Source organism: Saccostrea echinata, unplaced genomic scaffold, assembly GCF_033153115.1.
Source record: "Saccostrea echinata isolate AGI-Se365-2 ecotype Australia unplaced genomic scaffold, CSIRO_AGI_Sech_v1 ptg000019l, whole genome shotgun sequence".
NCBI lineage: Eukaryota > Metazoa > Mollusca > Bivalvia > Ostreida > Ostreidae > Saccostrea > Saccostrea echinata.
Window position 1 is genome coordinate 1417011 of NW_026889768.1, and position 72089 is coordinate 1489099.

At 33.5% G+C, this 72089-nt stretch overlaps 1 protein-coding gene across 1 annotated transcript; it reads left to right on the top strand.

Moving 5' to 3' along the window:
- Positions 1-6603: 6603 nt before the first annotated feature.
- LOC133189726 (uncharacterized) lies at positions 6604-41502 on the top strand. The gene is made up of 6 exons (XM_061325128.1): positions 6604-7234; positions 13936-14090; positions 33951-34075; positions 35599-35745; positions 38724-38785; positions 40817-41502. The coding sequence occupies exons 1-6, from the start codon at positions 6609-6611 to the stop codon at positions 41478-41480; spliced, it is 1779 nt and encodes a 592-aa protein (XP_061181112.1). The 5' UTR covers positions 6604-6608; the 3' UTR covers positions 41481-41502.
- The last annotated feature ends 30587 nt before the right edge of the window (positions 41503-72089 follow it).

A 72089-nucleotide genomic window follows, 5' to 3' on the forward strand; every position in this document is an offset into this window, starting at 1 on the left:
GTCAAAGGTCAAGGTCAAGTGGATTGTAATGCTGGTATTTTTCATATTGTCTTATGATAAACAGTGCACATTCTAAATAGCAAAGACAGTAAAACTTACCTCTCAAATGTCAAAAATATTCTGTATAATTATCGGCAATATGAACTCTTTCGAAAAGTAGGTTAAAGGTCAAGATCAAAGGTCATGAGGTCGGTAACCATGGTTATTTACAAAAGCCATAGTGCTAAGCAATATATGTGCAAAATATCAAATCCATACCTCTTACAGTTCTCGAGATATAAGATGTGACAGACGGACAGAGAGACAGACAAGTGTCGCTCTGCTCTGCAGGGGACACAAAAATAGGTTTGGTAATAAAGGGGCATAATTGGCACACATGGGAATTCCGACAGATTGTTGGAAGACTTGATCCCCAAAACTACATAGATATTGTCAATTAGAAAGTGAAGCATCCTTTAAATATCAACTTCAGAATACTTGTGTGTACAATCAGAATGTTTTTTTAACAAAATAATTTTGCAAATGACCATTGACAACTTTGAGGTAAGTAAATTTACTTAAGTTCCATTTTTATTGAAAAAGCAGCTGTCTATGATGTCAAAAAGCCTGAACTTCAATATATCGTGGGGAATGGTTGTATAAAGTGTTGATGATATTGATTTTGGTAAAATTTTGTGATTTCAAATTTTCTTAAAGTTTCTTGTAGGTTTTAAGTATCCACATCTGATTTACATCACTTCTTGAATAACTTGTTGAAAAGTACTCCTGACGTTTCTCCAGCATCACTATTTCAGTGGAGGGTAAAGAAAGAGGCTTGGTAGAATATTTACTGGAACCCGCTATTTATCTTTTTAAGGATTATACCAGCCTGTTTTAGGACCCTCTACACAACAGTTCAAAATGTTCTTTGGACATTATATTGTAAAGGTGTAAATATTGAGTACTATTATGCTTCCTGTCAGTTTGTCTCTATATAATCAATACCCAACTATTTTGGCAAAGTGTTCTAAGGATTTATATAGCGTAGGCATACTATGCCGAAATAGTGCACGACTTCTTTTTCTGAAGAAAACCCGACAGCGCCCACGCCGGGGATGGAACTCACGACCCCGAGATTATCAGTCTTCCGGCTCGTGCACCATGTGTCAAACCCTGACAACTACCTAGGCATAGTACATGCAAAGCACGACACTATTATAAAATTATACAATTATGGACTCTTTTCGTTGGTGAAAATGGTTTGTTATTCACCAGAAAAAAATATCAATATTGGGCGAAGCAAAGCCGAAAGGTCCATAATTGTTTTATTATATAGTCAGTATTTGAATTGATAAAATATTGAAGGCTGCATGACGATACCATTTTCATTAAACGAACTTCCGTCGTAGAAAAATGAAAAATATGTCCAGATTACAATTTATAACTTCTTCGTTTTCCTTTCGCTGTGTGTAAAACATTGACATGTTTGGAAAATAATCCTGCGATAGTATAGTGATATGGAATGGGTACCTTGGAAATAGCAAATTCATGGTTTAATTCCCGAGGAAGGAAATAGTTATCTACCTCGGGGAACCATAAATTTGCTATTTCCCGAGTACCCATTCCATAACTGTTTTATTATACTGAAACAATCTATGGAAATTTGTTTAACTTGATACCCAGACATTTTTAAACAATATAGAGGCATTCAAATAAACACAAATGCACGTTACTAAAATTTTGTTAGATATTTAATGCATCAATACCAAGAAAATTAATGATATGTATAAAAAATCAAATAAGTTTATAGCTATTTTATAGAATTCTCGTGCTCGTCGTCAAAGTTAGACCTTGGTGTGCCATACAGAACATTGTTTGCTGTGTTTAGAATATTGCTGGGAAAAGACGTATTTGGTGTTCTGCTTCTCTCAGCGCTCACTGAACTGTCGTCATTGCTATCATTGTCATTATTTGTTGTCCCCCGCTTTCACTGAAAGTGGGGGATTTTAATTTGGGTCTGTCTGTCCGTCCGTCCGTCTAGCTGTATTTCTGTCTGTCTGTAACGCTTTCGTTTCCGCGCGATATCTCAAGAACCCTTTGAGCCTCCGCAATGAAATTTTGCACAGCAACTCCCTATTGCCTAAAGAAGAACCCTATTAATTTTGAGGTCAAAAGGTCAAAGGTCAAGGTAACAAATTCATAAATTCTGTCTGTTTTAACACTTTCGTCTCCACGCGATATCTGGAGAATCCTTTGAGCTTTTGCAATGAAATTTTACATAGCAACTCCCTGTCGCCTAAGGAAGACCTCTAGTGATTTTGAGGTCAAAAGGTCAGAGTTCAAGGTCGTAAATTTATACATTCCGTCTGTGTGTAACACTTTCTTTTCCGGGCGATATCCCAAGAAGCTTTTGAGCTTTTGCAATGAAATTTTATTTCATAACTCTCTAGGGCCTCTCTCATCCCTCTCAAAGTGTCCCGCCCCGTTTTTTAATTATTATTTACATGTATTAAAAGTCGCATGGTACTATTCTTAGCACAGGGGCATGCGGAGAGTTATTACGTATAATACAGGTTGACGGCGGACATTATATTCTTATTACATCTATTAGAACTGTTTAGTAAAGGCTAAATTAGACACCATGTATTGATTAAAATTTTGACAATATCGAACCTGAATATAAACATTATATGTGACCTACTGTTTGCATTTAATCTGGTATACAATCAAGTGCCTCGGTGGTCTAGGGGTATGATGCTGGCTTAGCAAGCGAGAGACCCGGGTTAACTAAATGATAGTATTCAACATGTGAAATGAAAAAGTTATGACTTCCGGTGTGTACAAACTCATAAAATCATTATTACAGGGTGATTAATACTCTACATAAAAAGTATCTTCTATACACATTTTAAAGAATAAGCAATCAAATCTTTATATCCATATTGGCATTTTTTATTTGCTTCAATATTCATGTATACATTTAATAATTCTACGAATCCGGGGGGGGGGGGGTGTACCCCCCCCCCCCCCGAACTGCGCATGCTCTTCTTTTTTCCCTAAGCGGGGGACACAAATTCTCTGAATTAGCTTGTTGGACTATGAAACGCTCCAATGAGTTCAGCCTTCCTTTTTTTCGATCTGGTTTTAGACTTTGGCATTTTTAATCCTTTAGGTCTAATGAATATCACAAATCACGGTGAAAATCTTGGTCTATACATCCATATAACAAAGAAATAGAACACACTGAATACTGGAACATAGAAAAACAACTCATAAGCCTTGGGACCGAAAATAACACGTCCGTACGCCTCGACAGTCATATACCTTCATATGCGATGATTTAGCCACCTTCGTAGTACAATATTCACCTCGCCCTTCTGGCACGTTGAATATTGTACTTCTCAGGTGTCTAAATCATCGTATTGACCTAAAAAACCAGCATTAGTTGTATATTATTATATAGTCTATAAATAGTCCCTATATAATCTTTACAAACGCAAACAGAGGATATTCAATATTTTGTAGCTGAATGTGGGAATTTATGTCTCGTACCAGTGGGACAAGATTTTTTTTTATTATCAAAATTATCAAAAAATCCCGTCTTACGAATGAAATAAATCTCACATTCAACTACAAAACTTTTAATTTTCTGTTTATTACATTTACTTTGATTTCTCCTATGCCTCTTCTTTTTGTATCACAGTAACATTGGGCTGTGACGTCATAGTTGAGCGGTTGAGACGCCATAGCTAAGCAATTGCAAGATTGAAAAACTTTGTATACATGGACATACTTGGAGAAACTTCAAGTTGGCACTTTTACTCTCTGTCTGGATGGTTCATTTATTCTCTCTATTTTATAACAGGCCAGGGAGTATTTTTATAACATTCTTCTTGAAGGGAAAGAAAATCAAGAGTTTTATCGCACTTCTGATATTCTCTCACATGGTCGTTATACATTGAATACCTTATGGAAATTGTCTGCTGCAGTGAAAGTTGGAGGATCCAACTAGTTCAGATGAGATTCTTTTTCCCCATTAAATATGACTCTGAGTTATGAAACATATGAATGAAAAAGATCACAGAATACATTCTTTTCTTTCTGAATTGGTTTCAATCCAGTGACTTTGCAAGGTTGCAGCCAATTATTCGATGTATGGAAAACACAATAATGTACGTAAAGTTGGAAAAATTCAATGTTTTCTCTGTGTATAAAACAAAGGTATTATGGAAATATCGTCAAAATCTAACCCGAGTTATATGCACTTAACAGCAGATAAGCATTTTCTACTTATTTAGTAAAACATTGTGGAAAGTAATTATTTTTTATTACACATCATGTTTCTCAAATCATTTAATCATTTTGTTTCACATAAAAAATCGCGTTTATATAGCGTGTATATCTTTAAGAGAATAATCACTTCATAGGATTTTGTATTTTGAAGGAATTTTCTTCTTTTTTTTATTGCAAAAGTAATTTCCTAATATTGTCAATACAAAAGACTTGGAAAAATACAGCATTTCTTTGTCAGTATTGGAATCAATTTACTTTACCGCGCTTGCACGGGTTTTCCTCTAGTTCAATCCCGATGTAAAGGAATCCTAAGCTCGTATGGTACTCTAGTTCATTATTTAAGTTATTTTAAATTTTTTAAATTTTTTTTAAAATGTTGCCTTCCTTTGCCCCAGGCATTAAACAGAAAAGGCAATGTAAAATGTCTTCCTATAGCATAGATTTAAGGGTTTTGAATTGAAACCAGGATAATATTGACATGATGTACATGTATGTTGTGCGTCATCCAACTTATCATGAGGGAAACAAAAAGGAGGGATTATCCAGGATTTCTCTTTTTTTTTTTTTTTTCAAAAATGAGGTTTGGGCATACATTAATGGAAATAAGTCAGTCAAATATTTTCTACAATCTAGGAAATAGATTGACGTGAACGTGGATTACCGGTAGATAGTAGATAGAAATAGATAAACGTGGAAGTGTCCTGCATTCTTACATCTAAGTATTCCACAAATAAATTACTGTTCATGCAATACATGTCTATGGTGACAATAAATCTGGGAAGGGGTGCGGGGGGCGGGGGGGTAAGTAATGATACAGTACACATTTCTAATTATTACAAGTTCTGTGCCATATTTAGCTTGATACGATTGAAATATTCTATTTCTTCAGAAGTTTTGCTTTTTTGTGCTAAATAAATTCATTAAAATAATCTTGCTTTAAATCTCAAAATAATTATAGTTTTTATCTGTATTAGTGGGTTCTTGTGAACTTAAATCTCGACATTATCTGATATTTAGAATACTTTCAGTAGAATAAAAGTAGGGCGCATTCACTTGAGGTTCATTGTATATGGTATAATTGTGCTAAAAGTATGTGTACGTGGAAACGCGGAGAGTCAATTTTGCCTCAGTGCAATCATCAGTGTATGCATTTTAGTTTAGATATGAATACTTTCAATGCTAATTAATATTTAACAAAATCCGTAAGGGTTGTGTTTTAACGTTTTCGTCTTTTTTATTAGTTCATATTTAGCAGTTTTCTTTTCTGATGCATCCACCTTCTTTTACAAGATACATGTATTAAAATAAAATAGTTACCCCTCGTTAATTAGAACCTTTACTGTTCAAGGCACGGACCTTTATGCGGTGTGGTGTAAATACTAATTGGGTGGGATTCTTACTAGATAAAACATTTCTGTAAGATGCAAGCCTAGCCCAATAATGCCCAAAAGTGTCTTGTCTAAGAAAATGTAGATTGTACTTCTACAATATTTATAAACTTGAGTACATCAATATAGACAATTCGAAGAAATTAAATTTTCTTAAAAGTATTTTTAAATTGCTTTTGGTAAACAATGCAAAAACTGTATCGTTTTGGTGGGTGTTTTTACGGAATTGTAAATCCGCGACAATGTTTCTTTTACAACGACACGGTAACTTTGAACTCTCCTATTGCGGTGGTTTTCATTCATGAAGAAAAAATCATTTATATTTCTAGTACCCCTAATGAAACTCAAAATGCCAGAAAAAAATGTTTGACATCTGCTGAATGCAATGTTTCCGACCGAGAAACTCATTAGAACTGAATGTTTATCACGATTTTTGTGTCCGCCGATTAAATTACTGAACAATGTTCTACCGAACGAAATGAACGCGTGCGATTGACTGGCATGATCCTTTGACCAATCAGAGCACGAGTTTGCGTACACTTTTCTGCCTTTCACTGGAAATAATCATAATTACCTATAAGTATCACCGCAGTTCTTTTGTTGTCTTTTCAAAACATTCCCAGGTATATCAGTAGGCAGTCGAACCAAATCGTTGATGTAGGTAGCAAAGATTTTTTTGAAAAATTGACAGAAAATCAGGACCCAGTGAACAACTTGTTGCCTAATTTATCATAGAAATTGTATACCGGTAGATACGTAAGCGTGTAGTTCAAGTTGTGAGTAGTTCCTCCACAGAACCTGTGATGAGACTATTGGTGTGATAACATATATTTACACTTCTTTCAGTGAAGTGCAAACGGTGCAAATAGATAATTTCTAACCGCGCGGTATTATTTAGCGCGAAAGAAGGGTAGAAACTGAGAACAGATAAATCGGCGTGATAAAAGGATGGCAAATACTGTGAATTTTAACAGATACAGTGACCAACAAGGGGACATATATGACGCACAGAGCGAATCCTGCCACACATCGGAGTCGCAGTTTCCGATCCTATCCACCCTGAAGCCTTACTATTGCCAGGATTATCTTCCCCAGGACACCGTCCAGGAATCAACATCACCTATCACTCAGTATGGACAGCATCCTTTGGACAATCAAAGCCGGGATAAAAATTTTGATGAACCCGATTCTATAAATCCCGTATCTACGGGCTATACTCCTCCTCGGGAGGGGCCTGGGGCCAGTTATGCCTGCCTGCAGCCAGTGGTATCTCAGACTCGCATGAGCGACACTCCGTATTCGCTTCCGTACAGTCAAAACGACAGTTATGGCTACGAAGTGGACCCCATGCATTATTACAGCAACCCCATGTATACTCAGCCCTCCCAACACCAACCCACATCCTCCCCACTCCATATGCCTCCTTCCAACTCGGAGGCAGTCGTGGCTCCCATGCAATCTACCGCATCCATCCCTTCGAATTCTTTTAATCCATGCATCTATTTATGTAACAGAGAGTTGTGGATCAAATTCCATCAGCATACAACCGAAATGATCATCACCAAACAAGGAAGGTATGACGGTTTTGTAAAAAAAAAAAAAATAATAGATTATTGCACTCGCACTATTTTGTCTCCATCTGCATGTTCACGTTACTCTCCTATAATAAAAGCAAATAAATTGATAAATGAATCAAATGATAAAATAATAAAAGATAATGAATAAATAAACACAATAAAAAATAAATGAAGGAATAAATTCATTTATAATTTAATTTATTGATGAATTAATCAATGGTTATATATGTTTAGAGCAAATTTTATTTTTGCCTTTTTTTTTGGGGGGGGGTGTTGATATTGTTTCCTTTTTGCTATTTTTCGAGATGATACGCAATGGTGAGAGGGTATCTTGTTTATATTTTAGCAGGTCTGGTCACAATCTCTTGAATTCAGCTATTTAACATAAATTAGAGATAAACTTGCCAAACTTTTCTTTTTCAAAATGGATTCTTTTTTGACTATAATATAAGTGTTTTTTTTTTAAATTAAAAACAAAACAAAACGAAAAATTTTTCAGATAACAAGAAATGAACTTTTGATTATTAATCATGACCAATATTTAAAGAATTGGACTCTTATCCCCTTTTTAATGAAAATTTTAACAATGAATTCCCACAGTCAAGTAAGCTCAAAAGATTCCAGTGGTTAGCTGTGATGCTTTAGTTCAGCTGACTACCTAGTTAATATAATTGGGATATTAATGATGAATATATACATATCGTCTTTGGAGAAAAATGGTGAATTAACTAAAATTTTCAGCAGATATGCATTTTTTTCATGAAGAAACTATATAAAGAACATGAATCAAATTGACTTCTAAAATAGGAATTTCTAAGAACTAAATCTTACCAAATAGCAGGTTTTAGATGCATGTATTTTGAGCACTTTTGCAAAATTAAATTTTACAAAAAATTCATGATCGAGATGTTTTTTAGAATACCGACACAACATCTATTTTCTATTGAAGAAAAAAAAACCACACAAACACCTTAAAACTTAGGACCTTAACTTGTGATTGCGCACACTAATATTCATAATTTTTGGAGAGCTGGGTGGATAAATTATTAAAGTCAGAAAGTGATGGGGGAAATGAAAGCAAGATAGTATTCCATATATAAAAGATAGTATTCCATATACAAAAGATAGTATTCCATATTCTAGTATGTAGATCATATAAAACCTTGTCTGATAAAAATCGTGAATATTCAGCTTATTTACGTTGAATGAATGAATTAATTGAAAGGCGCGAATGATAATCTTCTTAAAAGAAAGGTGTTACATTGCATTATTGATTGGAAACAATTATATATATATGTGAAGAGAGGAACTAGTAGTTAGTTATAAAAACTTGTTTCCAATCCTTTTGATTTACTCAATAAAATATGTTCAAAACAAAAGTATAGGTGCGTCGGGATGCGTATATCGGTTTGTATACATGTAAGAGGAGCGGCCAATCTCGTACAAGCTAGCGTTTTTTGAAAAGTATCTAATAATTTATGACGATATATTAAAATTTTGATCTTTTGTTTACATCTAAATTTATCATTCGAATTTCTTTCTTTCTTTTTTTTTTAATTTGAAAATGTTCTTCAAATTGATATAAATACATGTGTTTGAGAAATAATATTGTTTTAGTTTCTTGTACATCTTCATTATTATTATTTCTATTATTGTGATTCCGAATTCTGTTGTACTATTCTCGTATATATATATATATATATATATATATATATATATATATATATATATATATATATATATATATATATATATATATATAACTTTCATACCGCTAACAATTTTAAAGAAATTGGATATCTCCCTAGGAAACTTTGAAAAAATGAACAAAAAATCTAAAAGCGATACAGGAGAAAAGAAAGGAGATAAATGCAGAAAAAACTCGTATCTTATAATCTATAAAAACAACACAACAACGCTGTTACTGAATAGATCAAACATTTTGGAATCTTTTGTAAACAAATCTATAGTAGCTAAATGTCATATAAACATTATGCCTAATGTTTTCACACAGATCAAGAAATAAATAGTTCCAAATAATTACGTTTTCTTACCTGGACTAAAGCATACATTGCTGCATACATTGCTGTTCAAACTTGATAACTTCGATTCCATTTCTCTATTAACTGTTGATGATCATATCATGTTAATATCATTCTAGCGAAAGCGTCATAATATGCTACACATTCTAGCCCGACTGAGATTTTTCTTGGATAGAGAATCTTTAGAAAATTTATATTTTTCATTTGTTAGACCAATTATTGAATATGCAGACATTGTAAAAATATAACAAACGGTCTATCTGATAAATTCGGGGGGAAAATTATAGAGACAGCTCGCGAAGTCATAGGTGCGACAATTGTTTTGATATTGATTGTTTGAGTTGGATACTTTGCACAAAAGAAGAAGAAACACACACACACACACTATTATCAAATTCCAAACTATGGTGTACAGAAGTACTGCAGATTACACAAACAACTAAAAACTTTGCTGAAGCACACTATATGATTCGGGATTTTTTCCTTTAATACCAATATTTTTAAACATGTAGTATCACTGTTATCAACATTCAAAAGATTTGAAACTTATCAGACTCCTTTTTTGGAATAATTGTACAATGGCTGTATTATTCTATTTGAAAGTTATGAACGTATATCCCCTGACATCCTCCCTAGAATGTTTATATCTGTATTTGCATTATTTTATAACTCATCGAATATTTGTTGATTTATTATTTCTAATTTAATTTGGAATATCTTATTTCCGAATCCTGTTTACATTATTCATTGCGTATATAAATGAAATAAAGTTAAAACTACATTTAAAACTGTAATATATATATATATATATATATATATATATATATATATATATATATATATATATATATATATATATATATATATATATATATATATATATATATATATATATATATAATATGGCTACCGATTAAACAAAAAATAATTACACATAAAAACTTTAAGATGTGCTAATGAATATAAGATTTTCTTTTAGTTAAAATTGAGTATATTGATTTTTTTTTTTTTTTTAAATTCAAAAATATATCTGTAGTGATTGCATCGTAACATTTCAGTCTTAAGTGTGTGTCAAAGTATCGCCCAATGATGCATATACAAATATATGTGATAGGAATCCCTTCAATGAAATGGTTGTCTAACAGTGTGTTCATCTCTTAAGTGGATGTGTCTTTTTTCACACTGTGAGACAGACGTTTTGTATAGACAAGAGAAATTTAAAATTCTCAGAAATTCGCCAGATCAATTACACATACCACTGTTTAAAACTTTTATGTCTAACCATCAATGAAATGAAAACAAAGAATGTACTTGTGATTTCAACTGCACATGAATTATTTATTAAGAAAGGCAGTTCAAACAGGTATATAATAATTTAAAAAAAACAATATTCATAATTGATTAATATTCAGAATTTAGGAATTTCCAAAGATATATATATATATATATATATATATATATATATATATATATATATATATATATATATATATATATATATATATATATATATATATATATATATATATATATATATATCAGGGATGGGGTCAATTACTTTAAAAAGTAATTAATTAAATAATTAAATTACAATTACTTTGACTTTTTCTTCAATTAAATTACAATTAAATTACAGGCTTTCTAAGATGTGTAATTAATTAAATTACAATTACTTTGCAAAAGTAATTAATTAAATTACAAATTACATTTTTATTTTTTTTGAAAATTTTTATAATCCTTGTCAATGAATATACAGAACATCATTTATTTGTATACAAGCTCAGCCTCTGCACAAAGAGTACAAGAATAATATGCTATAGGCACTGTGTATCATTGTGGTTTAATTTATTAATTATATTTATTTACAAAACATTAAAGAATCTCTTAAAGAATTATTCGAGATCAGATTGATGCAGTTTCCACCACACAAAACCTACATGTACACAAATTGCATGGATTATGATATTTGATTAAAAGTGGGTATTTTAATACAGTAAAATGAGTCGCAACATAACCCCTCAAATTAAATATTTCCTTTGAAGGTAACCTGAACATCCTAAATTGCTATTTATGTTGAATAAGTTTACTTCATAAATAATACTTGTACAGATAAAAATTCATTCATAAAAATCTGTTTAGATGTTAAAATAATTATCAAATTGAAAGTTTACCTTTTCTAAAGCTAGCGGAGCATTTTGAATTGAAATAATTATCTCCATTGGCTTTGTCTTCTAAATCATGAAATGAATATCTCTTTAGGGGAGTTGATTTGTTTTGATTGCAATTTACAGCTGTGATTTGGAGGGTAATTATCTCTTCCCAACAAGAGAGAACTTAATTAATGACACACACCTTCTTTTTCTTTATCACTGATCAAACAACAAAGATTGAAATATAATAAATGTGTGTTTTATAGCTGAATAGACCTAAGAAGGGTGGTTCAAAATTCAGATTTATGAACATAAATCAAATAAATCAAAATTTACATAATGATTAGAAAGAAACCAGATTATTATTATCAAGCCAATCATTTAATTATTTGTTTGTAAACATTAACTTAAGATTTTGTTTTTTATATGAAGGATTGAGGATATGTTTTACAATAAAATAAAAACCCAGTAAAATGGGGAGGTAGTAGTGACAGTATATCATGAATGTGTATTATATAAAGTAATTGAATGTAATTGAAAAAGTAATTGAAATTACATGGTGTTTTTTCAGTGTAATAATTAAATTACAATTACAAGTAATTGAAAAAATGTTCAATTACAAATTACTTCCAATTACTTCAAAAAATGTAATTAATTACAGTCAATTACAATTACTTTTTTCAATTACCCCATCCCTGATATATATATATATATATATATATATATATATATATATATATATATATATATATATATATATATATATATATATATATATATATATATATATACTATATACACACACCAAGACAGCAGACGATACCGGCGACTGGTTCACGTAAATAGAATATTGACAAATTTTAATATATATATTTTCTTTTAGAAATTAATTAATAAATATTTACGATTAGCTACTTTTTAGACTAATTTTGATGCGTGTTTATTTAGAGCAAATGTAAAAGCTTTGCTCATTTATCATTATTTGTTTTTGTTTTGTTTTTTTTTTTTAATATGAAAAAGTAAATATAAAATTATATGGCACCTGCATATTTATTGTAAAGTAAAAGATACTTAAATAAAAACTATATTTTATTCGCTCAATTTTTACTGCGAATCGCTAATATTTGGGTCTGCATCTCAGAATAAACTCTAATCTCATAATGTAAGTTCCGCTGTCAAATAAATAAATGAATGAGTAAATAAATGTGCATATAAATAAAATATATATATATATATATATATATATATATAGGTAAATAAAAGGACTAATAAATGCTTAATATAAATAGAGCAGAGCAAAAAAAGTATTTTCTAAAAATTTTCTATTAATTCAAATAAGAAATATTGAATTAAGAAAAAAAATACAAATGTCTATATTTCTCACTCCTTGATAAAAGAGCAACATTATTTTTCTAAAAATTATTATTTTATAATACATGTAATATTTTTAGGGGTGATAATAGAATTACATTTATTGAAGCATTACATTTGGTGTTGGTGGTGGTAGTGGGAAGGGGGGGATTGCATGGTGTCACAAACACGCCTTGTATAGACAGACTGAAAAACGCGCATTATTATTTTTCTCTATTGTTGCCATCTATCTGATTGGCTCAAACTAGATCACTTGATCAAGTGTAAAAAGTCTTATAAACTGGGTGTTTCTATTTTAAGCCTATAAAAAAATTATAAACCTTGCTGTTTCTAAAACTGGAAACGTTCTTCGGTGAAGCAGCAATAGTGCTGACGTCACAATAGTCTTTATAAACTGGATGTTTCGAAAAACATATACTGCAGCTGCTGTTCGCAACTGTGACCTCATAATGCGAATGACATAACAATGCCTTATATGAGAAAGTATTCAGTATTAGAAACATAGATTTAAGACATTTCTTATTAACCATAAAAAAATAATAAAACAATTGTAGTCTTTTGATTCGGTACAATCTCTAGAGAAAGCATATCGACCTCGCACTTCGTGCTCGGTCGATATGCATTCTCTAAGGTCTATATCTAGGGATTGACCTCATCAAAAGACTATATTTGTATCATATATGTAAATTTGTATGCACGCATCACGTGGTCTATAGAAAGTCTCGATTCAGAAATTCATCATTTAACACTTAGTTTTACCGTTTTTACTACTGCTATTAATAGAAATTCAGAAATCTATTTTCGTAAACGGTTTATCACTCTAGAGTCACGTTTGCATTGCATTGGCATCGCTTTTAAGTTGTTTATGAGAAGTTAATACCAACTCTGAATATAAATAATATTTATATATCATATGTACATCTGACGCATCTAAATGTTGTTATTATTATCATTCATATTATTGAAACGTTTATATTTTTATCATTATATGACACACCCCCCTCCTCCAAAAAAAAAATGAGCCTGCTATAAGTACATACTTAGTTTCGGTTCAATTCCATTTGAATGGTTACTTAGTCAATAGGATCGATATAATTTCACTGAGCAAATAAAATATAATTTGAATATTTATTAGGAGGATGTTTCCAACGCTACAGTTCAGCCTGAATGGTCTGGACCCTCACAAACAGTATAATGTTTTTGTTGACATGATTCTGGCCGATCCGCATCACTGGAAATTTCAGAATGGCAAGTGGGTCCCGTGCGGACAAGCAGAGCAGCTTTCACAAAGTAAGTGATACCCCCTTGTGACTTGCTGGGTTACCTTATTTTATTATATAGATGTAGATTTGGTGGTATTTAAAGTAGCTGCTTTCTTAACCCATTAAATTCTTTCACCCTTCAAGGACAATATAAAAACCTCGGCAATAAAGCCATGTAAGTGACAGGTAAAGTTTTTGGTACTACATAATCATATGAGTGTAAGTTGTTCTGAAAAAAAATCTTATTTCATTGACCTTAAGTTCAGTTCCTTTGTACGGTTTGAAATGTGTGTCGAAATGTGCCGTCTAAATGTAAATGTAAATGTTTACATTTCATTACGTGAGTACGTTGTGAGTACGGATATTGCGGATTGTTGCGGTATGACACGGATTGGCTCCGCGGAAACATTGTTCAGATTGCAAAGGAGTAGAAACGTTGTTTATGGAGCGGGTACGGAGAATGGCGTTTCTGCCACGTCTGGACGGATTGTTGAGCGGTATCACAACAAATCTTGCGGTATGTTGACAGAAAATATTCCGGTGCTGTTGGAAGCAATACAGTGAAAACGAACGTTTTTATCCCGGTTCTGGATTGCGATTAGAGGAAGGCTGACCCACCGCAGAGAACTTCGATGAATTAAAAGAATAAAAGAAAAACTTAGAAAAGAAATAAGGAAAAACAGCATGAAAATGATTTAAAGATAATTGAAGTAATAAAGAAAGGAAAAGACGTTTTTCCCTTTCTTTCTATTTGATCATATCCGTATATTTATCAATTTTTATTCAGTTTAAACCAGATTCGACGTATTAATATTTATTATCCCCCTCCCTCCAAAAAAAGAACAACAATAAAACCAAAGAATAAAACAAACAAGCAACAACGAAAAAAAAAATCGCCCCAGTATGAATAGTCCCTTTGTTTAATTCTGAAATGTTTTAATTCTATATACAATAGTTCATTTACCATTTCATAGTTAATGCAACTATTATTTTACTACAGTTGACTATTATGTATACACCAAATTTACTTACTATTAGGACAATAGCAAGTTTATTGTCCCACAAGACAGCAACTATATCCCGAGGCGCAGTAGTTGCTGTCGAGGGGGGAAATAAACTTGCTATTGTCCTCATAACAGTAAAATTAATAGGTGTTTTATTATATCAAAGTAGATTTTACTTGTGTCTCATCACGATCCGGATAAAACCAGAAGAGTTCCGAGATGAAACACGAGGGAAATAGAATATTGCCGGTGAATAGTTCGATGAATATTTCACCATAGGAAAATACTATTCAACGATAAAGACTGTTAGCAAATAAATAGCAGGTTTATTCGTTATATCTTTGTAAAGAAAAAAAATACTGAGGTATAATAAAGTTGACTATAGCACATACATGTACTTTAAAACTTTAATACGGAATTTTGATTTTAATTACTTAAAATTTTTCCCCGAGAACTTTTTTTTTTAAAATTTAGATCAGAGCATCAAGATATCTCAATTTTCACATCTATGATGGTTATTTGAATACGTATAAACATTTTTCCCTCTTGATATAACAGAGAACAAAATGAAAAAAAAAAAATGAATTTCATGGTAAAAATACTTTTGATTCCATATCGTAAATACTTTGATATTTTAATTCAATTTTTTTAAAGGAAAAACTCTGATACTTTGATTTACTATACTTAATCTTATTGTAGTTAACTTTCGTGTACTATACGGGTGCTCCGAAAGATATATTTTTAAAATAATAATAATAATGTAAAAGTGATGACATCGTGAGACCGTTACCACCTCTATCTCACGGAGAGTTTCGTAATAAAAACGCATGCGTGGGAGCGTCACCCTACTGAGACCGACATCAAATTGCCAGATACCGTCTTTCTTTTCGCCACGGATTCGCTTCACTGCACTGACTCCGTATAGAAAACGTCCTGCCACCGTGTAACCACCGCCGAGCAGAGCTTTGGGGTTGCTGCGATGTCTAAACAGTGTCAATTCGGCATATAAGGTACCGGAATGGAGTATAAGATATCAGTATACCTCAGAAAAAAACGAGTAAAATTGATGCAAAACATCAAATCGGCCGCAAATAAAATTGTGCATTTCAAAAAGTACTTCACAATTAAGCATCCAGGGAAAGTACAAGATATTCGAACCTGAAAGTGGGATAGTTTTTTTTATTTCAGACTGTCTTCAACGCAAAAACTAAATAAATAAATATTAATAAATAAAAGATAAAATAAAATAAGAATAAATGATTAGAAATTTTAGTACGTTTGTTCATCAAAATTGATTCATCGATTTAATAAAGTCAGAGATAATCTTGTCATCAAGATATTCAGATCGCAAGAGATGAACCACGTGCTGATACCCTGGATCGAGTGGGGTCTGTCAGCTAACATCCGCAACTGTACTCGGCAATGCTGGTACCGGACATCCATGACTGTACCTGCTCACTAATATCAAAAAACGGAATGTCAGAGCAAGATTTTCCGGATTGTTCAACGTATTAAACTATATGTTGTTAATTAAGTATGGATTGTTTTTTTTAATGAAAAATACGAAATGTGTTATTATGGAGGAAAGAAAATTTCTGATTTCAAATAAATCTACTTTATGGAAGGCTATAATCGCCAAAAGGTAACGATAACTGGCTTAGTGCATATATCGAGGAAAATATAATTATGTAAACTTGACTATGCCTAAATCCATTGTATGGATCGCTATAATCTCTAAAAAGTAACATTTACTACAGCGTACATTTTGTATACCTGTGCCTAATATACAACATCTGCGACTGTACCTGTGCCGTACATACACACTACCACTGACTCAACCCGCGCTTGATTAATAGCATCCACGACACGAAATTCTGTGGATTTTCTCCGATTTAGATTTAGACTGAATTCAATCAAAGCGCAATTAACGCTTATCTTTATACATGTATTACCCATGACAGTGATACCGAGACAAACGATGTCAGCAGTGCTTAGGGAAGGGTCCAAAACTTTTACAGATTTAAAATTAAAGCTTTAAAACTTTATGTTCGGAGAACAATATGAGCCAGATCTTTATTTTTTTAGGGGGGGGGGGGGGGGACTGGGGGCATGATTTCAATTTCCTACGTGCTCAATAACAATGGTGAATTTAATGAAACATGCTAGTATAATTATTGAAAATATACGAGTAAACAATAAACAAAGTAAAATAAAAAAGAAATTAAAATAAATATTGGAATTAATTTGTAATCCTTAATTTTATGTTAGAAAGTATAAGTACTTCACAATATTATTAATTTCACCCATTTCATTGATCACGCAAGTGGTGTCAATGAAAAACACAGGTTTTTCCCATAAATATATGTCTTACGATATACATGTATACGGGTGGAATGGGCTGCTCCACGCGTTTTCAATGTGTTATATATAAACATATCAAGAGCACCCCAGGACGTAGCCTCCTATGCCCTGAAAAAGAGTAGTTCCTGACAAAAAAAAAAACCCCTTTATTTATTTACAAAGTACATAAAATTTACTAGGCACAGGTGTCAAAGTTGTAAAAATAGGCTGGAAGAACCCCCCCCCCCCAAAAAAAAAAAAAAAAAAACAAAACAAATTCTCAAAAGAAAATAAAAATTAATTATATATGCATGGAACAATTTAAAACATCTTGACTGGTCGATAACTGTGGTGTGATACCTGAAATATGCAGGGCATTAAAATAATTGATCATATTAAAGGGAATTAATGATATAATTATCTATAACATCCGAAGAAAATATTTTATAAGTAAATATTTTTATTAGATCCACCTCTTTAAGATTCTGCAATAATTTGTCTGGAGTCAATCTATAGGGAATATCGGTGAATAGCGTTAATAGCACCTATATTGAGTTCAGCTCAAAGAAAATCGCATTTCTTGGGATGCAACATCCACAACTGTGCCTGTCCTGACAACTCTAGAAATTTTACACCATGATTGTACCGGTGCCTGATTGACAACATCCACGACTGTACCTGTCCAGTACACACACTTTATTCTACATCCGTGACTGTACCTGTGCCTTATAAACAACATCCACGACTGTACCTGTGCAGTATACACATCTTACTCTACATCCATGACTGTACCTGTGCCTTATAAACAACATCCACAACTGTACCTGTCCTGACAACTCTAGAATTTTACACCATGACTGTACCGGTGCCTGATTGACAACATCCACGACTGTACCTGTCCAGTACACACACTTTATTCTACATCCATGACTGTACCTGTGCCTTATAAACAACATCCACGACTGTACCTGTGCACATATACATACTTTATTCTACATCCATGACTGTACCTGTGCCTTATAAACAACATTCACGACTGTATCTGTCCAGTACACACATCTAACTCTACATCCATGACTGTACCTGTGCCTTATAAACAACATCCACGACTGTACCTGTCCAGTACACACACTTTATTCTACATCCATGACTGTACCTGTGCCTTATAAACAACATCCTTGACTGTACCTGTGCAGTATACACATCTTACTCTACATCCATGACTGTACCTGTGCCTTATAAACAACATCCACAACTGTACCTGTCCTGACAACTCTAGAATTTTACACCATGACTGTACCGGTGCCTGATTGACAACATCCACGACTGTACCTGTCCAGTACACACACTTTATTCTACATCCATGACTGTACCTGTGCCTTATAAACAACATCCCTGACTGTACCTGTGCATATATACATATTTTATTCTACATCCATGACTGTACCTGTGCCTCATAAACAACATCCCTGACTGTACCTGTCCAGTACACACACTTTATTCTACATCCATGTCTGTACTTGTGCCTTATAACAACATCCCTGACTGTACCTGTGCAGTATACACATCTTACTCTATATCCAAGACTGTACCTGTGCCTTATAAACAACATCCACGACTGTACCTGTGCATATATACATACTTTATTCTAAATCCATGACTGTACCTGTGCCTTATAAACAACATCCACGACTGTACCTGTCCAGTACATACACTTTATTCTATATCCATGACTGTACTTGTGCCATATAAACAACATCCTTGACTGTACCTGTGCAGTATACACATTTTACTCTACATCCATGACTGTACCTGTGCCTTATAAACAACATCCACGACTGTACCTGTGCAGTATACACATCTTACTCTACATCCATGACTGTACCTGTGCCTTATAAACAACATCCACGACTGTACTTGTGCATATATACATACTTTATTCTACATCCCTGACTGTACCTGTGCCTTATAAACAACATCCTTGACTGTACCTGTCCAGTACACACACTTTATTCTACATCCCTGACTGTACCTGTGCCTTATAAACAACATCCACAACTGTATCTGTGCATATATACATACTTTATTCTACATCCCTGACTGTACCTGTGCCTTATAAACAACATCCACGACTGTACCTGTCCAGTACACACACTTTATTCTACATCCATGACTGTACCTGTGCCTTATAAACAACCTCCACGACTGTACCTGTCCAGTACACACACTTTATTCTACATCCATGACTTTACCTGTGCCTTATAAACAACATCCACAACTGTACCTGCGTATGACACACACTACATCTATGACTGAACCTATGCCTTATAATCAAGATTTACACACAATAAACTTCACCGGGTTTAAAAGGTACGTATTGTATACTGTATTTGGACCATCCTACCATAAAAACAACAATATTTAAACAATTTTATTTCACTCACAAATTTTGATCTTTAAGGACATAGGCAATGTAGCTTGAACTTTATTGTCTTTTTCCCTGGAGTTGAAGAGTTCCAATACTTAAAGGAACTGGGTGCTATAATTCAATGTCTATATATGCTATTGTACACTTCTTCTAAAACAAGTTTGGATAAACAAAACATCCAGAATATATGTACAGTAATTTTTGTATATTTTTCTTTGAATTACACAAGAATTTTCATCAATTGATATCTTTTCAAAACCCCTGGTAATGCATGCTGATTTTTTGTCTACGAACATCTGATGGCACTATAATCTTATATTAAGAATATCTTGAAAAATTATCAGTAGGTATGGTATGTTGCGTATGTCCTTAAGTGTGTACTTGACTCTTAAAATTTGACCATGAAAATCAATTAGAATCAAGTTCGAGACACAATTAATCATCAGTGTACAGGTTGAAGACTCAAAGCTATAAGTCAACATATAGCCAATTACTATTATTAATTTTAATTGATTTTAATAAACGTTTGTCGTATACGTTTGACGTATAATCAGTTGTAAACTATGATAATGATACCCCGCAACTTTGGGGTTGGCACAGAAGAATGTGTAAAAATGTTTTCATAGTTGAAAACATTTTAGGATGGAATAGTGCATTTTATCGTGTTAACAAAGAAAGACCTATCGAAAATAATTATTGCAGTACATGTAATACTACATGTATCTCGTACACTTCACAATTCAATGTTTAAATGGCATCCAAAAGAATTAAAGAAAACAAGAATTCTATGAGCCAATGCTCACTAGTAATACCCCCGCTTTGACGTGAATGTACACAAGTTCAGTTATGGACAGACACAAGAATGAACATGAAGTTGACAATGAAGTTGACATCAGATTCGTACAAAAATGAATCCCACAATATGGCATGCCTAAACAAAGAGTGTGCTAAAATTTCAAGCATCTGCGATGAGTAGTTGCTGAGAAAACTGTGACGAAAATTTTGTTACGGACAGACAGACAGACACACAGACAGACGGACAGACAGACAGACGGACAGCCAGACAGACACACAAGGGTAAAACAGTATACCCCCTCTCTCCTTCGGAGCGGGGGTATAATAACCCAATGATGAAACATGACTTAAACAGGAGGGGAAAATGAGGAAAAAGTTGGATTTTTTTTCAAGTGCTTAAGAGCCCTCTATACACTGCACACTAAAGAGTTCTAATTTTGTGGTACATTTATGCAAATAGAGTAATCTGCCCTTTCAAAAAGAACAAGCATTCTGAGAGTATTGCATTACCAATACTAGTCCCCTACCGGCAAGTGTAATCTGGTTCCCGTTAAAAATTGAAAATGCCATAATTCCGTCAAAAATCAATGAAGCGGAACGAAATGCAAACTTCTTCTATAACTCCTCAAGGAAAAGTCACATACCAAAAATCAGCTCAATATCTGTAAACGTTTAGAAAAAAATGCGGAAAATCCTGAAAAAATGAAAAGGTCGTAATTCCGTCAAAAAGCACTGAAGCGGAACGAAATGCAAACTTGATCTGTAACTCATCAAGATACACTCACATGCCAAAAATCAGCTCATCAATATCAGCAAGCGTTTAGAAATAAAGTGCGGAAAACCAAGTGGGACAGACAGACAGACGGACGGACAGACTCAGAGGAAACCTATAGTCCCCTCCGGTTTCACCGGTAGGGGACTAATAAAATAAATTGAAACCGGAGAGGACGATAGGTTTCCTCTGAGTCTGTCCGTCCGTCTGTCTGTCAAACTGTCCGCCTAGCTGTCCCTCTGTCACTCTGTCCCACTTGGTTTTCCGCACTTTTTTCTAATTAAACGTTTGCAAATATTAAGCTGATTTTGTATGTTAGTGTGTATTGACGAGTTACAGATCAAGTTTTTAATTTCGTTCTGCTTCATTGATTTTTGAGGGAATTGCAATCTTTTTAATTTTTAAGGGTTTTCCACACTTTTTTTCCAAACGTTTGCAGATATTGAGTTGATTTTTGGTACGTGAGTGTATTTTGATGAGTCACAGATCAAGTTTGCATTATGTTTCGCCTCAATGATTTTTTGACAGAATTACAGCATTTTCAATTTTTAATGGGAACCAGATTACACTTGCCGGTAGTGGACTAGTATTGTTAATGCAGAAAGCTTGTCTCAATAGCTTTAATACGCATGCTTGAATAAACCATATGATAGCGAGAATGATAGTAAAATTCTGCCACCTATCGCAGAGTTAATTTAGAAAGTTGACATATTGGAATGATTTTTTTATATTTATATACCGAATATTTATGTGAATTTTATCAAAAAACATAACTTATTTGGGAAAGATAAGTCTATAATTTTGGTACAACTTCATCTCTATAGAAATCAACGGAAAATATTTTTATCCCCCCTCCCCCTCTCTGAAACAACAACAATTCCTTTTAAAGTATTATGAATTGTTATTTCACAAATTCAAATTTATACCAATTGTTTCTTGTTTCAGGGGAGTGGGTTGTTGGGGAGGGGGGGGATGAGGGTGTAGAACATATGTTAACAGACTAAAAGCAGCAAAAATAGTCATTTTATTGCCAATGAATCTAATATGTCAGTTGACTTTTACATAAGTTAAACATACGGAGAGATTTGATGGTTATTTATCCATTACCATGAGTATTTGAAAATCTGGATCACTTGTTATGTTTAAAGCCCGATTTCAATTTATAAAATTGTCTAACCCTTCCCCCTCTTTATGAGAAGAGTTTTAAATGAGCAGTTAACTTTTTGACACTGGTTTTAAAATAATTAATCTATTACTTATAAACTCTTCTACATTAATAATAAAACTTGGCAGAAGTTGTGAAGGCGAGGATGGAGTATATCGAAAGAAGGAGTATTTCCTCTTAAAAAAAGAATAAATCCCAAGCTTTCTTGCAGGCATATGATTCAATTTTTTTGACGGGGTGGGGGTTGCATTGGGGGTGGGGGTTCGGGTCACAAACGACAAAAGAACAAACTTTTAGTAGAGCCTTGAGTAACTTTTCTTGGATGTTGTTAATAACGCAAAGATGCAGTCATGGAAGTAGAATAAAGTGTGTGCATTGAACAGGTACAGTCGTGAATGTTGTTTTTAAGGCACAGGTACAGTCAGGGATGTAGAATAAAGTATGTATATATCCACAGGTACAGTCGTGGATGTTGTTTATAAGGCACAGGTACAATCATGGATGTAGAATAAAGTGTGTGTACTGGACAGGTACAGTCATGGATGTTGTTTATAAGGCACAGCTACAGTCATGGATGTTGTTTATAAGCACAGGTACAGTCATGGATGTAGAATAAAGTGTGTGTACTGGACAGGTACAGTCATGAATGTTGTTTATAAGGCACAGGTACAGTCATGGATGTAGAATAAAGTGTGAGTACTGGCCAGGTACAGTCATGGATGTTGTTTATAAGCACAGATACAGTCATGGATGTAGAATAAAGTGTGTGTACTGGACAGGTACAGTCGTGGATGTTGTTTATAAGACACAGGTACAGTCATGGATGTAGAATAAAGTGTGTGTACTGGACAGGTACAGTCATGGATGTTGTTTATAAGGCACAGGTACAGTCATGGATGTAGAATAAAGTGTGAGTACTGGACAGGTACAGTCATGGATGTTGTTTATAAGCACAGGTACAGTCATGGATGTAGAATAAAGTGTGTGTACTGGACAGGTACAGTCGTGGATGTTGTTTATAAGACACAGGTACAGTCATGGATGTAGAATAAAGTGTGTGTACTGGACAGGTACAGTCATGGATGTTGTTTATAAGGCACAGGTACAGTCATGGATGTTGTTTATAAGGCACAGGTACAGTCAAGGTACAGTCATGGATGTTGTTTATAAGCACAGGTACAGTCATGGATGTAGAATAAAGTGTGTGTACTGGACAGGTACAGTCGTGGATGTTGTTTATAAGGCACAGGTACAGTCATGGATGTAGAATAAAGTGTGTGTACTGGACAGGTACAGTCATGGATGTTGTTTATAAGGCACAGTACAGTCATGGATGTTGTTTATAAGGCACAGGTACAGTCATGGATGTAGAATAAAGTGTGTGTACTTGACAGGTACAGTCGTGGATGTTGTTTATAAGACACAGGTACAGTCATGGATGTAGAATAAAGTGTATGTACTGGACAGGTACAGTCATGGATGTTGTTTATAAGGCACAGGTACAGTCATGAATGTAGAATAAAGTGTGTGTACTGGACAAGTACAGTCATGGATGTTGTTTATAAGGCACAGGTACAGTCATGGATGTTGTTTATAAGCACAGGTACAGTCAGGGATGTATAATAAAGTGTGTGTACTGGACAGGTACAGTCGTGCATGTTGTTTATAAGACACAGGTACAGTCATGGATGTAGAATAAAGTGTGTATACTGGACAGGTACAGTCATGGATGTTGTTTATAAGGCACAGGTACAGTCATGGATGTAGAGTAAGATGTGTATACTGCACAGGTACAGTCTTGGATGTTGTTTATAAGGCACAGGTACAGTCATGGATGTAGAATAAAGTGTGGTACTGGACAGGTACAGTCATGGATGTTGTTTATAAGGCACAGGTACAGTCATGGATGTTGTTTATAAGGCACAGGTACAGTCATGGATGTAAATTAAAGTGTGAGTACTGGCCAGGTACAGTCATGGCTGTTGTTTATAAGCACAGGTACAGTCATGGATGTAGAATAAAGTGTGTGTACTGGACAGGTACAGTCGTGGATGTTGTTTATAAGACACAGGTACAGTCATGGATGTAGAATAAAGTGTGTGTACTGGACAGGTACAGTCATGGATGTTGTTTATAAGGCACAGGTACAGTCATGGATGTAGAATAAAGTGTGAGTACTGGACAGGTACAGTCATGGATGTTGTTTATAAGCACAGGTACAGTCATGGATGTAGAATAAAGTGTGTGTACTGGACAGGTACAGTCGTGGATGTTGTTTATAAGACACAGGTACAGTCATGGATGTAGAATAAAGTGTGTGTACTGGATAGATACAGTCATGGATGTTGTTTATAAGGCACAGGTACAGTCATGGATGTAGAATAAAGTGTGTGTACTGGACAGGTACAGTCATGGATGTTGTTTATAAGGCACATGTACAGTCATGGATGGTGTTTATAAGGCAAAGGTACAGTCAAGGTACAGTCATGGATGTTGTTTATAAGGCACAGGTACAGTCATGGATGTTGTTTATAAGGCACAGGTACAGTCATGGATGTTGTTTATAAGGCACAGGTACAGTCAGGGATGTTGTTTATAAGGCACAGGTACAGTCAGGGATGGAGAATAAAGTGTGTGTACTGGACAGGTACAATCATGGATGTTGTTTATAAGGCACAGTACAGTCATGGATGTTGTTTATAAGGCAAAGGTACAGTCATGGATGTTGTTTATAAGGCACAGGTACAGTCAGGGATATTGTTTATAAGGCACAGGTACAGTCAGGGATGTTGTTTATAAGCACTGGTACAGTCATGGATGTAGAATAAAGTGTGTGTACTGGACAGGTACAGTCGTGGATGTTGTCAATCAGGCACCGGTACAGTCATGGTGTAAAATTTCTAGAGTTGTCTGGACAGTACAGCAGAATCTTAGAGAGGTGGATCTAATAAAAATATTTACTTATACAAATATTTTCTTCGGATGTTATCGATAATTATAGCATTAATTTCCTTTTATATGAGCAATTATTTTAATACCATACCCTACGTATTCCAGGTATCACACCACGGTTATCGACCAGTCAAGATGTTAATTGTTTCATGCATATAAAATTAATTTTTATTTCTTTTGAGATTTTTTTTTTTTTGGGGGGGGGGGGGTTCTTCCAGCCTATTTTTACAACTTTGATACCTGTGCCTAGTAAATTTTATGTACTTTGTAAATAAATAAAGGTTTTTTGTCAGGAACTATTCTTTTTCAGGGCATATAGGAGGCTACTTCCTGGGGTGCACTTGAGATGTTTATATATATAACACATTGAAAACGGGTGGATTAGCCCATTCCACCCGTATATATCGTAAGACATATATTTATGGGAAAAAAACCTGTGCTTTTCATTGACACCTCTTGCGTGTTTAATGAAAATTGTGAAATTAATAATATTATGACGTACTTATACTTTCTAACATAAAATTGAGGATTACAAATTAATTCCAATATTTATTTTAATTTCCTTTTTTATTTTACTTTGTTTATTGTTTACTCGTATATTTTCTATAATTATACTAGCATGTTTCATTTTAAATTCATCATTGTTATTGAGCACGTAGGATATTGAAATCATGCCCCCCCCCCCCCCAAAAAAAAAAAAAATTAAAGACCTGGCTCATATTGTACTCTGAACATAAAGCTTTAAATTTAAATCTGTAAAAGTTTTGGATCCTTCCCTAATCACTGCTGACTTCGTTTGTCTCGGTATCACTGTCATGGGTAATATAAAGATTAGCGTTAATTGCGCTTTGATTGAATTCAGTCTAAATCTAAATCGGAGAAAATCCACAGAATTTTTTGTTGTGGATGTTATTAATCAAGCGCGGGTTAAGTTAATCAAGCGTGGGTTGAGTCAGTGGTAGTGTGTATGTACGGCACAGGTACAGTCGCAGATGTTGTATATCAGGCACAGGTATACAGTCATAGATATACAAAATGTATGCTGTAGTAAATGTTACTTTTTAGAGATAATTTAGCGATCTATGCAATGGATTTAGGCATAGTCAAGCTTACACATATATTTTCCGCGATATATTCACTAAGCTAGTTATCGTTACCGTTTTGGCGATTACAGCCTTCCATAAAGTAGATTAATTATTAACACATTTCGTATGTTTCATTAAAAAAAACAATCCATACTTAATTAACAACATACAGTTTAATACGTTGAACAATCCGGAAAATCTTGCTCTGACATTCCGTTTTTGATATTAGTGAGCAGGTACAGTCATGGATGTCCGGTACCAGCATTGCCGAGTACAGTTGCGGATGATAGCTGACAGCCACTGTTGCCTGGATCTCTGTCACGTGATGACGCCAATGATTTCTCCAGAGTAGACTATGCTGCACAGCGCGGTGCAAAATGTAGGAAAAAATATCCTTGTGTGCTGTAGCATATTCAAAACAATTTTTACTTGTTGAACAACTTTTCAATTTTTATTCATCGTGCACTTTTAGCACTTTTCATTAATTATCCGGAAAATCATAACGATTTACGTTCATATCTTACACACTCCAAGGTTGGGGAGTACCTATTGTAAACTCTTCTTGTATAATTATAAATAAATAATTGTCTGAAGAGAAATGAAATTGAAACAAAATAACAAAAATTGGGAATTATTTTAAAGCAAATTTTCAAATTTTTTTACTCATGATTTTATTCATGTTATCATTAAAAGAATTATTTTTAATTACTGAACTAATAGAGAAATAACGTCTCATTTCCCCATGTGCACTTTCTATCACAACCACAAATAGATCGGCCGCTGCTGCGGCCGATAATAAACGGTTCCACAGAGATTCCTGAGTACTCTTCCCGGTTCATGTGGTTGGAACACCGCAAAACCGTATATAGGTGAGAATGGGGTATCCCGGTATACTATGTGTGCAGATTGGCATCAACTTGGCGGACATTATTGTTTTTATAGTCCAATGATGTACAACTGAAACTATAAGGGAAAACTTAAAAATAACGAACCAATCAATTTTGGTCAAATTAAAAAGAGATAGAAATTTACGTAAAATCGGTTGTCTACGTGTATACGACATGGCCGTAGGAACCGGGGGGCACGGGGGGGGGGCGTAATTTTGCCGATATATAAATTACCATAGAAAACATGGATACTGTATGCTTGTGCCCCCTCAATAAAACGTCTGATGACCTTCTTCTTTTTTTTTTTTTTTTTTTTTTTTTTTTTTTTTTTTTTTTTTTTTTTTGCTTGTCAAGAAATTTTTGGTAGTTGATAGTGCCCCCTCAACTGAAAATGTATGGTTGTGCCCCTCCAAAGTGAAATTGCTTCCTACGGGCCTGTAACGAGATAAAAAGAAAATATTTACTGGTTATTTTCCTCCTACCTAATTATCGCCTCGCATACACGATTTAATTCCAGGCAACTAGGGCTACGTGTATGTACACTTACCCCACCTCTGTTGATTTTTCGATGAAATCCTGGCTTACGATTGGTTGAAGTCTGTCACGTGAAGGGGGTGTATTACTTATACCTAGTCGCTTGAAAATCAATACATGGTCGATACGGAGTTATCGTTCTTTTGTAACGTTCGAACAACTCGAGTTCACGCGATTTGCCGAGTGTCTGTTGACAATGTTACAGTTAACTAATGTAAGTAACGAAGATGGAATCTTTTTCTCCCTTTACTGAAAGTCTTAAAAAACTGTCAGTACGTTATTACAGCACGAAACACTCGCAAAACAACATTACGTCACACAACGTGACGTCATAATAGGCATTGTATGAGTGATGAAACATAATTATACTCAGCTATGTTAAGGAAGGCCTGAGTTCACATCTGTGATGCACCGTATGTGAAGTTTCATTGTGACGTCATTGAAAATTTAACAAGCGACAAAAATCTATTTAACCACATGATAATGCGTAAATAACATCTTGCATTCATTTATTTTATCAATTATTTAAAAAAGCATGTAAAATCACAACATCTGATAACTATACTGCCGAGTTATTAGAAGCAAATCTTGCTTCACAAATGACGTCACTAGCCTTGACTTGACGCAGTACAAGTGATCAAGAGGCGTGGATCCATTGGTTTAATAATTACAAAAATGCTTAAATAAATATTAAACCATTGCTTATGTTTAAATCTAATCAATAAAATTAAAAGGAAATGATTTCTTTAAAACAATAATGTAGATTATTAATATATCCAGGTGCTATGGAGCTGCACAAAGACAAAGTATGTCAAGAATATCGCTAACACGATGAGTGTATACCTGATTAAGCTCAAAAGTGCAAGGGCATAGACTAGACTGTTTGAGCTGAAATATGGAATATCAATTGCTTATTTCTTGTATATTTTGAAAAGTGCTGGGAGCTGATTCTGATCGGCATAACATTATTTTTATTAATGACAGAATTTAAGCGAAGTGGAAATTCTGGGCTATTAAACGCATGTTCGGCAAAATTACGAGTATTTCCGAAACAGCTCAAACTAGCTCCCAGCACTTTTCGGGAAGCCGATGTTAATCTTTTTTAATATGTATCAATTTTTTTCTCTAAAAACATGAGTATGCCCTTGCACTAGCCCCATTTTCTACATTCAGTTGAACAATTCTATTTTTATACAAGTCACGTGACACACAGCTGATACATGCGATGTAACTGGTACTGAGTAAGCCACAAACCTATCCATTATGGATATCTATATTACCTGTCCTACATTTTTTACAGTTACTTTGTTACAAAGATTTTTTAAAATAATACGTATTAAGCATGTACGTAAGATCGCATTTTCCATTTCCTTCCTTAACATAGCCGAGTATATAGTGAGAAAAACAATTTTACAAACCACAGACAATGCATAAATATTTTATCGGTGGGGTAAATTCGTTACATAGTTTTTTAGTGACAGGGTACGGGATGATACCTGGTTAGTAAATTCCATACCTGGCTCGGCTTCGCCTCGCCAGGTATGAAATTTACTAACCAGGTATCATCCCGTACCCTGTCACTAAAAAACTATGTAACTAATAATATACGTCTTTTATAATTCTACATTCGGTGCAGCTGATGCTGAGCAAAACTAAATACACGCCTCAAAAAAGTTCGTACACTCAGATATAGTTATGTCTATATTTTACTGTGCTTTTTCCCTTTCATTTTGCGCATTTCCCCTGTTTAGAAACATGGCATGTTTGTAACTTACAGGTGTTCCTCAGGACAATAATGAATGGGGGGGGGGGGGGAAGGGGGATAATACCATTACATGAGGATAATACCAGTACACTTTCCTATTACGGAGTTCGTGTCAAATTACCTATCATTGAAATGTGTCAATTTTTTTTCTTCGACTGTAAATTACATGAAAAGAGAATGTTGAGGATCGTACATTTCTTCACATAGATACAGGGGGCTACTTAATATATTACATCGAAAAATCTCTCTAATTAACAAAGCTATGTCTTTCAAGTACGAATAGAGTGTTTTTATGCTCGCCATGAACATGACCGAAACAGTGTTTGTCGTGTCCGTCCTCCGTCCTGTTGTCCGTCCCTCTGTCCGATCTGTCCATCACACTTTGCATTTAGCTCAGTTTTAAAAAAAAATGTTCGATATTTTTATCAAATATCATACACTGATACATATTGGTGAGAGATATTGAGAGAAACCGAACAAGATATTTTCATTTAACATCATATATTTACATTTGCAAATGTTTTCTTTTATATAACACTATTAAAAGCAACGCGTATCTATATCCGTATATTTACATTTGCAAATGTTTTCTTTTATATAACACTATTAAAAGCAACGTGTATCTATATCCGTATAAACACGGGTTCCTCGCGTCATAAACGTTCGACGTAATTTCTCAGTGACGTCACAAAGGGTCGACGCGCAATCAGAGGATCAAACACGTGCCGTTGGGTTTGAAAAATAAAACGTTTCACGCGTTGAAGATTATAATCAGGCAAATATAAACCATGAATAAGTCACAAATGTAAATATAAGTAATAAGGTATCATTTTAAAACACCTTCGGGCTTTATGGAATTTGATCTCGTGACCAACCCGTATTTATAGCCCGATAGTTGTTTAAAAATGATACCTTATTTCTTAAATACATTAGTAAAAATTTGTAAGAACAATTCAACTGTGTCATTTTCTTTTTTACTTCGAGCTTCCTTATGACCTTGAATTTCCCTTTTCCGTCATTTTGCTCTGAGTTCATCTTATTCAATTCCATAAAGGATTATTTCCTACAACTCCAAACACATGCATATTTCAACCATACCTATGCATAAATTAACTATTTATGAGAAAAAAACTTGAATCAATGAGACAATTTCATTTAGCAGTTGTATTAAATAGAAAGACTGAATCAATACTACATGCCATGCTAAAAGACACTAACTGTACAAAAGGTACCAGTTATGTAAATTAAAAACATATGAAAAAGATACCATTCTTTCGTCATATTTTACTATTAGGTCAGACCGAAGAGGCATTGTAAATTTCTTTTCACCACTTTTCAATCGTCAACTTCCCTTACTTATGCAGCAATATACCTTCATCACCTGCATACGGGGTATATATCTCTCAGTTGATTCGATATGCAAGAGCATGCTCACGTATGTACAATTTCTTAAACGAAGTAAATTATTGACAAACAAGTTGATGAAACAAGAATATCAGCTGTCCGTATAAAGTCATCATTTCGTAAGTTCTATGGTCGATACAATGTCAGCAAATACAATTTATCATTAAGTCAAATGCTGACTGACGTTTTTCATACTAATTGTCAGGTCATTATTTACACACTGAATTGTCGACGGATTTCCCCGTTATTTCCCGATCATGACAAGGAGCACACGGCGGGTGTGACCGGTCGGCAGGGGGTGCTCGCTCCTCCATGGCACCTGATCCCACCTCTGATGTTTGGAGGTCTGTGTTTGCTCTGCTCCTATTTTGTATTGTTTAATGGACTTTTGAGCTTGAATACTATACAATTATGGACTCTTTCGGTGGTGAATATGGTTTGTTATTCACCAGAAAAATATCAATATTGACCGAGGCGAAGCCGAGGTCAATATTGATATTTTTCTGGTGAATAACAAACCATATTCACCATCGAAAGAGTCCATAATTGTTTTATTATATAGTCAGGATTTGAATGAGACATAATAATAAGACATTGAAGGCTGCTTGACGACTCCATTTTCATTAACGAACTTCAGTCGTAGAATAAATAAAAAAAATGTCCAGATTATAACTTTTAAGTTCCGTGTTTTCCTGCTGCTGTGTGTAAGACATCGAAATGTTTGGAAAATAATCCTACGAGAAATTTGCCTAATAGTTTTCCTGCTTAGATATACAGCATATACAGCTGGCTCCGGTCGTTGCAACCATTGTTTTCAACGTTGTTTTAGGTATTGATTGTGACGTCACAATGCCGCCGCACGCGCACTGACCCTCTGGTGAATACGGCCTCAAATCCGGTGAATATGTAGTGTTATGAACTGTTTGCGTTTGTATAGATTATATAGGGACTATTTATAGACTATATAATAATGTTCGTTATCTCCATATATTTCATGATACAATACAGATCTACTATCATGTTGTAAATTTTGAATTTACAAGGTGGAGGTACATGAAAAAGTTACCATGTTGTAAATTTTGCATTTACCCCCACTTAGTAAATTCAAAATTTCCAAAATGACACTACCTTTGGCGGGGCATTCATGTCCTATGGACATACGAGATATACGTGTATGTACTTTTCTTGAACGTACTGAACGTTCGTACATGTGAGTTTATAGTTTCTTATGTGGTAACCCTTTTTGACCTGGTACGATCGGAATAAAACCAGAAATACAAGTCAAAGGAGAGGAAATCTAAACTGAGAAGTGTGATGAGTTAATTATATTTTTTATCATTAAGGCAAAGACATCGTGAAACTATTTTTGTTCTCACTCCTTACTTTGAATAAAACCTAAACAATTAGCCGCTCTTTGTTGTGAAAATAAAAGACAAAAATAAATTCGAAATAAGTTATAAATGAGAAAGTAAGTTTTGACATGATACTGAAATCGACCAACATGTATTTTGAAAGGATATTCTATATACAATTTACATGTATATAGAAAAAAATAATCAAACTGGATAACTATGATACAAATATGCAAAAGAGATGACAAGCCACGCCCCTTTGTGTCCATATTTGGGTATTTACGAGCTTTAAAGCAGTTAAATTCATATGAAGTATGAAGTGAAGCATATTTTGTTATTTACGTGTACAAATGACATAAAAGATGCAGATAAATTTTACGTTGTAAAATGATGCATTTCCTTTAATCGTACGAACAAAAAAAAAAAAAAGGAAAGAAGGAAAAAAGAAAAAAGGAAAAGAAACAGTTACTTTCTATCATTTGTTATCTCACGTATAGAGATAAGGACAGTATATTTTATATTGCATTGGTAACTACATGTACATGTATATTAAAATTGAATTCGATAGGTTATGGAATACAGCCAAAACAAAAACGTCAGTTTTTAAAGAAAAAGTATCGAAGAAGAGGGAAATGTCATGTTTATTGGACGTCTCATTATGTGGTCCTTTCCATATTAACACTTGTCAAAGATTACACGACTCTCTGTAGATAATGACCGTCCATGTTGACTAGAATAATGCCGATCGATCAACCGCTCAAATAACTGCCGGGTAGTTACCCGGCCTGGCTCTTATTCTGTAAAACACCTGCTGCCGGCGGAAAAAGCCATTTGACCACTGTGAATCAAATTACGGTATGTCCACTGTGCTGGCATTGTGAAGTACAATATTATTTACCTTTCCCTAATTGGCCCCGGATTGTCGCTGTGGGTTCCTTTTTTACCTTATATTACGATTTTTCGTGACGACATGGTGGCTAGAAAATGAAATGTAATAAAAAATAAAAATGACAGAAATCAATACAATTAATAATTGGTTTACACTAGTAGTCTTGTTACTTGTTTCTTGGATGTTTTTTTTGTGGATTTTCTCAAATAACAACATCGGTATCCGATTAGTTTATACTACGCATATCACAAGCTTCTATCTGCTATTGGATACCGTCTCACGTATTTTATATGTTATTATATTTGCATCAAAATACACATTTGCTTTAAATATAAATAAGATATATAATATCGAATGAATCACTGCATCGTAAGACAAATACATTGTAATTTTAAAGCTTCGAAATGCATCGAATTTGAAAGTCTTTAAATTTTTTAAAGAGCATTTTCGATTGATAATTACCCATTTACCTGTTATAAAACAAGCGATCTTAGAAGATATTTATTTTTTTTGCAGATGGGCGCGTTTATCTTCACCCAGATTCCCCAAGTTCCGGGGCCCATTGGATGAAACAGGATATTGTTTTCGGAAAATTGAAACTGACCAATAACAGAGCGGTGGACCAAGGGCAGGTCAGCCAGGTAGGTACCAGCCTGAGGGTAAATAGGAACGTAAAAGCCAGAGGTCCTCTGCATGGTCTGTGTGTGTTTGTGATCAGTTTCGGCCGATCACAATTGATTTTGAGCGAGGCATCCGTGAAATATAACCACATGCACTTCTAATTTGCTAACCAATGTACACATGCACATCGTACATGCATTGCATGACAAGAGATTTTAATGGACCCATGGTCAATCTTTGGTAATTAAGAATGTCAGTGATGGATATATGATACAGACTGGTTTATAAATAGATATGCCAATCAAAGTTAAGTTAATGTTTTATAAGTATTCAATAAAAATGTTAGAAACAGAGTTTAAAAAATATACAGTTAGATTTAGTAAAGTCCGTAAAAGCCGTAACGTTTGTCTCATAGTCATAGGTCGAGTTTCCCCATTGTTATATGTTTAAATCAATTTTGTGATGTTTCGTGTTGAACACAATGCAAAAAATAATTATATTTTGTTTTATTACATTTTGCGTTGTCCTCAACGCAAAAATTAAGTTACGCAAAATGTTACAACCAAAAAGTGCATGATTACATTTTGCGTTAATCCCAACGCAAAATGTAATAATCCAAAAATCATGTTATTACATTTTGCGTTGATCTCGACGCAAAATGTAATAACGCAAAATGTCATAATCCCAGTTTATTACATTTTGCGTTGCTATTACATTTTGCGTTGTAACATGCATATGGCTGCTTTCTTTCGAGCTATTACACACTAGCTTATTTACTCGTATACTAGCTATGAGGACGATGGCAAGTGTATTGTCCCCCAAGACAGCAATTATTTCCCGAGGATGCGCTTCGGGAAAAAGTTTCTGTCTTGGGGTACAATAAACTTGCTATTGTCTGCATAGACAGTAAAGAGGTGTTTTATTATACCGAAGTAGACTGTACTTGGTTACAGATAAAACCAGAAAAGTTCCGAGATGAATATCGGGGGAAATCGAATGCTGCCGATGTTTCACCGTCGGCAAATACCACAAAAACTATTTCACGCGAGAGGCTGTATAGGAAAAAAAAAAGTTTAATTAGTTATATTATTATAAAGAAAAAATACACAGAGATATAATAAAGTTTTTTTAATGACACGTAAGCTAGGATTTTTTTTTCGCGATTTTCTCTCCAAAACTGGTTTTTCTTTCAAGATGCTCGAGCAAAAACTCAGAAAGCTCTAAGGTAATTTCTGCGTCCTCGCGAAACTCGAGAAAGTTACGGCAAAGGAAAGCAGGTTTACAATATAGCGACCATTATTTATTTATTTTTTTTTATAAACGAAATCTGACATTTTGAACATGATTCATTTAAAAGTCTATATACTTTATTTATCAGTACAGAGTCTATTGAAACAAGAAGACCTGTGAGTAACGCATACAACAAAATAAATTTTCACAATTGGTGATGAATACAGTTTCATCCGAAGTTGTAAAAAGTAAAAAATAAAATTTTATTTCAACATATCTTTTTGTATTATACTTAAGATTTTCACTATTTCAGATTATTTTGAATTCCATGCATAAATATCAACCGAGAATCCATGTTATAGAGGTAGGGTCACATGGCCCAAACGAGCAGAAGAGCTTACAGACGCATGCGTTTCCGGAAACACAATTCATTGCTGTCACTGCTTACCAAAATACCGATGTAAGTTTTATTTCCTTGTTTTAGACTTCTTTTTATAAATTATAGTTTTTTTTACTATTGAGAGTTGAAAAATTAGGTGTATCGTTTATTATGTATCAAATTTTCAGAAAAATATCTGCCTATCAGAAAAGATTCCGCATTCAACTTCCTTCACAACTATGTTCTTATATAAGCACGTAAAGATGCATCTCGGAGCTAAATTAACCCTGACATTTTACACTTAAAACTTTAGAATGATAAACTTTAACAGCTGTTTAAGGTTGGGCATGCAAAACAGATTTTTGTTTTTTCCTCGAAGATAGGAAGCACTCTATTTCTTAAAAAAAAAGGACTTAAAAAGTATCTAAACGTTAAATTTAAGAAAGTATAGAAAATCCTCTAAGAGATTCTGAACATGAAAAGGATAATTATCTTTTTCTCTTTAATGTACAAAATCATAAATTAGTGGAATCTGATTGGTTTAGAGATATTTAAGGAGGAATGCCACACCAAAATTTATTTTAATAGATCTTTAAGAAATCCCTTTTAAACTATGGTTTCAGCATTGAAGTACCGATATTAGCTTTAAATTATTTTATACGATTTTTTTGTATTTTTTCAGAGAAAATGAAAAAAAAAAGTTTTATTTGCTATGTAGATGCTTTAGGGTTAAAACTTTGTTGTTAATAAATGCAAAATATGAATGTCTTATAAAATATGTTAATAAAGGCTGGATAGACATTTTAATTTTTTGAATAAAAAATTATTTATGAAAATAAAACAAATAATTTGTGAATATTTTTTAAACCTATTGTTAAAATCTTCATAAAACTAGTCACAACTAGGGAGTATATGTTAGGCAATCATATCTTAAAAAGAAATTGAAATGAAATTGCTAAATCTTAAGGAAAATAATTATTTTAATATTTGGACCAATCCCGATCAAAATTAAACTGATCCCGATCAAAATTAACACAAAATAAATAAAATAATAATTTACCCCCTTCCTTTTGTATTTACCACTAAGAAATCTATTTGATTATCAAGTTCAATTGCTTTTAAGCCTGTATTACACTTAAACAAACTAATATTCCTGTAAAAATATTATCTATTTACAATTATTACAACATTCTGGTTGGGATCAGTTTAATTTCCATATATTTAGTTTACACGTTCAGAATCAATTTATAACAGCTCCCTTGCGCGCTTGAGGACCGAAACATTGTGAATTTCGTAGACTTTAAAAATCGTTCCATGCTTGTTTGTTTCAAGTTGTTTGTATCCAATCTTCCTTAATTGGTTTCGAAATTATAAATCTTTAATTTGATAATATTTTTCTCTTAATACAATTAAACAATGGAAAATACATCTCTTGCTTTAAAGTGTTCAAAAGTAGCGGTGTTTAAAATATCTTTTTTAGGGTTTGCACTTTTAGATCCTTAGCATAAATACATGTATTAATAGTTACACACTTGCAATTTTTTGTCCGTTTCAAATAAAGTGCCAACTTGTGAAAACATGCATTAAAAGAGATTCAGAGAGTTCCTTTAATCGGTGTATCTACAAAGGAGATGTGTGAACAAGGCGTGCAGAATGCCTACAGGTTCAGATGTATAAAAAGGAGATGTGTGAACAAGGCGTGCAGAATGCCTACAGGTTCAGATGTATAAAAAGGAAATGTGTAAACAAGGCGTGCACAATGCCTACAGGTTCAGATGTATAAAAAGGAGATGTGTGAACAAGGCGTGCAGAATACCGACAGGTTCAGATGTATAAAAATCATATTCAATTTGTAAATTTAGTGTTTAAAGTGAAGTTCTCATTATTCAAATATATGAAATTATGATAAACCCAAACTTTTCCATTGAAAATTTTCTGGGCAAAATATACATGTATTCTGTAATTAAAAAAAAAAATAATGTGGAGTTCGAACCCTAGCAATAAAATTCCTTAGTATCAATTGCCATCGAGACTTACACGCTAACCACTACGCTACACAACTCCTGATGAGTGGCATTTAAATCAGGTTTATGATATGACCCTTGACTAAATGGACTTTAGTATTTCTCGGAAAGATGCAAATGTTGTGTCATAAAAGAGTATATTTAAGGTATAGTGGGTCTTTGCTCCATGTTTTTGTTAGCCAAAAAATGTAGCGAATGTTGTGAAAATGGAGAGAACCCCACTCATATCGAAAAATTGTGTTATAGTGTGAGAAAATTGTCTTTTCTGCCCTCTTTTGTGTGTTCGTGCTATTTCACAGGCAAATAATTTCAATCTTTGTGAGATTTTGCAAATTGTGGAGATTTTACATATAGTACTAGTGTACCTTATAAAGATTAAATATCAATGAAAAATTTTTTATGATTGAGATTTAATGTTATTTTCGTTGTAACATTTGTTATATCATTCACAGCTGTAGGATATAACAAACAAATTCTACTAGTTTTACCAACCTTTCAATTTTTTTTTATCAATTAATACCCGGAAACTCATAACGATTTGCGTCCATATCTTTCATCCTCCCATGTCGGAGAGTACCTCTTGTATACAATTATTTCAAAATCTTAAATTAATAACTATATGGGTAGAAATACATAGATAATAACAACAATTTAAAACTTAATATATAACAAGTTATCGATATTATTTAATCATAGCTTTTAAATAATTATGCTATCATTAAAGTATTACTATCCTATTGACCTATTAAAAATAACGTCTTATTACAATCACAGATCGATGTACCACTCCTGCAGCCGATAAAAAAAAATTGTTCCCTCCTTAAAAATGGTCATATATGCTAAACTTTAGAAAACAAAGTTAATTTACGTTTGTGCCCCCTCAATGTGCCCCCTCATAACCATTGATTGGTTGTCAAGAAGTCATAATTAAATTTCTATTAGGCTGGGCCCTCAAACTGAAACGCTTTCCTTCGGGCCTGACTTACAATACTGGATTATTGCTTAATTTGCATATTTGATTTGTTTTTTCAATAGATTACACAGCTGAAAATTGATCACAATCCTTTTGCGAAAGGTTTCCGTGACAACTATGAAGGGTAAGTCCTCACTCACTGTCTATTGGCGCATTTTCCAAATACCACACAAGTAAAACTAATGAAAATATCAATTCAATTGATAAAAACATAGGAGCAAGCAATATTTAATATATTTTGTGTGATAATTTGTGAAATAATAGAAAAAAAAAAAACAAATCAAAAATTAAGTATCTTCATAGACGAAGGGTTGACAGCATATGGACTCGGGGGCAAGAGTTGGCATCAATAGGGAATGTTTACATAGAGATATCAAAGATAATTATTAAAGAGGTTTCCGACAAATCTTAAAAGTCTTGTAAGCCAGTTTTGTAAAAGGAATTATAAAAAAATTGTTTCACAGGCAGACTACATGTATCTACTTAAGATCAATCACGCTATTAGTTTTAAATCTATATTAGACGTAAATGTTGTAGATTAATATTAAGGAAACTGGAAGTATGTCCACAGGACACGAAAGTCCCTCCCAGGGTTTATTAGTAATGTAACATGAAAACTTGAATTAGTGTATAAGTTTAATGAAATTCTCTTGAATAATTTCTATGAAACCGATTTTTATAGACAATAAATAATAAAGTAAAAGGTCACTGGGAAGGTCAAGGTTTAAAAAATGGACACAGTTGATAAATTATCGTCAAATTATGTACCAATACATGGGCGTAACTAAATATATCTTGAATAATATCTTCCAAACTGAGCTAAATGCACTTTTTAGAAAAGTGAGGTCAAGTTCAAAAACTTTTGATGCAGTACAACAGCACTCACCAAAATGCATCAGAATGAATTTGAAGAAAAATATCTCGTTGTTTCTTAAAACGGAGCCAAACACAAATTTTAGAAAAGTAAAGTCAATGGCAATGGAAAGGTAAGGTTAAAAAATGTTGAAGAATTTCAAAAGCTTTTATCAACATTTATAAGTATTTGAAGTTTAAAAAAGTCTTTTGAACAGTTTTTTGAAAATAAGCTAAACACAAATTGAAGAAAAATAAGGTCAAAGGAAAGGTCAAGTAAAAACAATCTTGATGAAGTTGAATAGCTCCTACCAATATGTATCCGCATATCAACTTTGTTAACAATATCTAATTAAAAATAATTTGATTAAAACTTCCATAAACACAAATAAAAAAAAAGTGAGGTCAAGATAAGTGAAAAGGTCAAGATAAAAAAAATGATGATTAAGTTGAAAAGCTCCAAATGTGTATCAGAAAATAAGGTTTGATAAAAGTATCTGGAATAGTTTTTTTTTAACTTAGCTAAACGCAAATTTATGAAAAGTGAGGTCAAGGTCAAAGGAAAGGTCAAGATCATTAATTGTTGATGAAGCTGAATAGCTCTCTCCAGTATGTATTAGCACATTAGGTTAAATAGAAATATATTAAATAGCTTGTTTGAAACTTTCTAAGCACAAATTTTTAAACAGTAAGGTCAGTGTAAAAGGAAAAGTCAAGGTCAAAATATGTATCAGCATGTAAATTTTAATTTAAAAAACTCATGAATACAGTATTGCTGAAACTGAGCCAAAATATTTTTAAGTGAGGGTCAAAAGAAAGGTCAAGGTAAAAAAATGTTGATGCAGTTTAATAACTCTGATCTGTATGTATCAGCATACTAGTATTAGGTTAAATAAAATGATACCGAAAAGTATCTTTGAAACTGAGTTCACATTTTTTTTAAAGTGAAGTCAAGGTCAAAGGAAGGGTCAATGTAAAAATAATGTATGCAATTGAATAGCTCTCATCAATATGTATCAGCAAGTGAAGTTTAACAAAAATAATTGTTTCTTTGAAACTGGGCTGAATACAAAGTGTGATAGAAGGACGGAAGACAGACATCCCCCGGCCATATTCATGGCGGAGCATAATGATGGTCTTTGGTAAAAGGAACTTGTAAAAGAAGAAGGAACAAAAAAGTTTTTATTGCATTTTCATTTATCAAATTTAAAAGAGGATGGGCCTCTTGTTTCTATATTAAATTGATAACGCGTAATTTTTTGAAAGTATTTTTCGTAAACAGAATTGCTTTAAACTTTTGTAGACGCCACATTGACAATTCGAACCAATCGCATCAAAACTACATGACGTATCCTCAACAAGGTTTGTTTCCAACCAGTGTAGCTTTCACTGGAACGACACCTGTGGCAAGGGCTGTTACATATCCACCTCAAATCGTTACACAATACCAACACAACTCGATCCAGGAAAACATAATACCCAGCATCCATGACGTTTCCGGTATGGGAGAAATTAAACAAATAGAAGAAGGTTGTTATTCTAGCAGCTATAACTTTGGAACACATATGATGATGTCAGATGCGATAACTGTGCAAGCAGAACAGGTAAAATGCGTCATAAAAAAGGAATTAAATAGTTCAGAATGTAGTCAGCCTGTCTCTGTGACATGCGAAAATGACTTGAAGAGGGCTTTGGAACAGGTGTTTGAATATTCACAGGACAATGACAATGAAAGTGAACAGCCAACAAAAAGAGCAAGGGTGTCTGAGAGTAAGTCGTTATCACCTGACTCGGTAGAAAAGCTATCCAGTCGAGAAAAAACAGATCAAGAAAACGAACAAAATAGTTCGGGAATAAGCGAGGAGTACCCCAATGGTGACATTTATCTAAGTAATAATAAGAAACAGGTGTTAGATCATTCAGTATTTCAGGGAAGTTTTCAGGGACAGCAAGCCTCTGTGTATTAATTCCTCTACCGATTCCTCTTTTTTTTTTTGTTTGTTCGTTTGTTTGTTAATGACGGTATATATAACTTTATATACCCTTTGTTGTTGAGTGTATCTTTTCTTTATGTGACCACTTTGTTTTCCACAGTGAAAAGTGCCAGGATCTGTGAAACTAGAGTGCTGTGAACACAAACGTTTTAATACTGGCTCGAACGTTTACATTGTACTTGAACTTAATGGCATTGCCATGCAATTGTAAAATAAATGAACCCAGTAATTGATTTTAATTTTCTGTTAACATGATATTGTTTTGTAAACGTATGCAGTTTGTATTCCGTACAGTTGTCCTAGCTTTGTTAAAAAGTTGTGAATTACAAATGATTAAATTCACGATTTGTGGATTGATATTTGTACAACGGTGTAAATAAATGCTTTATATGTTCTGCCATGGTTTATTTTCAGTCATTCTCAGCTTATGTGAGACAAAGGCTCATGTGAGCTTTTCTGACCAAGGAACATCTCTCTGTATAAAGTCTGTCTTTGTATATTTTTTTTTATTTTCTTCAGTTCCACAGGGCCAGATAAGAACTAATTTGACACAGTGCATTCTCTGGGCTAGGATGGGGCTCACAGCAATCAATTATTTAAGTCAAATAAACATCAGGTACAGGCATGGTTATAAAATTTTTAGTCACAAGCTTAAAGATACAATGGACACGTACTAACATACAAGCATTCCCCTGCCATGATGCCATTCCAAGTTATTTTTATGTTTAGCGTCAACTCTAAAATCAGAGACCTATCTCTCTATTCGGGAAAAACAAACAAGCCAAAAGGGGAAAAAACGCAATATTATGAGAATAATTTTTATATTTTTCACCATTTGATGATTTTCTGCACATTGTAATATAGTAAAGAAATAAACTAGATGCTGTCATAAGACAGTTATACTACATGTAAATGCGCTCTCCTTCAAATTCTGGTAACCAGGGAAGTAGCACAATCAAGCATTAAAATGCTCAGGTGAATATGCAGCCCGTATGGGCCTCTTGCGTAAATATTTCATTACCAGTCTGATATTACATAATTTAACAATGTAAATTCTGTTAAAGAGAGGATTTTTGAAAGATTTGTGTAAAAAAAAAAGGGGGGGTGATTAATTTTTGGGCCATAATTGGAACTTGTTGAATTTATTGTCAAAACAACAAATATTATTACTACGGTGCATAGCTTTTTTGTCGAACTTTAAAAACTATAAGATGCCAAGATGACAACTTGTGCAAATTTTTATCGGTATTTGGGTAGGACTCGGAGAACCCCTTTCCAAACCTTGACACGATCAACTTAAATGTCAAAAATCACCCCCCGCCCATGATTCACCTGTTTTTCTGTCATATTTAGAATAGATAACACAAACTTATGTAACAATAAAACATTGTATGTAATTATAAATGCAAATTATACATTGAGCCAAATCCGTAGTTTAAACCAATAATTAAACAATAAAAGGCTGTCTAATCTGGGAGTTGCAACCATACAACCTGCATAATCTGGTTACTAGTATGTTTTTTTTTTTTTTTTTTTTTTTCTTTTTTACCTGCCGCGGTTTCAACCGTTAATCCCCGTATTAACAAATAAAGAAAGACATTTCATCTTGTATACTTATATATGTATAATTATTCATATAAAGGAGATGAAGTAAGAAAAAAAAATATTGTATTATTGATCTTTACGTTACATTGACGGAAGAGTTACTTTTCTTGGAAAATAAAGGGGAGATTATTATATTGGTTATTATGGATTTCTGTTAATATAGTTATGGGCCTAAAAGTTGAAAAAATCAGTGTGATTTCTGGCTATTTTCACCACCACCACCACCCCCCCCCCTCCATTGTGAATTTGTTCAGGGACAAAGAATGTAAATGACCATACATAGGAATGTGAAGTCTTATACTGAATCTATGGGGAATCTATGAGTAATAGTTCGTTACTATGGTTATATTTGAATATACATTTGTGTCTTGAAATAAAAAAAAAAAAAAAACCTTATATATATGACAGTGTAAACAAAAAAAAAAAAATCCTAAGATCTTGACGTAAGGATCAACACATATATAATTTGACTTCAGGTATTTTGGTTGCTTTGGAAACAGAGCTTTATGATTTTTGAAATCAAAGCATGAGTTTTTATCAAATTTTAAAAAACGCAAAAATTATCAGAAACTTTCAATTTTACATTGTAAGTTATACATGTATAATATAAAATTTTGTAACATAAAAAAGTGAAAAGGATGTTGGAAAAAAGATTGTTTTATTCCTGTCATCATGGCGATAATATTATGTACAGTGATTCAGTAGAATTATACGATTTTGCTAGTAGAAGGTATATGTTATTTCATCTATGAATTTATTCAAATGAACATGAACTATTAATAATAAGCAGATTTTATTTGATTTAATTCTCAAGAATATAACTTGGTTTCCATGGATACAACATGCAAGCAGTGGAAGTGGTAATAATAATAATAAATGGTAGTGAAAAGATATCAATATTTTTTCGCAGCTTGTAATTAATTCATGCTTTTAGTTTGAACCTCATCACTGAGTAGAACTTAATGCGGGTTTACCGATTTATAAATTGTCGTTAAAAAACTTGGGAAATTTTCCTACAAATGAATATATTCAAGGAATGAAACTTGTAATCGTACTTAGCAAACACACCTGTACGTGTACTGGTAGGTGTAAACTACAAGTTAAAATTACACGTACATGTACACGTTTACATTCTTTTTCTTGTTTAGCGATGTATAACCTGTATGTGTACTTGCAAGTGTTTTAAATGTATAGAAATCTTAATCATTAAAAATTAGAAAACACATGAAATTTAATATGTTTATCACTCTTTTAAATAAATATATGCATATATTTATGAGAAGAAAAATTGAAAAGAACTCTTATCCTGGCGTATTGTATTTTCGACCTATTTAGATGTTATTTATTGATTTATTGCAAGCTTTAAAAAATCTGAAAAAATTAAGGCTTACAAGAATAGTATATGTGTCTGTTAATAAAATAATATAACCCAAATTGTAGTTTTTTTGTTAACTTTATTTATATGCCATAATATGAGAAGGGTGTGGTTTTCCTTACAAAAATAATAGCGTCATGTGTTTTCTACCTAAATAAAGTATGGACTCCCAGTCAGTATTGGCTGTAAATATCTGTATGATATTCCAAACAATAAAAATACTATCATCTCTCTTTCATAAAAATACTTTTAAAACAAGTTGCATACTTTGGTTGTAGACAATTTTATTCATTGGTTGTACCCTTCCGTCAGTAGCTGTGCATTTCAAAAAAAAAAAAAAAAATCAATGAAATTACGTTGTATTTTTCAATGAAAATCTGCAAGAAAATGCCGATATCTATTTTAAAAAGATTTGAATTTTTGATATCGGACTAAAATCATGAAGGAAAATCCATTAAATTAATTTATTTTGTGTATATTCATTACAGTTGTACTTAAAATGTATCATTCCAAGTGGAGCAGCAGAGAATAATGCTGTACCGCGCGGGTATCTGCACAGCAAGCAAATTGGAAAAAATTGGTCGAAAATACAATACGGTCGAAAACAGGATACGAGACGATATAATTTAAATCCGTAAAAGTATGTTTTGAAAGTCTAGATGTTGTGTATTTAACACTTTTTAAAATTATATTTTTCAACTATTTTTAAATACATGCTTAAATAGAATCTAAAACTATTTTAATAAATAATTTTTATATTTTCTTAAATTGAAGAATTTGAAAATCAATAAATAGGTTTAATATGATTTTATCGATGTAGGATATAATGACGTACGGGCTATTTTGATTTTTATTGGATTGATTCAAGTTGTTTTTATTTGTCTTTCAATATTTTTTACATTTTCCTAATAATATAGTCACGTCTAAAAATTTAGTGCGTTCATGCCATCTAAAATAACAGCTAGACGTTACCATATACCGGTGAAGGGCTTCATATTTAGACCTTTACTCGGCACTCAGGGCTATTGAGCAGTGAGGGATTTCTATCGTGCTAACGCCTGTCCCGACACGGGGCCTCGGTTTTTAAGGTCTAATCCGCAAGACCCGCAAATTTCCCTTCAAAGTGCCGAGCGTATGATGGTATACAGAAAACTGTATCTATTTGATGTAAACGCGACGTCTAGCTGTAACAGTTGTATGCAAGTGACTGATTATCACAGCGGGTATTCTCTACTAGTAATATGTGTAGAGTTGTATAGCCGCAGATAAATCTTCCCACTGCAGCAGAAGTGACTACTGCTTGGACAAACTTAACTTCTGATTTAGCAGCCTTTTACTTTTGTGCCCAGAATGAGAATTAATGGTAGTATACAGTACATGTATATAAGACTGATTTTTCTACAGAAATTCTAGATGCGTTATTTAAGAAGCTTGCTTATTAGGTCTTCCGTTTTCAGCGGAAGACCTATAGTGATTCTACTGTTTCTTATTATTATTATTAAGGTCTTTTGTCTTCAGCGGAAGACCTTCTTGTTATTCTTAGGTTTCTTTTCCACTATTTTTATTATTATTATTGTTAAGGTCTTCCGTCTTCAGCGGAAGATCTTCTTGTTAATCTTAGGTTTCTTTTCCACTATTTTTATTATTATTTTTTTTTTCTTACCGATTTTGTGCACGCGAGTTCTCGAAAACGGCTCGATGGATTTTCATGAAACTTTCAGTCTGGTAGAACATCAAAAAATCTAGAACTTTTTTTTCAATTTTGATGACGTCACTTCCGGTTCGGAGATTTCCGCAATTTAGTGATTTTAGGAGGGTCACTTTGTCCGAGCGTTTTCTCAAAACCCAATGATCATAGAAGTATGAAATTTTCAGTGATGATAGAGCAACCTATGAAGAAGTGAATTTTGTATCTCATAACCACCGGAAGTACAAAGCGCCGACGCTCGGTATGGCTCGAAAATTGGCATATCGAGAGTTTCAAAATTTCTAACACTTTTTCTACAATAACTTTTTACTTGGAAATATTTTGTTATAACATATAGAACAAAAGTAGTGCAAAATTAAAAGATCTTTCAAGTGATATCTTGAAAAAGGGGCTGGCCCCTAAAATAAGGGATCTAGAGGGGCCGAAAGTTTTTTCCTGATATCTCAAAAAGTATTGAGAATTTGTAATACATCAAACAAGCAAAGTTGTTCACAATGAAAAGTAGCACCTAGTGAGATCATCAAAATTCGTCAAATGATGTCACTTCCGGCCAAACAGGAAGTAATCAAAAATTGCCTATTTTCACAGATATTGGCATTGAATTGAATTATACATGTCACAGATGACGTCCGACCGTATTTCCTGTCGAGAATCGTCACTTTTATCAACTTCCGGTTTAACCGGAAGTAACCATAAATGGTGTCGGGTGGTTACGTTCCGATTCCGTGTTCGACCCGCGTGGTTACGACCCAAGTGGTTTCGACCTACTCTAATATATACCTACATGTCAATATCTGAGTACAGGGGTATACACTGTGAGGTAAACAAATGGATATTCGGTAGCTGTATATTGTATGGCTTCAGAGATGTGCGTGTCAATAGGTAGTTGTTTCCGTATGTGTAGTCAACATGCAGTGAGAAGGTTTCCTAATATTTTTTTCTACTATCGCGGAGCATGGATGTTGATAAATTTGATTTAGTAATGAATTATATTTGAACAGTTTTCCATAAAAATTAATCAAATACTTCTTCAAATGTACCGTGATCACATATGCACTGTTTAAACAATGTACGATAATTAACACAAATATACGTGGTCGATATTAAAAAAAATGTAGACGAAAAAATAAAATGTAAAACTGTTGAAAGTGTTAATTAATTTCGTTCCGAAGCAATTAATTGTTAATTAATTGCTTTGGAACGAAACCACTCGGGTCGAACATGGATTCGTGTCGAAACCACGCGGGTCGAACAAGTAATCGGAACGTAACCACCCGCATTCACCATAAATGACGTATTTCTGCAAATATTAACATAAAATCAAATGATATACTTCACCCAAGACTTCTGACACAATTTTCTGTCGATTGGGGTCTCTTCCTGTCAAACCGGAAGTAGTCTAAACTTGCTTTATTTCACCAAAAAATCAGAATAGATTTCAATAATAAAAATACTAAATACAGATCGACATCATTATTGACCCATTTTACAAGGAGTTCTGAAAATCGGACGGAAGACCTACTCGTTGCTTTGCAACGACCATTGCTCTAGTTTTTTTTTCTTACCGATTTTGTGCACGCGAGTTCTCGGAAACGGCTCGCCCGATTTTCACAAAACTTTCAGGTCTAATAGAGCATCAAAAAATCTAGATAAATATTTTTTTATTTTGATGACGTCACTTCCGGTTCGGAGATTTCCGCGATTTGGTGATTTTCAGAGGGTCACTTTGTCCGAGCGTTTTCTCAAAAACCACTTAACATAGAAGCATGAAATTTTCAGTGATGATAGAGCAAACTATGTAGAAGTGAATTTCGTATTTCATTGCCACCGGAAGTACGAAAGACCAATGCTCGCTATGGCCCGAAAAAGGCATACCAAGAATTTTAAAATTTCTAACACTTTTTCTACAATATCTCTTTACCGATAAATATTTTGTTAAAATATGTAGAACAAAAGTAGTGCAGAATTACAAGATCTTTTCAATGATATCATTGAAAAGGGACTGGCCCCTAAAATAAGTGGTCTAGAGGGCCGAAAGAATTTTTCTTAATATTTCAAAAAGTATTGAGAATTTGTAATACATCAAAGAAGCAAAGTTGTTCAAAATAAGAAAACGAAGCTAGTGCTATCATTAAATGACGTCAAATGACGAAACTTCCGGTCAAACAGGAAGTAGTCAAAAATTCCTTATTTTCACAGATATTGGCATGGAAATTAATTAGTAATGTCACAGAGGACGTCCAACCGTATTTTCCAACAAGTATCGTCACTTTTGTTCACTTCCGGTTAAATCGGAAGTGCCCAGAAATGACTTATTTTTTGCAGATATTGACATAAAATTAAATGATTAACATCACCCAATACTATCAACCTCATTTTCTTTGGGTAAGCGTCACTTACAATCAAACGGAAAGAAGTCCTGAGTTGCTAAATATCATGTATATCAGCGTAAATTTCAATCATAAAAATATACAAAAGACAGATCAACATCATTTCTGGTCTTGTGGCCTTCTTTATGATGAATGACTTATTACCTTCCTTAACTTTTCTACAGGCAGTGATACTTAAATCGGACGGAAGACCTACTCGTTGCTCTGCAACGAGGTCTGCTCTAGTTATTATTATTATTTTTCATTTTTATTTTTTTGACCTTTTCAAATCGCGATATCTCAAAAACTACTCATTCATTTTCATTCAAATTTTCAGGAATTATGTGTTATCTCATGCCATTTTGAAATATTGAAAAAGTTCGGAAAAATTTACTTCCGGTCGGGAATTATTACGATTTTTCACTTTTTCCACTAAAAATCTAGTCCATGAATGTTCTCAGAAATTGTTAAAGGTAGGAGTCTGAAACTTTCAGGTATGATAGAATTTGGTTTGTAGAGGTGTGATGGAAACATTTCGTGTGTCGTTGTCACTTCCGGTCGTCACAGGAAGTGATTTAAAAAGGGTAATTTTTTTTAAACTTTTTTTGTTTTTCATTATTTTTTTATGATGTTGATAGGCTAAATAAAGAGTCTTACAAGAATGCTAAATATGTAGTTTGTTTAAAAATTGATTAACCCATACAACCTGCATAATCTGGTTACTAGTATGTTTTTTTTTTTTTTTTTTTTTTTTTTTTTTTTTTTTTTACCTGCCGCGGTTTCAACCGTTAATCCCCGTATTAACAAATAAAGAAAGACATTTCATCTTGTATACTTATATATGTATAATTATTCATATAAAGGAGATGAAGTAAGAAAAAAAAATATTGTATTATTGATCTTTACGTTACATTGACGGAAGAGTTACTTTTCTTGGAAAATAAAGGGGAGATTATTATATTGGTTATTATGGATTTCTGTTAATATAGTTATGGGCCTAAAAGTTGAAAAAATCAGTGTGATTTCTGGCTATTTTCACCACCACCACCCCCCCCCCCCTCCATTGTGAATTTGTTCAGGGACAAAGAATGTAAATGACCATACATAGGAATGTGAAGTCTTATACTGAATCTATGGGGAATCTATGAGTAATAGTTCGTTACTATGGTTATATTTGAATATACATTTGTGTCTTAAAATAAAAAAAAAAAACCTTATATATATGACAGCGTAAACAAAAAAAAAAAAAAATCCTAAGATCTTGACGTAAGGATCAACACATATATAATTTGACTTCAGGTATTTTGGTTGCTATGGAAACAGAGCTTTATGATTTTTGAATCAAAGCATGAGTTTTTATCAAATTTTAAAAAACGCAAAAATTATCAGAAACTTTCAATTTTACATTGTAAGTTATACATGTATAATATAAAATTTTGTAACATAAAAAAGTGAAAAGGATGTTGGAAAAAAGATTGTTTTATTCCTGTCATCATGGCGATAATATTATGTACAGTGATTCAGTAGAATTATACGATTTTGCTAGTAGAAGGTATATGTTATTTCATCTATGAATTTATTCAAATGAACATGAACTATTAATAATAAGCAGATTTTATTTGATTTAATTCTCAAGAATATAACTTGGTTTCCATGGATACAACATGCAAGCAGTGAAAGTGGTAATAATAATAATAAATGGTAGTGAAAAGATATCAATATTTTTTCGCAGCTTGTAATTAATTCATGCTTTTAGTTTGAACCTCATCACTGAGTAGAACTTAATCCGGGTTTACCGATTTATAAATTGTCGTTAAAAAACTTGGGAAATTTTCCTACAAATGAATATATTCAAGGAATGAAACTTGTAATCGTACTTAGCAAACACACCTGTACGTGTACTGGTAGGTGTAAACTACAAGTTAAAATTACACGTACACGTTTACATTCTTTTTCTTGTTTAGCGATGTATAACCTGTATGTGTACTTGCAAGTGTTTTAAATGTATAGAAATCTTAATCATTAAAAATTAGAAAACACATGAAATTTAATATGTTTATCACTATTTTAAATAAATATATGCATATATTTATGAGAAGAAAAATTGAAAAGAACTCTTATCCTGGCGTATTGTATTTTCGACCTATTTAGATGTTATTTATTGATTTATTGCAAGCTTTAAAAAATCTGAAAAAATTAAGGCTTACAAGAATAGTATATGTGTCTGTTAATAAAATAATATAACCCAAATTGTAGTTTTTTTGTTAACTTTATTTATATGCCATAATATGAGAAGGGTGTGGTTTTCCTTACAAAAATAATAGCGTCATGTGTTTTCTACCTAAATAAAGTATGGACTCCCAGTCAGTATTGGCTGTAAATATCTGTATGATATTCCAAACAATAAAAATACTATCATCTCTCTTTCATAAAAATACTTTTAAAACAAGTTGCATACTTTGGTTGTAGACAATTTTATTCATTGGTTGTACCCTTCCGTCAGTAGCTGTGCATTTCAAAAAAAAAAAATCAATGAAATTACGTTGTATTTTTCAATGAAAATCTGCAAGAAAATGCCGATATCTATTTTAAAAAGATTTGAATTTTTGATATCGGACTAAAATCATGAAGGAAAATCCATTAAATTAATTTATTTTGTATATATTCATTACAGTTGTACTTGAAATGTATTATTCCAAGTGGAGCAGCAGAGAATAATGCTGTACCGCGCGGGTATCTGCACAGCAAGCAGATTGGAAAAAATTGGTCGAAAATACAATACGGTCGAAAACAGGATACGAGACGATATAATTTAAATCCGTAAAAGTATGTTTTGAAAGTCTAGATGTTGTGTATTTAACACTTTTTAAAATTATATTTTTCAACTATTTTTAAATACATGCTTAAATAGAATCTAAAACTATTTTAATAAATAATTTTTATATTTTCTTAAATTGAAGAATTTGAAAATCAATAAATAGGTTTCTTAATATGATTTTATCGATGTAGGATATAATGACGTACGGGCTATTTTGATTTTTATTGGATTGATTCAAGTTGTTTTTATTTGTCTTTCAATATTTTTTACATTTTCCTAATAATATAGTCACGTCTAAAAATTTAGTGCGTTCATGCCATCTAAAATAACAGCTAGACGTTACCATATACCGGTGAAGGGCTTCATATTTAGACCTTTACTCGGCACTCAGGGCTATTGAGCAGTGAGGGATTTCTATCGTGCTAACGCCTGTCCCGACACGGGGCCTCGGTTTTTAAGGTCTAATCCGCAAGACCCGCAAATTTCCCTTCAAAGTGCCGAGCGTATGATGGTATACAGAAAACTGTATCTATTTGATGTAAACGCGACGTCTAGCTGTAACAGTTGTATGCAAGTGACTGATTATCACAGCGGGTATTCTCTACTAGTAATATGTGTAGAGTTGTATAGCCGCAGATAAATCTTCCCACTGCAGCAGAAGTGACTACTGCTTGGACAAACTTAACTTCTGATTTAGCAACCTTTTACTTTTGTGCCCAGAATGAGAATTAATGGTAGTATACAGTACATGTATATAAGACTGATTTTTCTACAGAAATTCTAGATGCGTTATTTAAGAAGCTTGCTTATTAGGTCTTCCGTTTTCAGCGGAAGACCTATAGTGATTCTACTGTTTCTTATTATTATTATTAAGGTCTTTTGTCTTCAGCGGAAGACCTTCTTGTTATTCTTAGGTTTCTTTTCCACTATTTTTATTATTATTATTGTTAAGGTCTTCCGTCTTCAGCGGAAGATCTTCTTGTTATTCTTAGGTTTCTTTTCCACTATTTTTATTATTATTTTTTTTTTCTTACCGATTTTGTGCACGCGAGTTCTCGAAAACGACTCTATGGATTTTCATGAAACTTTCAGGTCTGGTAGAACATCAAAAAATCTAGAACTTTTTTTTCAATTTTGATGACGTCACTTCCGGTTCGGAGATTTCCGCAATTTAGTGATTTTAGGAGGGTCACTTTGTCCGAGCGTTTTCTCAAAACCCAATGATCATAGAAGTATGAAATTTTCAGTGATGATAGAGCAACCTATGAAGAAGTGAATTTTGTATCTCATAACCACCGGAAGTACAAAGCGCCGACGCTCGGTATGGCTCGAAAATTGGCATATCGAGAGTTTCAAAATTTCTAACACTTTTTCTACAATAACTTTTTACTTGGAAATATTTTGTTATAACATATAGAACAAAAGTAGTGCAAAATTAAAAGATCTTTCAAGTGATATCTTGAAAAAGGGGCTGGCCCCTAAAATAAGGGATCTAGAGGGGCCGAAAGTTTTTTCCTGATATCTCAAAAAGTATTGAGAATTTGTAATACATCAAACAAGCAAAGTTGTTCACAATGAAAAGTAGCACCTAGTGAGATCATCAAAATTCGTCAAATGATGTCACTTCCGGCCAAACGGGAAGTAATCGAAAATTGCCTATTTTCACAGATATTGGCATTGAATTGAATTATACATGTCACAGATGACGTCCGACCGTATTTCCTGTCGAGAATCGTCACTTTTATCAACTTCCGGTTTAACCGGAAGTAACCATAAATGGTGTCGGGTGGTTACGTTCCGATTCCGTGTTCGACCCGCGTGGTTACGACCCAAGTGGTTTCGACCTACTCTAATATATACCTACATGTCAATATCTGAGTACAGGGGTATACACTGTGAGGTAAACAAATGGATATTCGGTAGCTGTATATTGTATGGCTTCAGAGATGTGCGTGTCAATAGGTAGTTGTTTCCGTATGTGTAGTCAACATGCAGTGAGGTTTCCTAATATTTTTTTCTACTATCGCGGAGCATGGATGTTGATAAATTTGATTTAGTAATGAATTATATTTGAACAGTTTTCCATAAAAATTAATCAAATACAAATGTACCGTGATCACATATGCACTGTTTAAACAATGTACGATAATTAACACAAATATACGTGGTCGATATTAAAAAAAAATGTAGACGAAAAAATAAAATGTAAAACTGTTGAAAGTGTTAATTAATTTCGTTCCGAAGCAATTAATTGTTAATTAATTGCTTTGGAACGAAACCACTCGGGTCGAACATGGATTCGTGTCGACTTCTGACACAATTTTCTGTCGATTGGGGTCTCTTCCTGTCAAACCGGAAGTAGTCTAAACTTGCTTTATTTCACCAAAATATCAGAATAGATTTCAATAATAAAAATACTAAATACAGATCGACATCATTTTTGACCCATTTTACAAGGAGTTCTGAAAATCGGACGGAAGACCTACTCGTTGCTTTGCAACGACCATTGCTCTAGTTTTTTTTTCTTACCGATTTTGTGCACGCGAGTTCTCGGAAACGGCTCGCCCGATTTTCACAAAACTTTCAGGTCTAATAGAGCATCAAAAAATCTAGATAAATATTTTTTATTTTGATGACGTCACTTCCGGTTCGGAGATTTCCGCGATTTGGTGATTTTCAGAGGGTCACTTTGTCCGAGCGTTTTCTCAAAAACCACTTAACATAGAAGCATGAAATTTTCAGTGATGATAGAGCAAACTATGTAGAAGTGAATTTCGTATTTCTTTGCCACCGGAAGTACGAAAGACCAATGCTCGCTATGGCCCGAAAAAGGCATACCAAGAATTTTAAAATTTCTAACACTTTTTCTACAATATCTCTTAACCGATAAATATTTTGTTAAAATATGTAGAACAAAAGTAGTGCAGAATTACAAGATCTTTTCAATGATATCATTGAAAAGGGACTGGCCCCTAAAATAAGTGGTCTAGAGGGCCGAAAGAATTTTTCTTAATATTTCAAAAAGTATTGAGAATTTGTAATACATCAAAGAAGCAAAGTTGTTCAAAATAAGAAAACGAAGCTAGTGCTATCATTAAATGACGTCAAATGACGAAACTTCCGGTCAAACAGGAAGTAGTCAAAAATTCCTTATTTTCACAGATATTGGCATGGAAATTAATTAGTAATAACACAGAGGACGTCCAACCGTATTTTCCAACAAGTATCGTCACTTTTGTTCACTTCCGGTTAAACCGGAAGTGCCCAGAAATGACTTATTTTTTGCAGATATTGACATAAAATTAAATGATTAACATCACCCAATACTATCAACCTCATTTTCTTTGGGTAAGCGTCACTTACAATCAAACGGAAAGAAGTCCCGAGTTGCTAAATATCATGTATATCAGCGTAAATTTCAATCATAAAAATATACAAAAGACAGATCAACATCATTTTTGGTCTTGTGGCCTTCTTTATGATGAATGACTTATTACCTTCCTTAACTTTTCTACAGGCAGTGATACTTAAATCGGACGGAAGACCTACTCGTTGCTCTGCAACGAGGTCTGCTCTAGTTATTATTATTATTTTTCATTTTTATTTTTTTGACCTTTTCAAATCGCGATATCTCAAAAACTACTCATTCATTTTCATTCAAATTTTCAGGAATTATGTGTTATCTCATGCCATTTTGAAATATTGAAAAAGTTCGGAAAAATTTACTTCCGGTCGGGAATTATTACGATTTTTCACTTTTTCCACTAAAAATCTAGTCCATGAATGTTCTCAGAAATTGTTAAAGGTAGGAGTCTGAAACTTTCAGGTATGATAGAATTTGGTTTGTAGAGGTGTGATGGAAACATTTCGTGTGTCGTTGTCACTTCCGGTCGTCACAGGAAGTGATTTAAAAAGGGTAATTTTTTTTTTTAACTTTTTTTGTTTTTCATTATTTTTTTATGATGTTGATAGGCTAAATAAAGAGTCTTACAAGAATGCTAAATATGTAGTTTGTTTAAAAATTGATTAACCCATACTCTAAATATTTATCATTTTTCAATTTTAAGCGATGATGTTTGATAGTGTAATGGTTAGCATGTTGAATTTTCACGTGGGCGATCCAGATTCAATCCAAAGAATGTCCGAATTTTTTCTCACTTTTTGGGGCTCAAATATAAGATTTTATCTTTAAGGGGGGGGGGGGGCTATGTCGTTCGACGTCAGAGCAGCGGTGTTTGACGGCACAATATCAGCGTGTCTTTTTACTCCCTCATAAAGAGTTTGCAGTTGAATTTTGCACTAATTAATAGCGATTCTCTGTAACCACTTAAACTTCTTTGCCATGCATGGTCACCAATTTTGATGAAACTTTGCCCATTATTACAACTTGACACCAAATACATATTTCAAATAAAATTTCGTTGCTATGTGTCTTGGTTGCAATGGTAACAGCCAGAAAAGTTGGAAAAATTGAGATTTTCAGCTACTTTGAATCTTTATTAAGCCTTAATAAAGACTAAGAAAAACAAACAAACCGTTCTCACAAAAACCTGACACCTTGTTTCCACTTATGCTCTAAAGAAACTATTTAGAATTTATCTCCAAGTAATTGGTAACCATGGGTACATTTGGAATACATTTTAGATGCTGAAAAATGCAGAAAAACGCTCAATATTCACTAATGATAGGTGTTAAATGATCAAACTCAATCATATGGGCAGCGGAAAGGGCAAAAATTACCATAATGAGAAAAACAAACAATTATAATAATTTCAATGACCATAAAAACTTAACAAATGGCATTCAATGCATAATCAACAGACCTTTTCGCAAAACAAATATACATTAAAGCAAAACCAACGACCACGTACGTAACAAACATACATAAATGCAAAACGAACGATCATCTTTGCAGAACAAATGTACATAAAAACACGACAAACGATTAAAACTTAGGTGGCAGAGGACAGTTTTTTTGGCAATCAAAACGTTTGGCTGACGTTTTTCTTAATATTGAGCTGCTTGTAAAATGTGCATTGGAAAATTTTAAATTCTCTCTACATGTAACAATAGTATGGTCTAGGCCCTTGAGGATTTTGAAGCTTTTAGGAATAAAACATGTACAACTTACACAATGGGCCCTAATGATGGCACAGGGACAATCTCAAAATTTCATGAAAATTTAGCCTATTTTCACTATTTCGCCAGATCCGCAACAGCTTCCAGGCCCGTGCTAATGCCCTAAGCTACCACACAAAATGCAGACAAACACCTTTACATACCACTGAACAGCAAGAGATAATGGCTCAACCACCTCGTTTTCAAGCTACAATTCATCCTATGAACCCACCCCGCTTTTCTTATGAAATACCGGAAGAGTGATTTTTGATCTTAGTTTCGTATTTCTAGTCCATATCCCATAAACAGTAGTAGTGACACTAAAGTGTTATATATCAATAAAATATACAAGGCCACCAATTCCCTCCAAATGCACACATAAAATATTCTAGCTATAAAATCACATATAATATGCTTTCAAACCTTAGGTTTCTCTATTTTTTATATTTTTTGACCGGTACTTAATCCGAAACTATCCTCTGCCACCTTAACAAACGGACGCTGGGTGGCGCTGCAGGTTTTTTAGTCAGTTTGTACCCTGATCGACTCGTAATGAAGTCAACTATAACCATCAGTTCTTGTTGCGAATGGACTCTCTCTTGAAATTATAAATAATCAATAATAATTTATTAACTTAATAAAATCTATTAACAAGTAGACAAATCCAGCGAGCGACACAATATTACACGTAGTTCTTGAAATTTAGCGTACTGTTACTGCATTTTGGAGGCATGATAATGTTACTGTTGAATTTTTAAATTTGTATTTTCAAATTATGCATTGGCAATGACAATTTTGAAGAAAATTCCCTTTTTTATATATATGCTTATATGATATACATGTAGTTTTGTTTTCAAGAGTCAGTTTTTGCAGACCATTAGAGGTTACCCATTTTAAAAGCACGAAATCTGTTACTTTTTGATACGTAGTAAAAACCAATGTAAAAAATTAAACACCTTTTTCTGTTACTCTAAATTGTTCGTATTACGTATCTTATTGCTAATTGGTATCTTGTTTTTATCAAGTTTTTGATATACATATAGATCGATATTTATAAGCAAACACATAACATCGGATGTGTTCGGGGGGGGGGGGGGATAATAATTATTTCAAGGTGCTGATTTCCTTGTAAACTGCTTTTCCTAACAATTAAGGAATTTCTAATTGAATTATAGCTAATTAGCTATAATTATAAACCTAAACCAGGGATTTGTTTTACAGCAGTGTTTGTGTGCGGGGGGTGGGCTTAACAGCTGATATTTTCCTCGTCAGTATTTTTCTTTAAACTTCCTAACCAATAAAAATTTCAATGTAACATGCTTCTTTTGTTCGTAAATCTCTTTCATCTAGGGATGTCAATTTTGTCAATAATTCATATTCGAATATTCAATGAAAGTATTCGAATATTCGATAAAATTGATAAAATCTGGTATATTTTAAATACTGAGTATGCATCATCCTACTCTCATGAAAGGTTTAGCGTAGGTATTCTTATATTGGAAGTAAAATTGTATGAAGACTTTTGTATGTGTATAACAAGCTTATCTTTTAAAAAGATAGGTGAGCTAGCGCTGTAGCTATCAAAAACCACAGAATTAGATATCTAAATTATTGGATTTATTTGCTGAATCGATTAAGGGGACGATCATTTGATTCTGAGGAGGGGGGGGGGCTGGCAAAATCTTTCGAGTCAGATTATTTATTTTCATGCCAGTCAAGGACAGATTATTTATTTTCAAAATGATCAAGGACAGATTATTTATTTTCTTCTTAATCGAAAAAGTTTGACCAAAAACAAAAAAAATCAAACCAAAACAAAACAAAAACAAAAAAAAAAAACAAAACAAAACAAAAACAAAAAAAAAGTTCAAAGAGGGACGGGGGGGGGGTGTTAAGTAGTTATAGTCATTGACAGATTATTTATTTTCTTGCCGTTCGTGGAAAGACAGTTATTTATTTTCAACTTTTTTGAGGACAGATTATTTATTTCCAAAATCTTCCCCCAGTCCCTTCAGAATCAAATGGTCGTCCCTAATTATTAATAGGAAGACACAGTGGTACACTGGAGGTAGTGTTGGGGGGATATGTCTTAATTCAGAATGGTGAATGTATCAGCTATTCAGTGTTTAATACAGAATATTCATAAGACTATTTACAAAAAAGGCTATTGTTGGATTAAATTCGGAATACCCAAAGTCAAAAAACATTACAATAATGAACTTCAAAGCTTTGTTTTGAGTGGGTTTTCACATTGGCAATGGCATGAACCATTAACTGTGCTTTAAGCATTCTGTAGTTTACTGTAATTTCAATTTTGAAGTGATCATGAAAAATAAGAGATAAGTAGAACCAATGAACACCTAGTTTAAAAACAGTCCAGTGTGGTACTGTTTTGTAGCAATCGCATCCTTTCGGGCCTTTCCGGCAAGCTCGGAAAACATATCCGAGGTTGTTATTCCGAGCTTGCCGGAAAGATCCAGGAAGATAGTTAAAAATAGCTAGTTTTTTTAAATTATAATTTTAGAAATTATAATGGATCTGTTCAATTTTGGCATTTACTGTTACCTTTTGTTCGTTTATTTAAGATTAGACAACAAAACGCGAAACTTCAGATCATATGTATTTTCAGATTAAAAAACGAAATTGACAATTTATCTACAAATAGTATTCCCAGAATGCCCTACCATGAAGTCGAGCATACATCTCGAGTTATTGCTAGCTCGAGAGCGCCAACAATAACAATCGGATCATTACTCGGGCTTTTCCGTCAAAAAAGGAAAAATGAGAAATTAAAGAATTATAATTATATCAGTGCTACTGCATTGTATCAATCGCTTCTCGTGTCTTTCCGACATACTCTGAAAGATTTCCTGGGTTTGTTTCTGAGCTTGCCGGAATTATCTAGGAAGGTAGTATACATGGTTAGCTTTAAGGAAAGCTAGGTTTTACCAGTTGAATGATCTCTACAATCTTGGCATTATATGACCCAAATTTTCTTGTACTTTTAATCATAGGTTACACAATAAATTAAGAAATTCAGAATTCGGACCATATCAATTTTTTTTATGATAAAACGAAATTATCATCGTACAGTCTATCTTCAGTAGTTTTCCCAGAATGCCCGACCGTGAAGTCGAGCATGCGTATTCCAGAAATATAGACTAACGTAGTTGCTAGCGCTCGAGAGCGCTAGCAATAAGGAATTCCATCTGATATTTGTGAATGTTTGAAATAAATAATTGATTTAAATGTAGAATAGTCAATAATAAACGTTTAACGAATGATACATGTGTATTTATAGTAGCTCTAACTGTGGAACCAAAGGCTAGATAGTCGTATACTCTTCAGATTTAATTACAATTAAGTATCAGCCTAATAAGAGATATGACTATAATCTTTGATACAATGATTTTAAAATATGAACAAATATTTCCATAGACAATTTTCCTAGGTAATTAACTAATTTTCCGATAATGAATATAAAATACAGGATTACGTACAACCCGAGATAATCAAGTAATTTATACATTTATTCTGAAATTGAGCCCTCTACAATATTACAGACTAATTCTATCGGACATTCATTCAATAATCAATTAAATCTATTTTGATAAGTATAGTCTTCACGTCTTTTAGACATTCTAAGAAGGTTTTCATTTTGTTGTCCTCGATTCTAGATCCGATCGTATTTATTTAATAAAAACTATGAAAGTACGTTTTGTAAATAAAGCATTATTGTATAATCTTTAACACCTTACTCAAAACAAAATAATTTAGTAGATACATAAGATAAGAAAGTGGTGAAATAAATCAGGCGATCGAAATTGATCGCTAGTAAATTAAGCAGGGATAATTCCAGCACTGTTCTAATCAAAGTTTATTAATCACAGTACTTCTTTTTATGAAATCTGAAAAAACACCGAATATTCGAATCTTAAATTCATATTCGAATATCAACTCATCGAATGAATATTCGAATATTCGTTGACATCCCTACATTCATCTGATCAATTAAGCAGTACTACATGATTTATTTAGTCCAAAAAACGATTGTTTTATTTTCTTAATTTGAATTTCCTCCATTCATCTGTCTAAGAACATAAGTAGATATCCAATTAATTGTTTCCGATTACGAATCAACTGAAAAGTAAATGTTAAATGAGTTGTTTCGGATACGAAAAATTATATATGAACTGAGATTTGAGTTTAAAAAATTAATTTGAAAATATATCTAATAATATAAAAATAATAAAATATATAAAATAATAAAATTATACAAGATCTGCAGTTTTGATATATATTGGTGGAAATTACAACATGCACATGAATAAATTGTATATGCAAAGATATACACACAGTACATGCACATACTTGTAAGAAAAATATTGAATAATTTGAATGCAGTAAGTGACGGCCCCGATTACATGTATGTACATATGTATCAAAAGGGGGTGGGGGTGGGGTATTACTTCTACAAACAAGCCGCTTTCCTTAGTATAAAATCTTGTCATCAATACATGTATATAAAATCTTGCCATCTTAACCCTACAACTGAATGAGAAATGCCATGTTTCCCAGTGGGTATGAAGACCTTTTCACAACTCTGAAATTCATATAGCAAAGTTTAACGTAACCGTAATAGCTACTTGTTTTCTTATATTAAAGATGAATTATTCTCTAATTATCTAAATATTGAATTATTCCAGTTACTTATTATTATTATTAAGATTATAAAAGGGTGTCAACTCGGTACAAGAATTTGGATGAAGTTGACTTCATTACGAGTCGATCAGGGTATGAACTGACTAAAAAACCTGCAGCGCCACCCAGCGTCCGTTTGTTAAGTTTTAATCGTTTGTCGTGTTTTTATGTACATTTGTTCTGCAAAGATGACCGTTCGTTTTGCATTTATATATGTTTGTTACGTACGTGGTCGTTGGTTTTGCTTTAATGTATATTTGTTTTGCGAAAAGGTCTGTTGATTATGCATTGAATGTCATTTGTTAAGTTTTTATGGTCATTGAAATTATTATAATTGTTTGTTTTCTCATAATGGTATTTTTTGCCCTTTCCGCTGCCCATACAATCAACAACCTAAGAAAAAACAATTAAAATATTTGACCTTAAGTAATTAGGTATTGGCAATATTATTCTAAAAATAACTTTCATGGTTGCCATGGTAACACAGTGTAACCATACAAAATATGTTGCTAAGATTGGGTTAATGCTACTATCTTCAGGAAAATCGATAAAATTCATGACTGGCACATATACATCCTTAGGACCTAGCAACACCAACAACATAAGAAAAATTTGGATTAATTGTTACTTTGCAGTGTAACCATGGAAACAATGTACCAGTTGTTTAAAGTGATATTTTTTTGCTGCCTTAGGAATTTACTTACCTTTTATTCAAGAAACATATTATTTGACTCACCTTGAATAGTACTTATCTGGTAGAACTAAAGTTGAATATCATATATTGATAACGTTTGTTGAAAAATACAACACTGTTGCTATGGTAACCAAGAACGGAAAATGTTCGATTTTGTTAATTTTATATCAATATTAAACCCTATGTGCCAGCTTATTGCATCCAGTTCGAGATTGGGTGGCAGTCAAAATTGAAAGTCAGATTAGTTGTTTATAATTATCAATCATAAAAGTTTTGGGAATCTACATACAAGGGTACGTATCCAAGGAAACATAATATTTTTCAGATTTTTATGCATATTTTTCCGGCTTATTTCCATAGCAACGCTCTATTTAAAGAATTGAATTCGAATTTTTTGAACTGTGAAAATTAGGGTCACATGAACGTCTTTAAAAATTGATCACTAGTTATGTAAGAATATGCTTTTTAAAAAGATAGGATTAGATTTTAACACTAAGAGAGTAAATTTACAATCCCTTCTTGGTATTAAAACCATGGCAACCATTGCCAACCTGTAAGAAATATCATATTTCGTCCTAGGTATATGTTACAAGGATCTCTTGTCTATTATTTGCTTGCATTTCAACCTATAATTTTTTTTTATTCTTAAGTGTATGATTTTATAAAATTAAATGAGCAAAATTATTACTTTTGAATACTTTGTTTCCATAGTAACGTATGTAATAGTTGATTTACCAAACATGTTTATCATGCATTTAATACATCAGGCCTTCAACTTTCAGAAACAATCATTGCCACTTGTTTGCTTTGCTGCAAACGTTAACTGTGGGACTCTGAACATGTTGAAAAATGCCATTTTTTAAACTTTAGGACATGTTACCATGGTAACCATGGCACGTAGCAACCAATTTCTGCCTGATTTGAGTTTACGGTATCAAAGACTTTTATCATAGAGAGTTTGGAGAAATTCTAAGATTATGCGTGCCACAGCTCCTATATAAAAGTTCAAGTCGTTACAGAGAATGGCTCTTAATGTGCCTAGATGCAATTGTGATATGACAAAACAAGGAAAACATGTTGGTACAAATGTATATGTAGCTAGATACCTATGCAATTGTATCTTAAATTGGAGAGTTGTCGAATTGTTTTTTAAAAGTAGAATTGTTACTTTCTCATGTTGATTGAATAACATATAGCAATTTCAAATGAGATAAAAATAAACTTCAATGATATTTTTCTTTGATTTTAGTAGGGCAATATTCCTTTATAGATGCAAGTTACTGAACATAATAGGTATCAGATTCCTTGAGCGTCATATGGGGAGACGTGTTTTGTTGCGAAACATTCCAGTCTTTTCATTTAATGTGTTACTAATTGGAATAATCCACTTTGGGGGTAAAGAGGAATATAAAATGTGTAAGAAAACTTAGCGCTGCATTTATGTTACTTGTCCGTATACGGTATGTTATATGTACAGTGTGATAAATGTGTATTCTTAGGCTAGAAAATCAGGCTATAGCAACATATTGTTTTTAAATTTCATTGAAGTTATTATGTACACTTATTCCAGGGGTTGAAATATACGGTAGCCCGACGCCCGGGGCTAGTCGTTTTAAGGCTCGGGCTAGCTAATTTAAATGTAACGATAGTCCGTCGGACTAGCAGAATGGAAAAAAAATATTGCTATATAATATTACTTTCGCTTTTTTACGTACATGTAGACTATTTTCTTTTGCAGTCATTACCAAGGTTTAGGGCCAGTAAAGTTGAAAATCAACTCAGTTCTGCAGGATTTTTTTTTTAATTAGTAGTGCTACATGACTTATTTATTCCATAGTCTATGTTTATTCCTAAAAATGATCGTCTTTTTTCTTAATCCAAATTTCCTCCATACCTCTGTTCATACGAAATACATGAAGATATGCCATTACATTATTTTCATTTACTCAATCAACTAAAGTGTAAGTGTTATATTAGTTATTTTAGATACAAAAATATATTTACACTTGCATTTAAAATATTTAATTTAATACAAAAGGAAAAATAAAAAAAAATGATAAAGTGGACGTGTCAATCCACTTCAGACTCAGTTCATTGACTGACAGGTCCAACGGACCCGTGACGCAAAATATTTTGGAAAAGACTGCTTTTGATTGAGAACTAGTTAATTTTTTCTGTCGCCATAGCGTTTGAAACTTTAATTTATGCTTTCATTTTGCTTTAAAAAATTGTCGGGCTAGTTAGTTTGAGGTTTGGGCTAGTAATTTTTTACTGATCAGTAGCCCGTGGGCTAGTGGGTTTTTCAGGAAAATTTCAACCCCTGTATTCAATTGAAGACATATTCCAAAGATTTACTCGTGACGTTTGGCGCGAAATAATTATCTTGATCCGCCTTTCACAAATGGTCTGATGCAGTAGTGTAGAAGTACAGAAAAAGATTACACGGACATGTCTGAATTTGGAATTGCATAGAAAAAAGTTGAATGCATAAAGAATAAAGGAAGTAAACACAATATTTTTGTTAGTTTTTATCAGTAACAGATTATTTTCCCTGCTATCAGTTATTGTTAAAACACAAGTAACAAATCCGATGTAAATCTACTAGTACTTGCACAAAATTTAGTTGGCTAGTTTTCATCCTATAATTCCACACTATAAGAAAAAACGATTAAGCTGCCTGACACTCGTTACTTCAGGGAATGAGTGCAAGGTAAACATCGGTGTTGGCTGGTACATTGCGCTAATGTAGTGGTTTCAATATTAAAGAACAAGGTTCACTTAGGGCCTTTTTGGCCCTGTGAATTTCAGAAAAACTGAAACTGCTTGGTTTTAGTTAACAATGCATTAAATATCATTAAGACCTTTGATGACTGCGTATCTATCAAAAATGACGTAATTTTCTGGCTAGCCAATGCATTATGACGTCATGAAATGTGTCATTTTCCTCATATCGTGAAAAATTCTACAAAACAGCCAATTTTTAAAGCTATTTTTCGATATTTAATATAGAGCGTAACCTCTGATCTTAAATATGCTACTATAAAATGATAGAACTATTTCTGAGGATTACAAAACCTGTTTTATTTTTTTAGATCAGAGGGTGTGCTCATATTATTTCTCTTCTGTGAAAGTACTCAAATATACTTATTTTCATTAAAATTCAAGAACATTGCAATTTCATGAGCCCTGTTTTCCAAGACCTTGGCTATAAGGAGAAAATTTTTAATAGGAAATGAAAACACTAAGTCTCTACCTTGTCTTGTTGTTTAAAATGATTTAAAATGGAACATAAAGAGTTAGTCAATAAATTGGTATATGTACAGAGCCATTTTATGCATAAAGTGAACCTAGCTCTTTTCGGGCAGCCGATCTTGGTTTAATCCCGACTGTATCTGAATTTTTTGCGTAAATTTACCTTTTCATCTTTATCAATGATGTTGAACTTTGTTTTTCTCTGTGAATTCTGTGCTCTTTTTATTTTTATTTTTTTTATAAATAAAAAATCGTTTTAAAGACCCATGTTGAATTTTTAGGGTCTTTACAACGAGCAGATATAAATGTAATTTTACGTGCAAAGAATATCACAGTTAAGGATGGTTATTCGGACGGAAGACCTCTCGTTGCTTGCAACGAGTATCTAGTTAATACTTTTATTTTTTCAGGAATGTAATTGTCTCAATAATTATTTGACTGTTGAAAGAGCAGGATCCGAGTGGATCCAGATTTTTGCAAATTGGGGGGGGGGGGGGGGGGGGTTGAGTATTTCTGGGGTGGAGTGTTGAGGTAGCCCATTTCCCTTTAATACAAAATCGTGCATTTTGTACACATTTTGGGAACAAAGACCAGATATGTTGCTTTGTGGTTATATACCTCTACATTTTATCTCTTAATCTTAATTAGATTTTGTCGAAATCAGTCCCAAAATATATAATGATACATTTAAAATGAATTATGCCAGACAATAAGGCTTATTTTATAATTATTTTGTCATAAACAAACGATGTCTATTTTTAAATACGCTGTTACATCATCTAGGCCAATCTTTTTCCACTTTTACAAGATGCATATTGTGAATCTCAATCCCAATCTTCCTTCCTGGTATAGCTCCATTGATTTTCACATCACCAGTATAGATGGTATTTGTGATTTAACTTCAATCATTACAGCATATTGAGAAACGCAGTATTCATAAATTAATGGTGACGTAAACGTTTGGTGATATTCTCATCATGTTATGTCAATAATGAAGTTCCATATTAGTATTTCCCCAGGCCAAAAACAATTGCATTTTTCCCACTGAGAGTGTCGTTCAGTTTTTCGAAATTCTATCTCCAATGTGATTTTCAACTTTAAAATGAACCATCTTGTTATCTTAGAAACTGAGAGTACAAGTTCCATACCTTCACCTAAGATGAGGACGAAATTTATCAGAAAATTGGCAATATTTCTAAATTTATTGATATAGACCTTCCAATCTCTTTTACCACATTTTTCCTGTATCATTGTAATGAAGTTTCGCTTCAGAGTTTCAAATTCAGAAGGAACCATCAACTTTCCGTCATTTTGTTTAAAAAAAAAGTGATTCCGACCCACTCGGAGCTCCTCGACTGGCTCGTGTCTTGCAAACTGACCTCGGACGTGAACGATGTTATACCATTTTGCTAATACAATCAGGTGATCCAATCCAAAATTCCTCCAAATATTATGTTTTTGAAATCTGTCTTACTTTGTGGCACGCTCAAAACTATGTTTCTGCTTTCAAAGACTACTAACAGAATATTGTAATCAAAACCAATATACAAGGAGGAATTAGACAAGATAAAAAACTCTTTTGGTGAACTTTATGCAGTGCGAAATGTGAAATGAGTTAAAAGGCAGTTCCGGCAGAGAAATCATCGATTTTATGCCTATTCCTCCACCAATCATATCCGAGGTTTGTATGGATCGTAGCGGAGTCAGCCAAGGATTGCCGATTGTTCCGATTCAGAACACATTAAAAAGATAGGACCAAAAGAGGAAGAAATTAATCCAAATTGATAATTTTTAATCTCGGGGGGGGGGGTGTTTTGTTTGTTTGTTTGTTTGTTTTTTTTTTTTTTTTTTTTTTTTTTTTGTATATAATGCAATAATCCAAAAATCTGCCATATTGAAAACAATATGGCCATTATGCAAATTAGCAAAACGTACACTATTTCTCTATATGTAAATTCAAAAGTGTACTTAAAAAATGTTTATTCAAATATTGTATAAAGGAATGAAATTCACATTCTGACGAAGTTGCTGCAGCACTTTTAAGGCAATAAGATTTTGGAACGCAGTTCGCAGTTCGCAATTCAAAAATGAACTGCATTCCAGAACGCAGTTCGCAATTCAAAATTTAAACATAAGTCATGGGGTCTGAAATTTTGAGAGTAGGGTACTAGTGGTCAGTTACCACTTCTATGAAAAAAATGGTGATGGTACCATCTCTAGTTTCCGAGATATAGAACTCCAGTTTTTAGGCCTACTATATAATACTATATGAATAAACATCGGGCTCGGGGACATCGAAGTCCCCTGTCCCGGGGTCTGAAATTTTGAGGGTGGGGTACTAGGGGTCAGTTACCACTTCTATGAAAAATTGGTGATGGTACCATCTCTAGTTTCCGAGATATATAACTCCAGTTTTTAAGCCTACTATATAATACTAGATGAATAAACACCGAGCTCGAGGACTTCGAAGTCCCTATCCCGAAGTCTGAAATTTTGAGGCTAGGGTGCTAGTGGTCAGTTACCACTTCTATGAAAAAATGGTGATGGTACCATCTCTAGTTTCCGAGATATAGAACTCCAGTTTTTAGGCCTACTATATAATACTATATGAATAAACATCGGGCTCGGGGACATCGAAGTCCCCTGTCCCGGGCTCTGAAATTTTGAGGGTGGGGTACTAGGGGTCAGTTACCACTTCTATGAAAAAATGGTGATGGTACCATCTCTAGTTTCCGAGATATAGAACTCCAGTTTTTAAGCCTACTATATAATACTAAGTGAATAAACATCGGGCTCGGGGACATCGAAGTCCCATGTCCTGGGGTCTGAAATTTTGGCGGTGGGGTACTAGGGGTCAGTTACCACTTCTGCGAAAATATGGTGATGGTACCATCTCTAGTTTCCGAGATCCACCCCTCCACTTTTTATGGCTACTATATAATACTATGTGAATAAACATCGGGCTCGGGGACATCGAAGTCCCATGTCCTGGGGTCGGAAATCTGGGGGGGGGGGGGGGGGGTACTTGGGGTCAGTTACCACTTCTGTGAACATATGGATATGGTACCATCTCTAGTTTCCGAGATCCACTCCTCCACTTTTTATGGTTGCTTTATAAAAATAAGTGAATAAACATCGCGCTCGGAGACATGGAAGTCCCTTGCCCCGGGGTCTGAAATTTTAAGTACTCGTTTTAAGCTGAAAGATATATTGGATTTATCAAATCTTTTCAAGAATTATTGGTCCATTGAAGATTGAGCACAATATTTAACCCTTAATCTTGAGACATATCCAAGTTGTGTTGATTCCCTTTTTTAATCTTGTAATGGAGATGGCTAAAATTGAGATCAAATCTTATTACAAGTAAAGGAGAAAAAAAAACTCTTTTCCAGAACTTCAGTTCCAATATAGTTACGTTGATATCAAAGCATGCGCGCGTATGCTGTGTTGATTCAGATACCACTTCGAGTAAGGTCTATAATAATTATCGAATCACAGTTTTTCTTGAATTAAAAAAAACAAAGAGAAATTTCTTTTAAATTAAAGCGGGTCTAAAGTTTCTCAGGTTTGCATTTTGGCCCAAGTCCACCTGTGTTATTCATTAGGAATTTTATGAAGCCAATTGACTTCCGACTTAGAACTTGTACAACAGGGATAAATAGTGCTGGATACTATGAAACATATTCGAGACGCATTGGGTATTATTGTCAAAAAAACCTTTATGAAAAACATGGTGATGCCGTCGTGTTTTACGATTTAAGATCCGACCTCAAATCTTGATCCTTTCGATAGGTCCCGCATTTTTTAAACATCATGCTCAGAAATATTGAAAAACCCGTAACATAGAGGATTGAAATTTTTAGTGGGGATCTAGTCGTCAAATTAAACTAACCGCTTCCCGAAATATTTCTGGAACAGAGGCTCAAGGGTCCAAGGTCACCTGAGTATAATGTCACAATATAAAGGATCAGGAGATTGAACATGAAGTAAAACAAAGACGCCGATAAATAAAGCTAAGTTGCCCCAAAACAAGAGAAATATGAACATAGTGAACAGGGATCAGCAACAAAATTATTTATTGTTCAAGAGCAAATATAAAAATTGATTTATTTACTTGCCTGTACTTGCCCAGTTTGTCACTATTCTCATGCAGGCTAAACAACACAATAGTTCTTGAGCACTATTAGTAAACCTATCTCATTCTCTCTCACATTGTCCTCTTTTTTATTCAGCTATTATTTGAATGTCTACCTGACATTATTTAAGAAAATACTTCTTGTCAAAATTGTAAAATTCTGTTATTCTGTTGACCCTTCAATTACATTTACAGTGTTTAACTATCATAGGTGAATAACAAAGTGGAATAACTTCTGTCAGTAGAATACAAAATGATAAATTGACCAAATGGTGCAGAATTTCAAAAGCCTTGTAAAAATAATCTTATTTATTTCAGCTTTATATATATTCTTTTCCCTCCTAAATGTCCAGGAGCAGAGATGAAGGGTTTCAAAGAAATAATGCATTTTCACCACAGATTCAACATAGCTCCATCCTAACACCAGAGCCTTTAACCCAGAGGCCATAAAATTTACAATTTTGGAAGAGACGCCCTTGCTTATCATAGCCATGCATTTAGTTTGTTTACTAAATACCCATGGGCAGAGGGGAAGATTTTCAAAGAAATACTGCATTTTTACTACACAGTAAACAGAGCCAAACCCCTGACCCACGTGGCGAAGTGGTTAGAGCGTTTGCTATAGAGTTGCAGAGTAAGGAGTTGATCCTTACGTCGCGGGTTCGAATCCCACTGTGGGACGTGGAGACCGGTCCTTCGGATGAGACCCTATAAACTGAGGTCCCATGTCGCAGTAGGTGCCGGCAGAAAAAAGATCCCTCACTGCTCAATGGTCCTGAGTGCCGAGTATAGGTCATAATTTGCAGCTTTCCACCGTCAAGTGGTGGCGTCTCCATATGAATGAAAAATTCTCGAGATGGACGTTAAACAATAAACAAACAAACACACCCCTGACCCAGGGGTTATTAATTTCAATTTTTTTCATAGTATACATGTATTCCACAGACATGCCCCGACCTTAACACTCTAATCCTGGGTGACAATTTTCACAATTTAGAAAGTAGCATCCTTGCTCATCATAACCATGTATTTAGTTCATCTGCTAAGTACTCAGTAGCAGAGAAGATTTTCAAAGAATTCATGCACTTTCACACTTTTAGCCACAGTCCCCCCTTTCCACAGAACCCCTTAGTGGGGCTATATATTCCACAATTTTGGAAATGGCAAATTACTTATCATAACCATGCAGTTAGTTTGTCTGCTAAATTCCCAGGGATAGAGAAGATTTTCAAAGAATTGATGCATTTGAACAATATAAAAAACAGAGTCCCTCTCGAAGACCTTGGGCACGTTTTACAACAAAAAAAAATTACGCCTAAGATCAAAGGTTTAAGTTGATTGTAAAATTTTTACAGAATTAATAATTCTGTTTGAAATTCCTAGCTTAAAATTATCTTGTTAAATTCGTTTTAAAAAGATTAAAACCATTTTTTAACATTTGTAATATAGAGAGTAATAAGCATAGTTAAATTTTGTTGTTTTGTAAAACGGGCCCCAGAACCCCTGAACAAGGGGCCATGACATTCACAATTTTGGAAAAGGCGCCCATGCTCATCATAACTATATACTTGGCTTGTTTGCTTAATACACTGGAGCAAAGAAGATTTTCACAGAAATAATGCATTTTCACTATAAAATTACTATTAAATCAATAGAACCCCCTCCCGCAGTACCCCTCGCCGTACCCGGTGGGGGGGGGGGGGAGTCCTCAAACTTCACAATTTTGAAAGAGGCACCCTTGAATTTCACTTCACCCTTGAATTGAAGTGATATCACTTATTTGAATAGGTGATATCACCTTTTCGAGATGAATAGTTGATATCACCTATTCGAATAATTGATATAACGAATAGGTGATATCACCTATTCAATTGGAATGAGTGATATCACAAATTGGAATAGGTGATATCATCTATTTGCAATTCTTACATTATAAAATAATGAATACTCCCTTCCTCAAGACTATCTAGTTTTCCATTGGCCCCAAGAAAATTCGGGCTGCCCAGTTAATCCAAACCATTTTAAAGACTTTATGTTATCGAACCCTGTAAAGATATATAAATTGCACTCGCAGATTAGTTTTGCAAAATTTATTGATAGTTTCTGAGTTCTCTCAGTTATGATTACTAAGTATTCGTGTTCAAAAAGAATGAATTGTTTAAATCTGGTCACCTGACTCACGAGATTTTTCGATAACATTACCAAATTATTAACTAAAGTCAAAGTAAACGAGGCTTTCAGAGTCTCTAGTCTTGAGAGGAGTTTTATTTCATAAATAATTTGAATAGGTGATATCACCTTTTCGATTAAGTGATATCACCATTTTCAATATGATAAGGTGATATGACCTATTCGAATAGGTGATATCACCAATTCAGAAGCTGAGTAGGTGATATTACTTATTCGAATAGGTGATACTGGTATCACCAACTGAATAGGTGATATCACTTATTCGATTAGGTGATATCACCTATTTGTATAGGTGATATCACTTTATGGCAGTAAATACCGAAAAGGCGCCTCCGAGAGGAAACTGAAAATAATTGAATGTTTGCGACGAACAAAACAAATAGCAATAAATTAAATGAACTTAATACAACATTGAGTACTTCGAGACGGTCCTTTGGCTGAGACCGTATAAACCGAGGTCCCGTGTCGTAGAAGATGCTGGCACGAAAAAGATCCCTCACTGCTCAATGACCCTGAGTGCCGAGTATACGTCAAAATTTGCAGCTCTCCACCGCCAATTGGTGGCGTCTCCATATGAGTGAAAAATTCTAGAAAGGGACGTTAATCAAAGAACAAAC

Coding starts and splice junctions, on each gene's coding strand:
- LOC133189726 (XM_061325128.1), top strand. CDS start 6,609: ATGGCAAATACTGTGAATTTTAACAGATACAGTGACCAACAAGGGGAC. Junction 35,746..38,723: donor CTGCTTACCAAAATACCGAT/GTAAGTTTTATT, acceptor TTTTTTCAATAG/ATTACACAGCTGAAAATTGA. Junction 38,786..40,816: donor TTCCGTGACAACTATGAAGG/GTAAGTCCTCAC, acceptor AAACTTTTGTAG/ACGCCACATTGACAATTCGA.